Here is a 72,089-nt window from a genome sequence, read left to right on the forward strand (position 1 = left end):
AAAATCCCTATGCCGAGCGCGTTAGTACCAGTGCTCCAGTCCACCTAGTCGGCGTTATATAGTTTCGGCCGCCGAAGTGATCGAGTTGGCTGGCAAAGCTGTTCGCGACGATAAGAAAATCCGCATTCAGAACAGACCACATTCGGTTCGGTGGACATCTAGACAAGAATAGGCAGTTTCAGCGAGTGACGAGCAGAAGATAAAAGTTTGTTCTTCGTACAAACTGCTTTGGTGGCAAATCCAGAACAAGGCAGCATCGATGGCGTTCGAAATGGTTTTTTTCAAAACCACGAGTACAAAGTTTTCTAAATTGGAACCATTCCATAAAACACGGCGCTTATCAGGGCCATTAAACCTTTCAAAAAAGAGTTTACGAAATACAGTTCAATGCATTCTAAAATATTATCCAAAATAATAAGAAAACACAAATTGATTTTTCATAATTTGTTTGCCAGGATATGAAGAGTATGAGAATTTTTCAGTTGTGCTGAGCTTATTGATGGTTGGGGACTTTCTCGATTATTCAATTTTCACCAATTCTTAAATTGCTTTCAGATTGAAAGTACAGTAATTTTAGTTCGATAATTAGCTAATTGGATTTTTGTAAACTCTATGGGGGTCCAAATTATGACCCAACATGTCCCAAGCTGGATGGGAAGAAATTTTCCAACTGTGAAAGCTGTACCACTGTCATCGCAAATGTTCAATTACAGGTTAAAATCACCTCCAATGCGACACTGAGTGGTGCTTCGGCATGTCGCATTAAATGTAATTTACAGTACAACATGTCCCAAGCTGGATGAGAAGAAATTTTCCAACTGTGGCGAGTGGCAAACGCACTCGCTAAATAGGAAGGTTTAACCGAACAAGATGGAGATATCGAGTGATAACAAAACAATAAACTCTTTAGATTAAAGATGATTTTGTGGACCTGAAAAGGACCCTTTTTAGCGTTTGCTTCCTTCTCCTTCTTCTTGTCGGTTTCCGAGATATTCTTCTGCGCCGTGCCGAACTTTTTGGCGGCTTTTCCACTAGTCTTCGGTGCCTTCGTGTTTGTTAGAAACACCTGCATGTGAATCCAACGAGCGAACAAATCGTAATGAATATATTTTTTTGCCATCGCTGCCTTTTAACGCTCATTCGTTCGTCTCGTTGGACTCGCCCCTTTGGCTGAGTCTGCTGATTTGTCTCTATCCTGTGAGCGTGTACCGCTAAAGTACAAAACGCGCGGATCCGCTGAAAAATATATCATTCTCTTTCAAACCGTAAATCAGTGTGGCATCGTTTCACATCACATCGCATCAACGGATTGGTGCCGGAGCACCAGCATACCTAATAGCGGTTATAGAATTTCGGCCGCCGGAGTGCTCGAGTTGGCTTGCAAAGCTGCTCACGACAATAAGAAAACCCGCCTACAGAACAGAGCACATTCGGTTCGGTGGCAACAATCAGTTTCAGCGAGTGGCAAACGCAATCTCAAAACGGCAGCATGTAGAAGAAGGAAAATGTTTGTTTATACAGACTGCTTTGGTGGCAAAACCAGCCACCGTAAAACACGGCGCCTTTCATGGCCATTAAGCCATTCAAAGAAAAGTTATTAAAAGATATTCACAATACCAATGCATTCTAAAGTGACATAATATGGCATATAATATGAACTGAATTATTTTGTTTATGCTTGTTTTTGAACTTATTGGTGGTTGAGGTCTTTTAAATTGATCATTCAGTTTTCACAAACCCATACATGGTCTCCGAATTAAAAGTGGCTCCAAATTACAACACATTGTATGCAGGATGGCATTAACGAATTTTCTCGGTAGCAAGAACTGCTTTCTTTAGTTGATAACTGATGTTGAAAATTGACTGACGTTACATCTGCATTGTATAGAAACATAACTAAGGAGCAATATGATGAGCTATGCATTTCCTGCTACTCTGTTCTTATTTTAAAGGACTTTAATTCGAAGGTCATCCGTCCCTGTATTCACATTGATTTTTCAGAACGTTTATAGCTCGTCTATTCCTCGACAGATTGTAGAGTTCGTCTCCAAAACCTCAGTTCTTTTTCATTTTTATTTATTTTGTTTGCGGAGACTACAAATATTACAATTCATTCGTCTCCGAAACCACAGTTTAAGGTACGGTAATGTGCTCAATGAACTGACGACCACCTATGCATTCCTTATCACAGCCATCATTTTGATTGTACGATATGTGCATACGCCGAAAAATGCCCGGCGTTGAACATTTAATGAGTACAAAGCCTTCGGAAAAAAAAATCAAGAATCAACTATAAGACAGTGAGAAAAAAATGAGAAATTTTTACAAAAAAAAACGCAAAAACACAACCAAAAGGTTCATTTCAGAACTCCCAACATGTTCATAAAGAGTAAACAGTAAACTAATCCATATTTCAGGTAGAGAGGTAGGTATTCACGTAGGAGAAGACAATAAAACAACATATTTAAAATATATATTTAGAATAAGCTGTCCCCGTTGTATAGTCCTACATCACTCCGGTTATGTCCCCAACATTACCCACCCGTCTTTTTTTCTTCCACGACGTTATTTTCTCTTCAGTAGTCTGCAAATTGCAACTTAGCTCATACTGCTCCTGCGCCAGATGCAGGGCACTGAATCCGTGGCCCGCCTTACAAACAGCGCGATAGATATCGTGACGGGTCTGACTTTCTTCGAAGTATCTCCGCAACTGCTGGATCTGGGAAACGCAAAGCGCTTTGATGTCAATGACACCTCTTCCTCCTTCAACACGTGGCAAGGTGAATCTTTCTATGGGCGACTTTGGATGGTGCATGTGCTGCTTAGTGAATGTTACTCTCATCGTTCTTTCAATGGTTTCTAAATCGGTTTTTGTCTACTTCAGCCCCCCGAAACTGTACGTGAGTAAGGGAACAGCAAACGTGTTGACGGCTTTGATCTTTTTGCCGCCGCAATGGTTTGTTCTCAAAACCTGATTGATTCTTATCAAGAATTGTTCCTGGAGTTCCTTCTTGATTTTTTTTGTGACAAATACCTTTCAATTGCAGAAATCCCAGGTATTTATAGGATTCGCCCTTCACCAAATCTTGAATCACCTCACTCTCGTTTATGCGGAATCCTCCACTCTCCACCAATCGTCCACGATGGAGCTGTACTGATTTACACTTTTCTATTCCGAGTTCCATCCGCACATCGGAACTGAAGTCGCTAACGCATTGTAGTAGAGTATGTAGCGCTTCTGTTGATTCCGCGAACAGTTTCAAGTGGTCCATATAGAAGGTATGGTTTATTGTCGTTGTTCTGTTGATATGGTAGCCATGGCTGCTTCGGTTGAGTGTTCTGCTCAAGGGGTTCATTGCAAGGCAAATATATTCCCCTGCGAATATTCCAAGGTAGTTCTGGATCTCGACATAGTTGTTCCGTCGGTGATATTAAGCGAAGTGCTCCATTTTTGCTTTGCGTGTTCCATAAACCTGATGACGCCATCATGTATCTTTTTAGTACCTTTATGAGGTACGTACAACGCTGTACACGTACAACGCAAGTACAGCTGTATGTCTGTCCCTGGTATTATAATCAACGTACGCCATACTCAGGTTCCTTTTGTTTCGGCTAGCTTGTCCGACGATGACTGCATCGATAATGATTTGATCTTTGCAGCCTCGTGTTTTGACGTAGGACTACGTCTTTCATTTCTATACCGGGGTGTAAAATCAAAGTTTCGAAAACGAAAGCGTTACGCCGGAGACCGAGATTTTGAGCGTTAATAGCTCCTAAACAACTGATCGAAATGGTATGATAAACACTTCATTCGAAAGATAAAATGTCTACGCGTTATATACTTGTTACTTTTTGATCCAAAAACTTGTTTCAATAGTCTTAAAATTGCTTTCAAAACAGGCTATTGAAATCACCAATCGGTATATAAGCGAGCGGCGCTCGGAAATCCACTCACTTCTAATTGAACTGCGATTGGAGCATGTTGTCGCTGTTGCGGTGAAGCTCTTTATTTATCATGAAAGCGCGGATGAACGGTGTCACCAAGAGCCTGTTTGTGCACCCTAGGCCAGAAGGGAATCTATCAGGAGGAGAGTGATGCCACAAACGATTCCCTGGGAAGACATCGCTACACACACATACACGCGCGGCTATTAACAGGTGTTTATCGAGTTGGCATTAACCACTGGTGGGCTTCCAGTATCGAGGAAAATGTGGAAATATCTAATCGTTACTGAAAATAATCTGCCAATTCCTTTGGGAATTTTCAAAATATATTCATGTGAAAGAGTTTAATTGAATGTTTTCTATCCATGTTACACTGTGACCAAATATGTTTCAATCAAGTGCTATTAACAGGTGGTTATCGAGTTGGCATTAACCACTGGTGGGCTTCCAGTATCGAGGAAAATGTGGAAATAACTAATCGTTACTGAAAATAATCTGCCAGTTCCTCTGGGAATTTTCAAAATATATTCATGTGAAAGAGTTTAATTGAATGTTTTCTATCCATGTAACACTGTGACCAAATATGTTTCAATCAAGTGCTATTAACAGGTGGTTATCGATTTGGCATTAACCACTGGTGGGCTTCCAGTATCGAGGAAAATGTGGAAATAACTAATCGTTACTGAAAATAATCTGCCAGTTCCTCTGGGAATTTTCAAAATATATTCATGTGAAAGAGTTTAATTGAATGTTTTCTATCCATGTAACACTGTGACCAAATATGTTTCAATCAAGTGCTATTAACAGGTGGTTATCGAGTTGGCATTAACCACTGGTGGGCTTCCAGTATCGAGGAAAATGTGGAAATAACTAATCGTTACTGAAAATAATCTGCCAGTTCCTCTGGGAATTTTCAAAATATATTCATGTGAAAGAGTTTATTTAAATGTTTTCTATCCATGTAACACTGTGACCAAATATTTTTCAATCAAGTACTATTAAAAGGTGGTTATCGAGTTAGTATTAACCACTGGTGGGCTTCCAGTATCGAGGAAAATGTGGAAATATCTAATCGTTACTGAAAATAGTCTGCCAGTTCCTTTGGGAATTTTCAAAATATATTCATGTGAAAGAGTTTAATTGAATGTTTTCTATCCATGTAACACTGTGACCAAATATATTTCAATCAAGTGCTATTAACAGGTGGTTATCGAGTTGGCATTAACCACTGGTGGGCTTCCAGTATCAAGGAAAATGTGGAAATAACTAATCGTTACTGAAAATAATCTGCCAGTTCCTTTGGGAATTTTCAAAATATATTCATGTGAAAGAATTTAATTGAATGTTTTCTATCCATGTAACACTGTGACCAAATATGTTTCAATCAAGTGCTATTAACAGGTGGTTATCGAGTTGGTATTAACCACTGGTGGGCTTCCAGTATCGAGGAAAATGTGGAAATATCTAATCGTTACTGAAAATAATCTGCCAGTTCCTTTGGGAATTTTCAAAATATATTCATGTTAAAGAGTTTATTTAAATGTTTTCTTTCCATGTAACACTGTGATCAAATACATTTGGTTTTGTGGTTTTTCAATCAATCGCAATTAACAGGATAGCTTCAGAAGATTATTCTTCCCCATCAGTAGGATATCCCAGCAAACATTAAATCGCATAACAAGCGTATATATAACATCATATGCCCTAAAATTTGGTTGGCATATAATGCGCCTAACTGGCATATGCATGCAAAAGTGGAGGCCATATACATACATGGCAAATGCTTACCGAATTTGTTTGGATGAATATGCAACTTTGACCGGCTATAATAGCGATTGTGTTGGAATTGAATTGCGATCTAATATGAATATATTCATGAATTGTCAAAGCACCAAATACGACTTTTGCCATACTCATATACGATTTATTACAGACATAGAAAAAAAATGGGTGGGTTATATCTATGATATAACCGCAAGGTTGACGTGGGACTACCTTAGCTTAGTAATCATTTGTATGTATTGATTGAATTTTTGATTGAATGAAACAATTTCCGAATTCAATTGAATTCAATATATTTGCGTTGTGAGTAAAATGTTTGAACAAATGCCATGTATCTAGTGTCTGCACGATCTTTTTTTTTATCCCATTTATTTATTTGAGGCTCATTAGTATTTTAGCTGTAACAGAGCCGAATTTTAATCGTGTACATGTCACATGATTATCATATCTATAATTAGCACATTACACACAGTTGCCATTCGCCAGTATTCCTTCTATACCATTACATATGGTACATTCACACAATAGCCATTTAGGCGTAAGAGTTTTCTATCTGTTCTTCCATTATCCAGTTAGACCGGACAGCGGAGACAGTTGATTGATCATTGTTGAGTTATTTATAGAACAGCAGCCCGATGTGTCTTGCAGAGCAGAGCAGTTGTATGGATGAATCGATCTTATTTCGACCGTGGATCGATCTCCATCGCTGATGATTGTTGCGTGGACGTAGGTATTCTGTAACAACACAAAGATGGTCAATGAGGGCCCTGAGTTTTGAACTCACGATCGATCGCTTACTAAGCGAACGCGCAACCATTGTGGCTACGGAGACCCCCCTGCACGATCTCACCAGGTACCTAAGTTTAGGAGACCGTGTTAGGGAAACGCATTCGAGTCTGCACAAAGGCAAACGAGTATAAAAGTACTCGCAGTTTGCATGTATTTGCAATGCCGATTTCCCCAGACACCTTGGTTTAGAAGTCTTTAAAGGTAATCAGATTTCAGTTGGAACAAAAATACTCCCGACCTGCATGAATTTGCAATCCCAATTTTCCTAGACACCTTGGTTCTGAAGCCTGTGTTGGGGAAACATATTTTAGTCAGAACAAATTGCCCTCGACTTGCATGTATTAGCAATGCCAATTTTCCCTCGCTCCATGGATTAGAAGTCTGTGGTAGGGAAACACATTTCAGTCGGAACAAAAATGCCCGCGAATTGCATGTATTTGCTATGCCAACTTCCCCACGCTCCATGAACTTGAAGTCTGTGTTAGAGAAACGCATTTCGGTGGGAACAAAAGCTGCCCCTACTTTCATGTATTTGCAATGTCGGTTTCGCCAATGCTGCTTGGTTTTGAAGTCTGTGTTAGGGAACATATTTCGGAGAGAACAAAAGTCCCCCTACTTTCATGTATTTTCAATTCCAATTTCCCCAACGCTGCTTGGTTTTGAAGTCTGTGTTGGGGAAACCGTAAATCGGGCCAATCAAAACGAGGCAGTTAGGGCGTTTAGATAACGTTTAACATTTTACAGTTATTCAATTATTTATCTAATGAAAAATGACATTTTATTAATTGCGATAGATGCGTAGAAATATTCCCTATCAATTGATGTAAACATCTTTCCGATCCAGTAGAAAATGTTCGAGTTATAAGCATTCGAAATCTTGCATTTTTTCCTGCATGTTCAGTGTTTATGTTTTCATTTTACCCCCCATATATTCCGGTTAGACGTAGTCCCACGTCAAAAAAAAACAAATGGCGCAAAATATTTTCGTGAATTGTTTATTATAACCTCACGAATCGCCATTTTTATATATGAGTATTTATGTTCGTAGAAAAAATAATTGATTGATTGACTTATGTTGGGAGTGGAATATGAATGTTTAAAATGACACAGATTGATGTTTGGTGGAAACTGCTCCGATGTGGGTTCGAACTCCGATCGTCTGGATTATCATCCACCAGCTATCTCGCGCGGCTATCTGAAGATTAATTCAACAGCGGTTAAAACTTTCGAGTGCATCATTGACATTTCAATATGATGTAATATGTTCTCTATTAGGATCTAATATGATTTACTGTTTCATGATTTTCTTCAGCATGCAACACGATTTACTACAGTACTGAATCGATTTAAATTATACGCTTTTACGACTCATAAACTGCATCAGCGTAATATACGCATATAATGCCGATTAATTATATTTTACGACAATATACATCATAAAATCGATGTTTATTTTACCGAATTGCGACTTAATTTGATAATGGTATATAAAATCGAGTTTTTACATTTTATGCGATTTCAAATATACACGATACATACTTTGATTGATATTATATGCGATTCTGATTTATTCGGATTTCTTGTAAGACTTGGCACGTGCAAAATTATACGATTTAATGTTTGCTGGGATTTCCGTATCCAATATTGTATGCGCCCGCAATCGATTATTGCTCAGTCGCCGAAAGTTCCGAGCTCAGAGAGTTCATTCCCCTCTAGTTTGCCTTCCAAATTGCCATCGTAAACCACACCTTCTCTCGATTCAATCACACACAAAAAGCATACTTAAGCGATATTCTGGTAGTGAGACACATTCATTTTTCGTGAGGACATCGACAAGACAACATCGTTGCCTAACGTGCTGGAGGAGGAGGACGGCGAAGGATCGACACATACACGCGCAGAACTCTTTCCGTTAGGATGCCATTCAGCATCGAGAAAGTTCCGGAAAGATCTAATCATTGCTGGAAAATAATCTGCCAGTTCCTTTGGGAATTTTCAAAATATATTCATGTGAAAGAGTTTATTTGAATGTTTTCTATCCATGTAACACTGTGACCAAATATTTTTCAATCAAGTACTATTAAAATGTGGTTATCGAGTTAGTATTAACCACTGGTGGGCTTCCAGTATCGAGGAAAATGTGGAAATATCTAATCGTTACTGAAAATAGTCTGCCAGTTCCTTTGGGAATTTTCAAAATATATTCATGTGAAAGAGTTTAATTGAATGTTTTCTATCCATGTAACACTGTGACCAAATATATTTCAATCAAGTGCTATTAACAGGTGGTTATCGAGTTGGCATTAACCACTGGTGGGCTTCCAGTATCAAGTAAAATGTGGAAATAACTAATCGTTACTGAAAATAATCTGCCAGTTCCTTTGGGAATTTTCAAAATATATTCATGTGAAAGAATTTAATTGAATGTTTTCTATCCATGTAACACTGTGACCAAATATGTTTCAATCAAGTGCTATTAACAGGTGGTTATCGAGTTGGCATTAACCACTGGTGGGCTTCCAGTATCGAGGAAAATGTGGAAATATCTAATCGTTACTGAAAATAATCTGCCAGTTCCTTTGGGAATTTTCAAAATATATTCATGTTAAAGAGTTTATTTGAATGTTTTCTTTCCATGTAACACTGTGATCAAATACATTTGGTTTTGTGGTTTTTCAATCAATCGCAATTAACAGGATAGCTTCAGAAGATTATTCTTCCCCATCAGTAGGATATTTCCGTATCCAATATTGTATGCGCCCGCAATCGATTATTGCTCAGTCGCCGAAAGTTCCGAGCTCAGAGAGTTCATTCCCCTCTAGTTTGCCTTCCAAATTGCCATCGTAAACCACACCTTCTCTCGATTCAATCACACACAAAAAGCATACTTAAGCGATATTCTGGTGGTGAGACACATTCATTTTTCGTGAGGACATCGACAAGACAACATCGTTGCCTAACGTGCTGGAGGAGGTGGACGACGAAGGATCGACACATACACGCGCAGAACTCTTTCCGTTAGGATGCCATTCAGCATCGAGAAAGTTCCGGAAAGATCTAATCATTGCTGGAAAATAATCTGCCAGTTCCTTTGGGAACTTTCAAAATATATTCATGTGAAAGAGTTTATTTGAATGTTTTCTATCCATGTAACACTGTGACCAAATATTTTTCAATCAAGTACTATTAAAATGTGGTTATCGAGTTAGTATTAACCACTGGTGGGCTTCCAGTATCGAGGAAAATGTGGAAATATCTAATCGTTACTGAAAATAGTCTGCCAGTTCCTTTGGGAATTTTCAAAATATATTCATGTGAAAGAGTTTAATTGAATGTTTTCTATCCATGTAATAATCTGCCAGTTCCTTTGGGAATTTTCGAAATATATTCATGTGAAAGAGTTTATTTGAATGTTTTCTATCCATGTAACACTGTGACCAAATATTTTTCAATCAAGTACTATTAAAATGTGGTTATCGAGTTAGTATTAACCACTGGTGGGCTTCCAGTATCGAGGAAAATGTGGAAATATCTAATCGTTACTGAAAATAGTCTGCCAGTTCCTTTGGGAATTTTCAAAATATATTCATGTGAAAGAGTTTAATTGAATGTTTTCTATCCATGTAACACTGTGACCAAATATATTTCAATCAAGTGCTATTAACAGGTGGTTATCGAGTTGGCATTAACCACTGGTGGGCTTCCAGTATCAAGGAAAATGTGGAAATAACTAATCGTTACTGAAAATAATCTGCCAGTTCCTTTGGGAATTTTCAAAATATATTCATGTGAAAGAATTTAATTGAATGTTTTCTATCCATGTAACACTGTGACCAAATATGTTTCAATCAAGTGCTATTAACAGGTGGTTATCGAGTTGGCATTAACCACTGGTGGACTTCCAGTATCGAGGAAAATGTGGAAATAACTAATCGTTACTGAAAATAATCTGCCAGTTCCTTTGGGAATTTTCAAAATATATTCATGTGAAAGAGTTTAATTGAATGTTTTCTATCCATGTAACACTGTGACCAAATATGTTTCAATCAAGTGCTATTAACAGGTGGTTATCGAGTTGGCATTAACCACTGGTGGGCTTCCAGTATCGAGGAAAATGTGGAAATATCTAATCGTTACTGAAAATAATCTGCCAGTTCCTTTGGGAATTTTCAAAATATATTCATGTGAAAGAATTTAATTGAATGTTTTCTATCCATGTAACACTGTGACCAAATATGTTTCAATCAAGTGCTATTAACAGGTGGTTATCGAGTTGGCATCAACCACTGGTGGACTTCCAGTATCGAGGAAAATGTGGAAATATCTAATCGTTACTGAAAATAATCTGCCAGTTCCTTTGGGAATTTTCAAAATATATTCATGTGAAAGAGTTTAATTGAATGTTTTCTATCCATGTAACACTGTGACCAAATATGTTTCAATCAAGTGCTATTAACAGGTGGTTATCGAGTTGGTATTAACCACTGGTGGGCTTCCAGTATCGAGGAAAATGTGGAAATAACTAATCGTTACTGAAAATAATCTGCCAGTTCCTTTGGGAATTTTCAAAATATATTCATGTGAAAGAGTTTAATTGAATGTTTTCTATCCATGTAACACTGTGACCAAATATGTTTCAATCAAGTGCTATTAACAGGTGGTTATCGAGTTGGCATTAACCACTGGTGGGCTTCCAGTATCGAGGAAAATGTGGAAATATCTAATCGTTACTGAAAATAATCTGCCAGTTCCTTTGGGAATTTTCAAAATATATTCATGTAAAAGAGTTTATTAGAATGTTTTCTTTCCATGTAACACTGTGATCAAATACATTTGGTTTTGTGGTTTTTCAATCAATCGCAATTAACAGGATAGCTTCAGAAGATTATTCTTCCCCATCAGTAGGATATTTCCGTATCCAATATTGTATGCGCCCGCAATCGATTATTGCTCAGTCGCCGAAAGTTCCGAGCTCAGAGAGTTCATTCCCCTCTAGTTTGCCTTCCAAATTGCCATCGTAAACCACTTCTTCTTCTTCTTCTTCTTCTTCAATGGCACTAACGTTCCTAGAGGAACTTCGCCGCCTCAACGTAGTATTACTTGCGTAATTTTTTTTTTATTTGTACTTAGTTGAGATTTCTATGCCAAATAACACGCCTTGAATGCATTCTGAGTGGCAAGCTCTAGAATACGCGTGATCACAGTGCAAGTCGGAGGAAATTTCTTTGACGAAAAATTCCCCCGACCAGAACGGGAATCGAACCCGAACACCCGGCATGTTAGTTATGACGCTAACCACTCGGCCAAGGGAGCACATCGTAAACCACACCTTCTCTCGATTCAATCACACACAAAAAGCATACTTAAGCGACATTCTGGTGGTGAGACACATTCATTTTTCGTGAGGACATCGACAAGACAACATCGTTGCCTAACGTGCTGGAGGAGGTGGACGGCGAAGGATCGGCACATACACGCGCAGAACTCTTTCCGTTAGGATGCCATTCAGCATCGAGAAAGTTCCGGAAAGATCTAATCATTGCTGGAAAATAATCTGCCAGTTCCTTTGGGAATTTTCAAAATATATTCATGTGAAAGAGTTTAATTGAATGTTTTCTATCAATGTTACACTGTGACCAAATATGTTTCAATCAAGTGCTATTAACAGGTGGTTATCGAGTTGGTATTAACCACTGGTGGGCTTCCAGTATCGAGGAAAATGTGGAAATATCTAATCGTTACTGAAAATAATCTGCTAGTTCCTCTGAGAATTTTCAAAATATATTCATGTGAAAGAGTTTAATTGAATGTTTTCTATCCATGTAACACTGTGACCAAATATGTTTCAATCAAGTGCTATTAACAGGTGGTTATCGAGTTGGTATTAACCACTGGTGGGCTTCCAGTATCGAGGAAAATGTGGAAATATCTAATCGTTACTGAAAATAATCTGCTAGTTCCTCTGAGAATTTTCAAAATATATTCATGTGAAAGAGTTTAATTGAATGTTTTCTATCCATGTAACACTGTGACCAAATATGTTTCAATCAAGTGCTATTAACAGGTGGTTATCGAGTTGGCATTAACCACTGGTGGGCTTCCAGTATCGAGGAAAATGTGGAAATATCTAATCGTTACTGAAAATAATCTGCCAGTTCCTTTGGGAATTTTCAAAATATATTCATGTGAAAGAATTTAATTGAATGTTTTCTATCCATGTAACACTGTGACCAAATATGTTTCAATCAAGTGCTATTAACAGGTGGTTATCGAGTTGGTATTAACCACTGGTGGGCTTCCAGTATCGAGGAAAATGTGGAAATATCTAATCGTTACTGAAAATAATCTGCTAGTTCCTCTGAGAATTTTCAAAATATATTCATGTGAAAGAGTTTAATTGAATGTTTTCTATCCATGTAACACTGTGACCAAATATGTTTCAGTCAAGTGCTATTAACAGGTGGTTATCGAGTTGGCATTAACCACTGGTGGGCTTCCAGTATCGAGGAAAATGTGGAAATATCTAATCGTTACTGAAAATAATCTGTCAGTTCCTTTGGGAATTTTCAAAATATATTCATGTTAAAGAGTTTATTTGAATGTTTTCTTTCCATGTAACACGGTGATCAAATACATTTGGTTTTGTGGTTTTTCAATCAATCGCAATTAACAGGATAGGTTCTGAAGATTATTCTTCCCCATCAGTAGGATATTTCCGTATCCAATATTGGATGCATAAAACCTTGTGCCTCCAACGTAACGCTCTCGTTTTCGAAGTCGCCCAAATATCCATTCATTCAGAATGAATTCAGATTCAACTTCAAACAAATGATCTCTAAATCAACGATAGTCCTACGTCACCCTTGCGGTTATACCATAGATATAACCCACTTCCTGTTTTTTGTTTACAGCCTTTCTGTTCTTCTGTTATAATTTCGTTAACATTGCAATGGTTTTGAATTTTCCTATTAATCACCGACGTAAGTAGGTTGTACAGGCTCGTTAGACATGTTATTGGCTTGTACTTCACCATATTCGCTGTGTCTTGATCCTTTGGCATCAGATGAGTAATTCCCCTGGTCATGAACTCCGGTGTTGTTTGGGGATTTTCTAGTACCTTATTGAAGTACTCTGCCATTCGCCCATGAGTTGAAGAAAAATTTTTGTACAAGAAATTGTGCACGAAATCTGGTCCTGGCGCAGCCCAGTTCCTGGAATATCGAATGGCTTCGTTGATATCATGGGCAGTTACCACAACGGCAGGCATTGCTTCAAGTCCGTTTCCATATTCCTCTTCTTCTGCCAGCCACAACCTGTTACTTCGGTGATGAATAGGGTTCTCCCATAAGCCTGACCAAAACTGGGTAACTTCGTCAATCTCAGGAAGACCACCATCGTAATTACTTCGTTTCTTTTTGATGCGGTTGTAGAACTTCCTTTCGTTCATACTGAACATACGATTATCCGCATGCCTTTTCGTACATTCCGTATAACGTCTTAACCTTTTTGATAGAGCACTCAACCGTTGTACATGGGTGTCGAGGATCTCAATAATGCGGGTTTTATTAAGATTAGAGAGCTCTGCCGGCTTCACAATTTCAGCAACTCCATGAATCAGCTTTCTTGATCGACTTCCCCTCTGGTACTGTGTTAGTCGACCGATTTCTACTCGGAACGTTTGGATACGACCTTCCAGGCGTCTCATCCAAGCTGGTTTCGTTTTTGGAGAGTACGCGGTTCTGTCTCCGCCGTCGTGATTAGAGCTCCATGAAGCGTACGGGTGATGAATAACGGAACATATCGCGGGGTCGATAGGTTTTAAAAAAGTTCTTTGAAGTATATTGTCGGTCGATTGTCGTCATTGGATTCTATAAGTATGTACAATAAATAATAGAATATATAGCCGGTCCACTTAATACCACAGGTTTTCTTTCTCAAGATACCCAAAGATAATATCTCCCGCGTGTTATTATTCATAGGATTTTCTGACTTTCGTTTCGTCAAGCGGTCAATAGTTCGCGTATACATAATCACATCATGATTCATACCTCTTCCCACTAACAATTATCCCTCCCATGATATTCGCTAGGGGACCACGCTATAGAGGCGACCCTTCTGGCCTTCGGGCGACGAATATCATACTAACATTCTTTTCCTTTCCCTGGTGACTGTAAGGACGTGGCCGGTGTCGTTATTGACCATTTAAAGCTCGAATCACCGAAAATTGCACAACGAGAATGATTTGCTAGTCCCAAGCGTCATTCTGTGTGTTCTTTGTGCAATTTGGTTGGTTCAGGTCAATCACGGAGAGCAACTACGAATTGTACAGTCTACCCAAGCTCAAGCTCAAGCTCAAGTATCGTCAAGTAGCATGAGTATACTCAATTTTGGGATTGACTGTACAGCTGTACTAGTGTTATACGTGTACAGCTTTGCACGGGTACCATCGTAGCGTGACAAACATACATTGTACCGCATGCCAAACTGACAATTTGAAATTTGATCAATTTTTACCACAAATTTCTATGAAAGAAGTTTTTATTTAGCGTCTAAACTATCAAACACAACAAACAAGTTTTCAATCTGAGTTATTAACTTTCCTGTACTCGCGCGTGGTTGGGGTTCGAGATCAGCAGCGTACTGGAGTAGACGTGTGCTTTTTCGCTCCGTGATTGTAGCTTTTAAGTACTTGTGTGGATGTATCGTTTGTCAGTTTTATTGTTTGTTAAACGGATGAAAGCTGCTATCTGCTCAACTGCGTTAAAAACCTGTGAAGTTTGATTAAATTCCATGAAGACACAGAAAGTTATAAATGAGAAAGTTATGGACATATGGATTTTATCAGCCGGAATTAATAAACACACTACGTTTAGGTTAAAGAATAGAACTAGGTTCACACTTGTTGGTTTTTCTCTAGAGTGAAAAGAATGCAATATGGCCGATGACAGGAATGCGGTAAAGGGTTCGGCCACTGTGGTCGAAAGGAGTGGATTAGGAAATTGTATTCCAACAAAAGTGACCTGATCAATCGGGTGAGGCAATTTTTTCAGTCCGCATTGCAATGAGAGTTGTGTACTTGATCGATGCGCTTTCGTTTTCGCAGTGCTCTCTTGATCAACGCGCTCTCGGCATCGCTATGTGTCGTTTCTTTCTTCGTCGCATGTGTACGGTTGTGTTAGTTAATTTGTGCTTGGCTTTTCTTGGTTTGATTCAGACTTTAATGAACCGTTCAGTGACCAACCGTTCACTTAAGTGAACTAGTTCTTTTGAGCAGTTCACTCACTCTTGTACATTAGAGGGATATGCCAAAGCAAGTATAAAAAAGTATGAGATGTTATGTAGGACTGTTCTTTTCATTCATAAAATGCTGTTTGTTAGCAATAATTATATGTCCGAATGTTGTTAAAAATATCTTAGCAGAATAGAAAATCAAACTATGATTTTGAAATTTTGATTTAGTTTGAGCCGTGATTCATTCTTATCAGCACAAACAAGCGTTGCGCAGCCCCTCCTTAGAGAGGGGGGTGGAGTGTCTAGCTACCATAGAAAAAAATATAAAAAACCTCCACATGCCAAATTTGGTTTAATTTGCTTGACTAATTCTCGAGTAATGCAGAAATTTGTGTTTCATTTGTATGGCAGTCCCCCTTAGAGAGGGGGGGGGGCGGTGGTAGAGTGTCTAACTACCATAGAAACATTTATTGCAACCTTAAACCTCCATATGCCTAATTTGGATTCGTTTGCTTGGTTAATTTCCGAGTAATGCAGAAATTTGTGTTTCATTTGTATGGCAGCCCCCCCTTAGAGAGGGGGGAGGGGCCTCAAAATATCACGAAAACCTTCCCCGGCCCCAAAAACCCCTACATACCAATTTTCATGTCGATCGGTTCAGTAGTTTCCGAGTCTATAAGAATCAGACAGACAGACAGACATCACTCCATTTTTATATATATAGATAATGTACTAAATGCTAGAAACTAATTAGGCAAGTAGCAGTTAGTAGCTATTACACCTCTTCCTTCACTAATCCAGTGCATTGATGACACTAAAATATAGAATTTTCCAACCTTCCTTCAGAGTTTTCCGATTTTTCTCTCCGCTATATTTTTATCTACGGCAAGAGTCGAGTACAACAAAATAAAAACAGCTCAAATCGGACCATTCCATCCTCGGGTTTTGCGTTTACCAACACATTTGGCCTTTAATTTTTTTTTATTTAGATTTGAAAGTGCATGAAAATGGTGTTAACGAAAATTTTGTTTCGATGCCAAATGTCTTAAAATGAAACGCATGAAACGTCGAGATCTACTGTCATCTCGAAAAAAATATTTTTGTCAAAAATCGACTGGGACTGGGACTGGGAGTTTTTTTTCGGATTTCGAGCCAAACCACATGGTTTAGGGTGCCATTGAGAATGTCCATTTCGATTTTTCAAATGGAACTTCGTGCGAATTGTTGATTTTTATGATAAAACACTCAGTACAAGATATTAGCTCCGTGTCGCAGACGTTAAAATTTATTTTTTCAAGCCGCAAATTCACCATAAATCGGGGTTTTGAAAAAAAAATTGATGCCAAATGTCTTTAAATTGCAGGACAATTGAACTTTAAGTTAGTGCCCATCTTTCCGTTCTAGTGTCCGCTTTTTCCGACTCTTTCTTATTATTATTATTATTTTTTTTCAAAGATGCCCGACATATTAGTTTTGCAGAATTTCTGCCTCAAAAACAATTTTCATTAGAAAAAGAAACCTAGACTATCGATTCGTGGTGGGATAGCTCTATTTCTTTTTTTTATGGGAGACATGATTTCTCATGGAAGAAATCAGCTTTTACTTAAGGTGTCCGTTTTTACCACCCTTCCCCTATGTACTGTAGGCACCTTAATACTTATGACAGACATACAGCTGTACTTGCGTTGTACTTCGAAAATTGTATGTCTGTCACCATGCGTTAGAACCATGCAAGCAACTCGGTACAATCGCTGTACCTGTACCGACCTATTTTACCGCTGTACATGGCTACAGTTGTACTGTGCGCAGCGCCATAGACGGTTAGTGGTGGGTAGCATGAACAAGCAGAATCAAATCACTTGATAAACGTTCTTTTAAGTTAATAACTCAGATTGGAAACTTTTTTGTTGTGTTTGATAGTTTAGACACTAAATAAAAACCTTTTTCATTGAAATATGTGGTGGAAATTGGAAAAATATCTGATTGTCAGTTTGACATACGGTACAATGTACAACCAAAGTATGTCTGTCATGGTACGATGGTACCTGTACAACGCTGTACACGTACAACGCAAGTACAGCTGTATGTCTGTCCCTGGTATAAGGTAAAGGTGGAAGCTAGCCACAAATGGCTGCCACAATGGTGCTCATTTCTTTCAACTCCCTCCCTCACCCTTCGCCCGAAAATCAATAATTTTGCGAAACAGTGTGAAGAAAATGATCGTTTTTCCACACTCCCCATCAAGTAATATCAACCAAACTCTAATCGATTTGTGAGTAATAATCCGATACTTCCGATATTTTCATCTCCTGTCGCACTGTATAGTGAAAAACGTCGTAAAACTCGAGCTAGTGCTCTGAAAGTTAAATTTTCATTTCTCAATCTTCGACAATGGTTTTGTTTGTATTGTTGAAAGCATCGTTATTTTTTCGACACTGATGCCAGACAAGATCGTCGAAACAGCTATAAAAACCTCTCAATAACATGTTATTCCTGAGTAATAGCGTTTCATGTCATTAAAATCAATAGAATAAAATTGTGTTGATATCAATACAATTATTATTTCTACGTTTAATGGGTCTATAATGTAAGTTTTAGCAACTTTAACATTGGGTAAGAAAAATGTATTGTAGAGCTCGGAACACCGCCTATGCTTTCAAAAACAGTAAACGGAAAAGTATTACATTCAATCAAAATGCCTCGGCCAACGAAAAGCGTTAAGGCTCTCCAACGTGAATATGTGAAAACAATACGATCAACGAAGGAAAACATTAAGGAATTATCAACATCGAGTTACTATGCGGAAGAACTTGTTAATACCAAAAGGGCCCCAATTCGCATGTGTTATAAATTTGCTCATGTTACGCTCGCGTATAATCAGAATTTTACTTCATATGCAGATGCACCTTCTATACATATTTATATCTGCAATTGTTCATGGGAACATATCGTTTGTACATTTTACATTTACAGTATAGTATATTGTTATTTTTATTTTTTTTTAATTCATTCAAAGACTCGTGTCAATGTAGCGCCACACAGTCTGATAAATGAATTGATCTATTTACGTGTGCTTTGCTCTTCTCTCACAAACACTATTACCCAATTTTTACACGTGGGTTTACCTATACGACCACCATGGCTAGCTTCCACCTTCACCTTAAGTAGTAGAGGTGTGCAAATCAGCTCATCATGATGAACAGCTCTGATCATATCAGCTCATCTAAATGAGCTGTTCTTTATGAACAGCTCTTCAGCTCAGTTGTCAGTGCCGACTTTCAATTTGGGTCCCAAACTCGATAGCCACGAAGCCAGTTTGAAAATGTTAAAATTCAAATGAAATTTTTCACACCATATTATTAATTACTTGAAACACGTATTCCAGACTATTATTTACAACAGACTCGGCGAGTACAACATTTCCGACATTTTTACTGAGGCTTTACATTACAATAGAAAGTTTTCTTCAAAAAAAAAAAATCTTATGAGATTTTTGCACCGCCTGCAAACAAAGTGTTTTTCATTGAAATATAATACTCATTTGATACACAGAAGTTAATTTTCATTATTAATTTGAATTTTAAAAACGTGTTCATTCTGCCTGAGAGCCAATTATTATTTTTGGCGCCCCCTAAACTGGTAAACAAAGCTCAATGCCGTCAACGCGAATATAACAGTTGAAAAGACGAGGGACAAATGAAACTAAACTGATGTCTTAACACGAAGAGCGAGAGACGGTCAGTTCATTTGAATCTTATAGCTCACACACTCTCTTCAATTCTACAGCTCTTTTCTCTCCTTCATCATCATCAAAGTGAGCTGAAGAGCTGTTTGATTTTGTTTTGCGAGCTGTTCCGCGTCAACTCACTTCAAAGAGTCGATTCTTCGGAACAGCTCATGAGCGGATGGCACATCTCTATTAAGTAGAGGCAAAGAACAAAATTGGCAACCGCGTAGAATCGATTTGTTTACAAAAATCAACCAATCACTGGTGGGGGCTCCCCATCTATTGGCTGGTCTCGTCTCAGACGCCACGTGGTCAGCTGGATACACTATTGAAATTAGTTGTAAAAATTGAAACATTTTATGTAGTTCTCAATTTCAATTCTCAATCCCGCTCGAATGTTTCTATCGACAGAAACACGAAAGTATACTGTATATTTTACTATGTGCAACGGTTTACAAAATACAATCGAATACAAAATTATAAAAAAAACCAAACTAACAAACAAACAAAAAATACAAAATGAAAAAATCGTTTGTATTATTTGTATTATTAAGCCAATTGATATGCGAGTTGGTATGTGGTGTGAGTCAAGGTTTTTACACTTTTGCGTACAATAATACAGTACATACCAATACCAAATATACACCTTTTTATTTAGTACTAGCTAACCCGGCAAACTTCGTCCCGCCCATTTACTTGATTAATTCTCGAGTAATGCAGAAATTTGTGTTTTATTTGTATGACAGCCACCCCTAAGAGAGGGGGGAGGGGTATCTAACCACCATAGAAACATTCAATGCACCCTAAAGATTCCATATGCCTAATTTGGTTTAATTTGCTTGATTAATTCTCGGGTAATGCAAAAATTTGTGTTTCATTTGTACGGCAGCCCCCTCTAAGAGAGGGGGAAGGAGTATCTTAACACCATAGAAACATTTATTGCATCCTATAACCTCCACATGCCAAATTTGGTTTCATTTGCTTGATTAATTCTCGAGTAATGCAGAAATTTGTGTTTCATTTGTATGGCAGCCCCCCCTTTGAGTGGGGGAAGGACTGTCTAACCATCATAGAAACATTTATTGCACCCTAAAACTTTCACATGCCAACTTTGGTTTCGTTTTATTGATTAATTTCCGAGTAATGCAAAAAATTGTGTTTCATTTGTATGGCAGCCCCCTCTAAGAAAGGGGGAAGGAGTATCTTATCACCATAGAAACATTTATTGCATCCTAAAACTTCCACATGCCAAATTTGGTTTCATTTGCTTGATTAATTCTCGAGTAATGCAGAAATTTGTGTTTCATTTGTATGGCAACCCCCCCCTTTGAGTGGGGGAAGGACTGTCTAACCATCATAGAAACATTTATTGCACCCTAAAACTTTCACATGCCAACTTTGGTTTCGTTTGCTTGGTTAATTTCCGAGTAATGCAGAAATCTGTGTTTCATTTGTATGGCAGCTCCCCCTTAGAGAGGGGGGAGGGGTCTCAAAATATCACGAAAACCTTCCCCGGCCCCAAAAACCCCTACATACCAATTTTTATGTCGATCGGTTCAGGAGTTTCCGAGTCTATAAGAATCAGACAGACAGACAGACATCACTCCATTTTTATATAGATATATATATATATATATATATATATATATATATATATATATATATATATATATATATATATATATATATATATATATATATATATATATATATATATATATATATATATATATATATATATATATATATATATATATATATATATATATATATATACAGTTGAATTTCACTCGTTGGGCTATCTTTAGTTGGGCTTCGATTTAGTTGGGCTCCCGTTCGTTGGGCTATAGCCCAACTAAATCGAAGACAAACGTCAATTCTGACAACGTAAAATTTTTTTCGAGGGGCTCGTGGATGGTGTTTTTAGGTTTAAAATAAATTTTAAATGAATCATTGAAATAAATAAAATCGAATATTATTCAACAAAAACAATATTTATTTTAAACGTTTCAAACAAAATTAAACAAACCACGTAAATTCATTTTCAACAAAATGGTAGAGTTCTTCAACATGCTCGTTTTAGCCATTCAACTTCAGTGATTTTCGAACGTAGCGCGTTCAAATGGCATACTTCTGCAACATCATGCTTCATATAGCGAACTAGGCAATCAATTGACTTGATTGCATCGCCAAAATCAGGATCTCCGGTACTAGTAATGGAAGTATCAAACGAATTACTTCCATCTTCTGTGTCTACCAACCATTCTTCTTGCATTTCAGGTTGATCTTTCTTGAGAACTGATGACAAAATCTCGTCATCAGAGAACACTTCACTGGTTACCCAATCTGGATTATGATCAGCATCATACACCTGATCTTTGATCCACAGATCAATATCTTGCTCAGATGTTTTTGTTCCTGCCAAACTGTCAATCCTGGACACAAGCGCTTTGAAGTCATCATCGGCCGCTTTCGAGTCTACATTAACAGCATCCTCCGGCAAACCATCGATCAATTTCTTCCACGAATTACGTATAGTTTTGTCAGATATCTCCTCCCAAGAGGTTGCCAACCACGAAATACACTGTTGAAGATTAATCTTCTTCAATCGTTCATCGAAACTAAAGAGCTAAGAGAGAAACTAAATTCAAATTCTAATTGAGGTTTTATTTATGTACTTTCACATAAATAAAACCTCAATTAGAATTTGAATTTAAATTTTGAAAAAGCACAGACGAAAAACTATCGTGCGCATAGTTTTGTGTTTATATTTGGAATTAATTACAAAAATTTAATGTTTAATATTTGGAAATTTACCTTAAGTGTTCGTTTTCCAGAATTAATGCATCAGTTTTCTTTTATACTTTCGCTTGATTGCATTGATGACCGCTTGGTTCATCGGCTGGCATTCAGCAGTTACATTTGGTGGGAAGTAGATCACTTGAATCAGTCCATCGTCACTCTGTAGAGATTCGTCAACGTCATAATGACTGGTGCAATTATCAAGAACCAGCAATGCCTTTGGCTCTAATCCTCTCTCGGCCGAAAATTTTCGAACAGCGGGGACAAACTCTTCGTGGAACCATTGACGGAACAACAGTCTGGTCATCCAAGCCTTTTTGGAATGATTATATGAAACGGGAAGTTCTTCGATGTTGATTCCTCGTGGTTTTGCAGCAGTGCAAATGAAATACAACGGAAGCTTTAGGGAACCATCTATGTTGGAGCAAGGCATAAACGTATACCTTGTCTTGTTTTGCTTCCGTCCGCTTGCCACGGTCTCATCACAGGTAACGACAGAGCGTGTGGCTAGGAGCTTGATGAACAAGGCAGAATCATCTGCATTAAAGACTTGGGATAGTGATAGCTGCATTTCCTGAATCTTCTTCTGTAGAACCTTCTTGAAATTTAGGTACGCTTCAACGTTTACCGATGCCTTTTCTCCTGTTACGGCTTTCACGCGCAATCCAAACCGCTGCTAAAAACGATGCATCCAGCCATCCGAAGCAGAAAAACCGTGCACCGCATAGAGCCCCCGGTCCTGGAACATCTTAAACAGCAGCTCCGCCTTTGCTTTAAGAATATCCACTGTCAACAAAATGTTGGACTGCCGCTGCTGTAAAATCCAGATGTAAATAGCTTCTTCCAGCAAAGGGAACGTCTGCTCTTTCAATGTTTTTCGATTATTTACACCATATTCCTTGAACTTGTCCACCGCCTCACGAATTGCTTCTTTCTTTTGGATTATTCTCGTGACCGTAGAAGATCCTACGCCGTACTTCTTCCCAAGAAAGTCATGCGTACCACCTCCTGCTTCAAAATCTTCAATTATGCGAACCTTCTCCACCAGCGTCAGGAAATTGCTCCTCCGTTTCCGGTTAACGTTCGTACTGGATCCTTGCAAACCATCCATTTTGAGCCTGGCGATCGAAATGAACGTATATTAAATCTACGCTAATTTTAATATCAAACTTCATTGAGAATCCAATTAATCCAACCTAGAACGAAACTCAACCACGAATGAAATAAACGTCAGTGGTGTGAAAACTTTTCTGCGTTTCCCATAACAACAAACAATCGGTGTGACCCTCGATCGATTTTCGACTTTGACAGTTCAGCCCAACGAGTGAAAGTCTTTCACAAATTGGGCTAAGAGCTTAGTGCAACGAGTGAAATTCGACTGTATAGATGCATGATGTATAGATGCAATATATATATATATATATATATATATATATATATATATATATATATATATATATATATATATATATATATATATATATATATATATATATATATATATATATATTAGAGCAATTACGAATTGTACAGTGTACCTAAGCTCAAGCTGTGTATTTTTAGGCGTTATTGGAATTTGTTAAAAAAAAAGGATATAATAACTTAAGTGCCACGGTTTTATAGCGATTGTATGGAAATTTTTAAACGTATTAGGGCCATCGTTTCTTGTCGTTATGGAAGGTATTTTTGTTCGAAAGGGAATGCTTATAAGCTTATATGCTTATATTAGATACCTTTATTATCATATGTTATACTGTCAGTCACCGTTAACAGCCTGAACGAAAACTAGGTGTCAGTCACCGGTGACTGACGTGGCAGTCAACGTGTTAATAGTCGTTTAATTCAGCACCCTCATTGATTCTCTGTCTGTCAGACCGTATGCACGAGTATAGGAGGGTTAACTCAAGAGAAAGACAATGAAAAGAATGTTTACCAAGTGTTTTGATTCGGTTTGTTCATGCTACCCACCACTTCCCGTCTATGGCGCTGCACACAGTTGGAGTTGTCAAGCTGTAGTCATGTACAACCGAGATGGAAAATGGAAGGTGGGAAGATTTTTTAAATCTGTGACGTCACAGATTTTGTTGATGTATGTTACTTTTCTTATAATAGTCCACTACATAAGAAAAGTGTTGTTATTAAAAGTAGAAATAAGCAAATGAAATGAACGAACTAGTTTTAGCGTTGAAAATCATAAGGGCCCGACATTTTAACAGAAACTGAAATTTCTGTGTTTTTAAAGTGTTCTAAACTTAATTTCAATTCAATTTTACTTCTCGTTACGTCGACCAAAAACGTAAACGAACAAAGTCAGAGTCACAATCTTTTGTTCTTTTGACGGATAAACATTTGACAGTGCATGGGAAAAAGGTTGCAAGTTTTTTCATGTGAAATCAACTTGAAAAATAAATTTATTTGACTCCGTATGACTTAGATTGAGACGAAAAGTTTTCCGCTTGAGCCTTATTTTTAGACGACTGAAGTTTTCAGCACTCTAAGAGCCCCCGCAGACTGCAGACTGATTTGTCGATCGATAGTTCGGTCGGCTTCATAATCTGTACGGAGAGTTATGCATGTGCGCACATTACATTGATTCAGTTGGGTCGGTTTTTGCATCAGTAGGCCGATCCGAACAAACTGTCGGCTGAAAAAAGCCTCTAGTGTGCGGGGGCTCTAATTGTGAAAAAAGTACAGTAGAACCCTCGCGGATCGCCCGAGGTTCCACTGTAATTCCAATTGCTGACAAAAGTCAAACTTTCATGATGTTGCTCTAGAATCCAAACATAGTAGACATTTGAATACTATTTCTGAAATCAAAGAAAAAATTAAACATTTTAGTTTTCGATATGTTCTGTTTTTTCCTAATGCAATTAGCTTCTGTATATCCTCTTTCAACGTTATTCGTTGACACATTCATTTTTGTACCATTTGAGTAACTGACTGGTATGCCTGGTATGTGAACTTCCTATCTTCCAGGCTACTAACACAATCAAAGTTCAACACAACCAAAACCCGTGAATCTTCCCACCTTCTATTCTTCATCTCGATGTACAACGGTGAAACAGGCCGGAACAGATACAGCGATTGTACCGAGTTGCTTGTATGGTTCTAGCGCTGTGCATGGTGCTAGAACAGTTGTATGTCTGTCATAAGTATAAAACAAGATATCGCTTAAGAAATCATTCAAATGAGCATCCCAGTATCACGTATAATCACTATTTTAGTTTTGTTGAATTCAAATTAATTAATGATTTCCCATTTGAATTGTTTGTGATTTCGCGTTTATTACAATTCTGGGTTCAGTAATGTTTTCAATTATCGTTTCTATGAAACGTCGCGCAACATGCTTCAATAGTCTTCGTTCGACACTGTTCTTTATTTTATCAGCGGTTCATATTCCCGCAAATGACACTACTTAATCGGAAGCATTAGCTTTTTCGCGTATAGATGTCGTTGTTTCAAAATAATTGAAATATATCAGCTGCCATAAACTGGTTCCCATAATATACATATGCAAAAAATTACCTTGGAATGCGAAACCAACTGCAATATACATGGTGTTACTTTAGCCCAGAATTCAAATAAGATTGCCATCGTGACGTTATGAGATTCTGTAGATGGCGTTGTTGCACAGGCAATTTGTTCCAGGTAAAGAGTCCATAGTTGACACAATGTGAAGGCATGAAACAGTGAGGACATGTGTAACACAGATGTTTTAGATTGTTCAGCAAATCCAGCAAATATGACTTGAATGTGATCTGCAATGTGACAGCTGGATTCTTGTGGTACAGGTTGGGTAACAGTATTGACAGGATGTTGAAGGTAATAATGAACTGTCGATCCATGGTGTCCGATGTTTTCGCCACGTTTATTCATTAGTGCAGTATGGGTCAGAGACCCCAGTAAAAGCCAAGACAAAAGTCGCATGTGACCGACGCATTCTGTAAATTCTTTTGGCCTGAAAAAGAAAAATGAAAGCATTAATATGGATAGGTTATATATTATATAGGTTATATTCAATTTGAAATTTGGGCTCCCACTAATTGACTTATCGGATCCAATCTATCATTTTATCGCTCACGTGTTACAAACAGAATGTCAAACATAATACTCCTTTTTTCATGCTGTAAACACACATCTTCGTCAATTTCTGGTTCAGAACTTTTAGAAATATGAAAAATACAAAATTATGTTGCTGCTAGACACGAAAAACTTCGAAAAACTTTGCAGCCAGAACGAACCAAGTACATGCTAGCTATTAACATAATATCATTACACAACAAATTAGTATTTTGTAACGGCTCTAATTTCATGAATTATATGAATTATATATATATATATATATATATATATATATATATATATATATATATATATATATATATTGACTCAGTTTTGCTGTTTTTGACAAAATAATATCTTAATTAATGAAAATAATTGATTGAGGAATGCACTTGGTTCGTTGTGGTTGAACACAATTTTGAAAAATGCAGATCAGATCTTCTACACTTCATGGCAGCCCTTAGGTTGTCTTCCAGGAGCTGTCCGAAACAGAAAAATCTGTTAAAAATTCGGATCTGCCTTCTTGGAGAAAACGATCACTATCGTCCGATGCCATATTGTGGGATTATGGTTCGCTTTGGTTGAACGCAATTTCGTTTTTTTTACAGTCTGCTACACAGAATTTTTTTTGGAACTGTTGTAAATTATCCGAATGACATGGTCATTTTACAGTCGATAGATTTTTTTTCTGCATCCAATCGTGTATGTAAATCAATTTTGAAAAAATGGCGCTTGGTTCGTTTTGGCAGACCCTCGACCATATTGGGGAAATATTTCTAGTCGTATGTATTTTTTCTAACAATGTAATTATATTCTTATTATCAGAAGACACTTTAAAGTTAAGATGCTGAAAAGACGGTGAATTTATTTTTCGTTAACACATTCAGGTTTTTTTACTAAGCAAACGTTCATGGGTCCAATCGCAGAACTGTTCATTGTTTGATATTCTAATCTACCCTTTAAAATTACCTTTTACTATAAAATTCCTAGTACTTCTACCAAAACTCGTCATTATAATAACAGATTATTTTCAGACACAATTCTCTTTCAAGATTTTTCAACCACTTGCAAATATTTCTCCGTTACATGGCATAAATGTATGACATAGAAAATATGATAGAATAAAGACAGCCCTGAATCGGACAATTCCTTTCTCGAGTTTTGCTCTTATCAACACATTCGGCGATTCATTTTCATTTATATAAATAGAAGTAAATATAGGAGTGCGTTTTATCACATTAAAGAACATATTGTAGAACATATGCGAACTGAATTTTCCGAATTTTCCCATTTCCTTCAGAGTTTTCCGAAAATTTTCAATTGCCATGTTCGGTTGGAATACGTTTGGTTGAAATATGTGTATAATCATATAAAAAAAATTTCGTACCCAAAAACCCTCACATCCGAAATTTGGCTCCATTTGCTTAATTAGTTCTCGAGTTATTCAGAAATTTGTGTTTCATTCGTATTGCATCCCTCCCTTAGAGAGGTGGGAAGTGTGTTGAAACACTTAAGAAACGTTTCTCCTAAAACCTCCATATGCTAAATTTGGCTCCATTTGCTTGTTTAGTTTTCGAATTATGCGGACATTTGTGTTTCATTTGTATGGCAGTTCAAGGAGCTCTAACTATCATAAAAACCTTCTAAAATCACCTACATACCAATTTTCATGTCGATCGGATTTCCGAGTTCATAAGAATCAGAAAGACAGACAGAAATCCATTTTTGTATATATAGATTGTAGTGAGCTCGGAAATGTCTGCAACATGTTTTGAATATGTTCCGCTTTACTTTCGTTAATCGCATTCTTTTGTTTTGCTGTAGTTGAGGTCAACTGACAAATTGGAAAAAAAAACTAGTTTTTGCGCATAGATGTCGTTGTTTAAATGCAATTGAAATATATCAGTTGCCATATAAGAAGTTACTTTCCTGGCTATATGCCAAGGAAATTTTACTTTGAATGCGAAACCAAATGTAATGGTAACGGCAACGGCGTTATTTTGGCCCATGAAATTCTGTAGATAGCGTTGTGTAGAGTTCAGAGAAATGAGCAATATTCAGAGAGCGAGAGAATTAGGGACGAGAGAGTCATTCACACTTCAGGCGAAGATGTGCCGAACAAGTTTAGTTTAGTTTGAACTAGAGGCGCGCAAACCAGCTCATCATGAACAGCTCAGATCAACTCAGCTCATCTAAAAGTGCTGTTCTTTATGAACAGCTCTTCAGCTCAGTTGCCACTGTCGTCTGGTGGCGACTTTCAATTTGTATTCCAAACTCGATAGTGTAATCTCTATCAGACCAAAAGACACGAAGCCAGTTTTAAAATTTGAATGAAATTTTTCACACCACGTTATTAAATTACTTGAACCACGTATTCTTGACCCTTATTTAACCATTTTTCTATACGTTTCCGACATTTTTGCTGAGACTTTTCATTATAATATAGAGTTGTTTTCATAAACAATTTTCTTATGTGATTTTTTCACCTACAAACGCCTACAAACAAAGTGTTTTTCATTTAAATAGAATACTAATTTGATGCACAGAAGTTAATGTTCATACATAATTTTAATTTTGAAAACGTGTACATTCTGCTTGAAAGTCAATTTTTATCTTTGGCGCCCCCTAAACTGGTAAACACAGCTGAATTGACGAATTTACGTTGGATTTACAACCAGATGGCGCAGCAAGTAAAATGAGGATGTTTTGTTTTTTTGGTATGAAATTCGTTCAAATTTTCTAGAAAAATCAGAATTTATCTTCAAATTTCTCGGTTTCATGTATTCTTTTTACGCTGAAAAAATTAGTTAGAAAATCATAATTTTATAATGTGCTATGTATATTACGAGGAATGGCTTGTTATAAGTATTGTAACTTTAATTTTTTCAACTAAGTAAACGATGAATAAGGTGTTTTGCGCTAAAAATACTGCAAATCCTTTTCGTATCGGCCCCTACATAATCAATGATATCAGTCAATTTGCTATGATATCGATTTCATCGCAATTAACCATAGTATCAATAACCGGTATGCATCATCAAACTTAAAACTTTCGAAGATTATCTATGACTTTGGTCAAATCGCGTGTTGAAACCATCGTAAATATACAAAACTCCAACTTTCTTACCTTATACTGACGACATTCAATGGCTGAAATGAATCTAAATTGCAATAAAATGAATAATCACCACCGAAGCCAAATAATCTTGCTTTTCAGTGCGTAAAATAAACAAACACCCTCACTTTTGTGGTTCTGAGCTCTAATGTAGATGTCGCATGAGTTGATTCAGCTTTGCGTAAATTCGTCAATACCGTCAACGCGAATATAGCAGTTGAAAAGACGGGGAACATCTGTAAGGGTGCTCATACACTGTTTGACCGAAGCCAAATATTTGACCCTTTTTGACAGATAAAATTTGGTGAACGTGTACTGATCAAATATTTTCTACACAAAACACGACAAGCAAATATTCAATTATTGGACCCCTAAGAGAGGGGGAGGGGTATCTAACCACCATAGAAACATTCATTGCACCCTAAAGATTCCATATGCCTAATTTGGTTTAATTTGCTTGATTAATTCTCGGGTAATGCAAAAATTTGTGTTTCATTTGTACGGCAGCCCCCTCTAAGAGAGGGGGAAGGAGTATCTTAACACCATAGAAACATTTATTGCATCCTATAACCTCCACATGCCAAATTTGGTTTCATTTGCTTGATTAATTCTCGAGTAATGCAGAAATTTGTGTTTCATTTGTATGGCAGCCCCCCCTTTGAGTGGGGGAAGGACTGTCTAACCATCATAGAAACATTTATTGCACCCTAAAACTTTCACATGCCAACTTTGGTTTCGTTTTATTGATTAATTTCCGAGTAATGCAAAAAATTGTGTTTCATTTGTATGGCAGCCCCCTCTAAGAAAGGGGGAAGGAGTATCTTATCACCATAGAAACATTTATTGCATCCTAAAACTTCCACATGCCAAATTTGGTTTCATTTGCTTGATTAATTCTCGAGTAATGCAGAAATTTGTGTTTCATTTGTATGGCAACCCCCCCCCCCCTTTGAGTGGGGGAAGGACTGTCTAACCATCATAGAAACATTTATTGCACCCTAAAACTTTCACATGCCAACTTTGGTTTCGTTTGCTTGGTTAATTTCCGAGTAATGCAGAAATTTGTATTTCATTTGTATGGCAGCTCCCCCTTAGAGAGGGGGGAGGGGTCTCAAAATATCACGAAAACCTTCCCCGGCCCCAAAAACCCCTACATACCAATTTTTATGTCGATCGGTTCAGGAGTTTCCGAGTCTATAAGAATCAGACAGACAGACAGACATCACTCCATTTTTATATAGATATATATATATATATATATATATATATATATATATATATATATATATATATATATATATATATATATATATATATATATATATATATATATATATATATATATATATATATATATATATATATATATATATACAGTTGAATTTCACTCGTTGGGCTATCTTTAGTTGGGCTTCGATTTTGTTGGGCTCCCGTTCGTTGGGCTATAGCCCAACTAAATCGAAGACAAACGTCAATTCTGACAACGTAAAATTTTTTTCGAGGGGCTCGTGGATGGTGTTTTTAGGTTTAAAATAAATTTTAAATGAATCATTGAAATAAATAAAATCGAATATTATTCAACAAAAACAATATTTATTTTAAACGTTTCAAACAAAATTAAACAAACCACGTAAATTCATTTTCAACAAAATGGTAGAGTTCTTCAACATGCTCGTTTTAGCCATTCAACTTCAGTGATTTTCGAACGTAGCGCGTTCAAATGGCATACTTCTGCAACATCATGCTTCATATAGCGAACTAGGCAATCAATTGACTTGATTGCATCGCCAAAATCAGGATCTCCGGTACTAGTAATGGAAGTATCAAACGAATTACTTCCATCTTCTGTGTCTACCAACCATTCTTCTTGCATTTCAGGTTGATCTTTCTTGAGAACTGATGACAAAATCTCGTCATCAGAGAACACTTCACTGGTTACCCAATCTGGATTATGATCAGCATCATACACCTGATCTTTGATCCACAGATCAATATCTTGCTCAGATGTTTTTGTTCCTGCCAAACTGTCAATCCTGGACACAAGCGCTTTGAAGTCATCATCGGCCGCTTTCGAGTCTACATTAACAGCATCCTCCGGCAAACCATCGATCAATTTCTTCCACGAATTACGTATAGTTTTGTCAGATATCTCCTCCCAAGAGGTTGCCAACCACGAAATACACTGTTGAAGATTAATCTTCTTCAATCGTTCATCGAAACTAAAGAGGAAAGTACATAAATAAAACCTCAATTAGAATTTGAATTTAAATTTTGAAAAAGCACAGACGAAAAACTATCGTGCGCATAGTTTTGTGTTTATATTTGGAATTAATTACAAAAATTTAATGTTTAATATTTGGAAATTTACCTTAAGTGTTCGTTTTCCAGAATTAATGCGAGCATCAGTTTTCTTTTATACTTTCGCTTGATTGCATTGATGACCGCTTGGTCCATCGGCTGGCATTCAGCAGTTACATTTGGTGGGAAGTAGATCACTTGAATCAGTCCATCGTCACTCTGTAGAGATTCGTCAACGTCATAATGACTGGTGCAATTATCAAGAACCAGCAATGCCTTTGGCTCTAATCCTCTCTCGGCCGAAAATTTTCGAACAGCGGGGACAAACTCTTCGTGGAACCATTGACGGAACAACAGTCTGGTCATCCAAGCCTTTTTGGAATGATTATATGAAACGGGAAGTTCTTCGATGTTGATTCCTCGTGGTTTTGCAGCAGTGCAAATGAAATACAACGGAAGCTTTAGGGAACCATCTATGTTGGAGCAAGGCATAAACGTATACCTTGTCTTGTTTTGCTTCCGTCCGCTTGCCACGGTCTCATCACAGGTAACGACAGAGCGTGTGGCTAGGAGCTTGATGAACAAGGCAGAATCATCTGCATTAAAGACTTGGGATAGTGATAGCTGCATTTCCTGAATCTTCTTCTGTAGAACCTTCTTGAAATTTAGGTACGCTTCAACGTTTACCAATGCCTTTTCTCCTGTTACGGCTTTCACGCGCAATCCAAACCGCTGCTTAAAACGATGCATCCAGCCATCCGAAGCAGAAAAACCGTGCACCGCATAGAGCCCCCGGTCCTGGAACATCTTAAACAGCAGCTCCGCCTTTGCTTTAAGAATATCCACTGTCAACAAAATGTTGGACTGCCGCTGCTGTAAAATCCAGATGTAAATAGCTTCTTCCAGCAAAGGGAACGTCTGCTCTTTATGTTTTTCGATTATTTACACCATATTCCTTGAACTTGTCCACCGCCTCACGAATTGCTTCTTTCTTTTGGATTATTCTCGTGACCGTAGAAGATCCTACGCCGTACTTCTTCCCAAGAAAGTCATGCGTACCACCTCCTGCTTCAAAATCTTCAATTATGCGAACCTTCTCCACCAGCGTCAGGAAATTGCTCCTCCGTTTCCGGTTAACGTTCGTACTGGATCCTTGCAAACCATCCATTTTGAGCCTGGCGATCGAAATGAACGTATATTAAATCTACGCTAATTTTAATATCAAACTTCATTAAGAACTTACCAATTAATCCAACCTAGAACGAAACTCAACCACGAATGAAATAAACGTCAGTGGTGTGAAAACTTTTCTGCGTTTCCCATAACAACAAACAATCGGTGTGACCCTCGATCGATTTTCGACTTTGACAGTTCAGCCCAACGAGTGAAAGTCTTTCACAAATTGGGCTAAGAGCTTAGTGCAACGAGTGAAATTCGACTGTATATATATATATATATATATATATATATATATATATATATATATATATATATATATATATATATATATATATATATATATATATATATATATATATATATATATACAATTTTTTTCCGTTATATATATATATATATATATATATATATATATATATATATATATATAAGTTAACTACGAGACCAACCTTAACCCCCGAAGTGTCAACCCTGGGATGAACACGACTCCAAATTTACCTGAAGATAAGCAGTGCCCGCTCGAACAACTCAGAGCCCTACAACAGATACAACAACAACAAGCAGTTGCTCTCGAACTTTTAGAAAATAAGGAAACGATCCTAAATAAACAATGACAATGTTTGCCACACCGTAGTTAGACAGTAAAGATAAGCAACGAACAATAAGGACCGAAATAGCAATAAACGATTTAGATCATTAGCAGTATCTCACATTCAGGGAAAACACAACACAATGCCGATAATAGCAGCAATAAAAAAGATCGAAGGATCGATAGGGAAATATAGAACAAACAGGTAGAAATAGGAAGTTAGGAGTAAAATGTAATGATGAATAAAAATCAGTTGGTATTTTAGCTTCAAGAGAACAACATCTCTTTTATTTCAAATATATCACCTCCCGAACGTAAGTTATGTAACTGGCGCAGTCGAAAGCCCGGGGAGAGCGATAAATCGGTAAAAGTGTCAGTGCACGCATCGGAAAATCGAAGTGTGTGGTTCGCGACTCAGTGCAAATCGGAAGAATTTCGCCGCGAGTGAAGTGAACAAACGCAGCGATCAGGACGGAGCAACGTCGGACGAGAGATTTATTGCCACACCCGGAGCGAGCAACCTACCTGGACGCACCCGCTCGTAAGCACCACTGGCGGAACACCAGTTGGTTCGAGGTGAGTCACCCAAAGGGTTTTCTTACAAATCTTTCGCTTCCCTCTTTTCTATCTTTCGCTTCCCTCTATTTCATTCCAACTAACACTAGGATAAGAAACAAAAAGTTGAATTCCGACCATAAATAAGAGTAACAAGAGAAGAAAGAGTGATTCTCTCTAGCTAAATTGAATACCGGTCGTGAATAAGTGCGTAAAAACGTAATTAGTGCCAACCAATTAGTTTATGATTACAAGAAAAATGGCCGACGAAATCCAGAAAAGGATTGACGAGCTTCTAGCTCAACTGGAACTTCAGAGAACAAAAATCGCCGGGTTGGAGGCAATCACTGCTTCAACTAGCGGAAATAATGGCCAATCGCCCCCTACTAGCTCATTAGGGAAGATTATGGCAACAAAATTTGATGGATCCCGAGTACCGGACGCGATCAAGATGATCCCCTCCTACAACGGCGATCCTAAAACCCTTTCATCCTGGCTCAATTCAGTAGATAGCAAACTCGAATTTGCTAAAAAACTGTGTCCCACGCCAGAAGAGCAGAATAAAGCTTTACCCTTATGGTACAGCATTATTCGAGATAAAGTCGTTGATAAAGCCAATGACGTGTTGGTGCAGAACCACACATCCACCGATTGGCTTGAAATAAAACACTCGAAGAATACTTTGGAGATAAAAGGGACTTAAGCACCTTAATCACCAAAATAAATTATTTGCAACAAAACTCAAAAACTATAGAGGAATTTTATAATGAATGTCGAGAGCTACTAGCCGACATCACTGCAAAAATATTGTTGCATCAAGAAATGCGCATTTGCGCTAGAACCCTGACAGAAAATTACGAATGTATGATAACTAATGCATTCATGGACGGGTTAAGAGAACCGTATTCGACACTTGTTAGAGTGTCGCGTCCAGGAAATTTGAACGAAGCACGTCAAAATGCTACCGAACAATTTAACGCAGCTCAACGAAAAAAGGAAAGGAACAATAAAACAGTAGTAGCACCACAAAAAATAGTTTTTAGACCATCAATGCCGCAGTATAACACTAGGCAAAATAATAAATACCCAGCTCCACTCCACTTTTCCCAACCATCATTCAAAAGGCAACCCTCTCAGAATCTACAATACCAGAAACCTTCTTTTCAAAACACACAATTCCAAAGGCCATTCTATCCAAATCTCCAGTTTCAAAAACAAACAATTCCATATATTAAATCTGATCCATCAGGACAGCCCAAACAACAAGTACCTTTTAAAAAGTGGGGAGCTCAATTAAACAATTGCGAAACTACGCAATATAAAAATTACGAACAGCGTCATGAGCACTCGCAAGAGCACTGTGCTTCAGAACAAAATTACGAAACAATTGTGATGCCAATCAATACAAATGAATACGAGAACACTCCAGAAAACATAGAACCAGATATGACGGAAGAATTAAATTTTCATTCAGCCTTCGACCACCAGACAGGAGACTAGTAAACAATTTTCTTCCGTTTCTTGAGATAAGTCTTAAGAATCGGAAACCGCTCCGATTACTGATTGATACGGGAGCAAATAAAAACTATATCACCCCAAATATAGTTCCAAAACCAGCAATAGATCGAGGCCCTAGACATAAAATTAAAAATATCAACGGAACTCATGACGTCGAGGAATTTACGCTTTTCAATCCATTTGCAAAATTTTCAGAGGATATTCCGTCTCAAAAGTTTTTTCTATTCAAATTTCATAACTATTTCGATGGATTGATCGGTTTTGAAACCCTTCGGTCATTAAATGCAATTATTGATACCGCGTCAAATTCATTACAGATAGGAAGCTTTACTATACCCTTACACAAAAAATTTCCTGACACAATCACACTTAACGCTAATGAAACACAAGTAGTTACCATTCCTACCTCAAAACCAAACGGCGATTTCTTGATTGAACATGAAGTAGCAATAGCCCCTATGATTGGTATACTAGCTGGACTATACCACTATCATGATCAGAAGGCTTATGTCATGATACACAACTACGATTCAGACAATAAACAAATAAATATTTGTGACCTAATAGAAGTTGAAATTAATAACTTCGAAACGCAGTCATCCTTCTATCCACTCGTGCCCCAAAACGAGCACAAGTATCTTTTTAACAAAATAAGACACGAAAATTTGAATAATGAAGAAAGGCAAAGGCTTTTCAAACTTCTCCACCAATTTCAAGACGTATTTTATAATGATGGAGAAAAACTAACATTTACAAACGCTACTCGACATCACATTAACACTGTGGATGAACTTCCCGTCTATTCGAAAACCTATCGCTACCCATTTTGCCAGAAGGAGGAGGTTCAGCAGCAGGTAAATCAAATGCTAGAACAAGGTATTATTCGAGCTTCAGATAGCCCTTATAATTCACCCGTCTGGATTGTACCTAAGAAGCTTGATGCTTCCGGACAACGGAAATGGAGATTGGTGATTGATTATCGCAAGCTTAATACCAAAACGGTGGACGATCGATACCCGATCCCAAATATCACCGATATACTAGATAAACTGGGAAAATGTCAGTATTTTTCCACCCTTGATTTAACATCAGGATTCCACCAAATCGAAATTGACTCAAAAGACATTCGTAAAACAGCATTTAGTGTTGATGGAGGACACTACGAGTTTATTCGGATGCCTTTCGGCTTGAAGAATGCACCCGCTACCTTTCAAAGGGTAATGGATAACATTCTTAGAAAGCACATTGGAACACGATGCTTAGTTTACATGGATTATATAATCATCTTCGCAACTAGCCTACAAGAGCACTTGTTAAACCTGAAATTAATTCTAGAAACCCTCAGAGTGTTCAATATGAAGATACAAGTTGATAAGTGCGAGTTTCTTCAGAAAGAAGTTGCGTTTCTAGGACATGTAATAACCTCTGAAGGAGTGAAACCCAATCCCGGAAAAATCAACGTAATTAAACAATGGCCAATACCGAAAAACGAGAAGGAACTAAAAGGGTTCCTTGGAGTAATCGGATACTATAGAAAATTTATCAGAGATTTTGCGAAAATTGCAAAACCTCTTACGCAACAACTTCGTAAGGGCGAGAAGATCAAACACACAAGTGAGTTCATCTCAGCCTTCAACCGTTGTAAGGACATTTTAACAAGTAGCCATGTCCTCCAATACCCTGACTTTTCCAAACGCTTTATACTTACCACTGATGCATCGAATTATGCATTAGGTGCAGTTTTATCCCAAGGCCCTATCGGTAAAGACAAACCCATTGCCTTCGCATCACGCACCCTAAGCAAAACCGAAGAAAAATATTCAGCCATTGAAAAAGAACTCCTCGCCATTGATTGGGCATGTAAATATTTCAGGCCATACTTATACGGTCGGAAGTTCACGTTATATACCGACCACAAACCATTGACATACGCACTCAATTTAAAAACTCCAAACGACAGACTCATACGCATGAAACTGCGTCTGGAAGAATTCGACTACGAGATTCAATACCGTTCCGGCAAACAAAATGTAGTAGCCGACGGGTTATCGCGAGTCACTCAAGAGTTAAATTCAAATGAAACAGAATCGTTACCGGATGCATCAACCGCACGTTCCACAGATTCTGACAATGACACCCCTATAAGAATGACCGAATCTCCACTTAACTTTTTCAAACATCAAATTTTTATCAAGAAGGGAGATAGAAATACTGAAACATTAGAACAAATTTTCCCAGGAGTCCAAAGACGCACTTTGATGAGAGCAACATTTGGTGTCTCTATAGCTATAAAGATATTTCGGGACTATATGCATTCTTCAAGAGTTAACTGCATTCTTTGCCCGGAAGAATGGGTAAATACCCTACAAGCAACATATAGGAACCACTTCTCTCGTGCAAAATCATTTAAAATTGTATTAACACAATCCATATTGCAGGACCTTACCACTATAGAAGAACAAGATAGAGTTATAGAAGCCACACACGGCAGAGCCCACCGAGGAATAGAAGAAAACCAATCAGCAATTGCGAGAAATTTCTACTTCCCTCGAATGAGAGACAGGATACAGAAATTTATCAACTTTTGTGTCACCTGTCTTGAATGTAAGTACGAAAGAAATCCCTACAAAATAACCTTTTCAGATACCCCAATTCCACAAAAACCTTTAGACATTCTTCATGTTGATATCTACATTTCCTCTCCGAATCTTTTTATAACAGCCATTGACAAATTGTCAAGATACGCTATCCTTATACCTCTAAAATCCCGCTCTATACCCGATGTTAAGAAAGGCATTACCAAACTTCTCACTACTTACGGAACCCCTAAAATGATAGTCTATGATAATGAGGTTGCTTTCAAATCCCCAGAAATTCAAGGACTTCTCCAAAGACTGAATGTTGAATCATATTTTACACCTTCTGGACATAGTGAGGTGAATGGTATCGTAGAACGATTTCATTCAACTCTTACCGAAATCTTTTTATGCATGAAACAAAAATATACCGATATGTCAGCAAAAGATTTGTACAAAATAGCAACTGCATTATACAATAGCACGATTCATTCAGCAACAAAGTTGAAACCAATCGAGATCTTTTTTGGTATCAAAGATGGCGATGAACGCCCATTGAACATAGATAGAATCTTAGAAAACAGAAATCAAATTTTCGACGAAGTCATAAATAAAATTCAACAATATCAAGAAAAAACAAGAGAAAGACACAATTTAAAAAGAGAGGAAGAACCTGTCCTAAACGAAAATGAAATAGTTTACCAAAAAGCACAAGGCATAAAATCTAAACGAAAACCAAAATATAGAAAACAAAAGGTCAAGCGAAATTATAGGAAAACATTCACAGACTATAGAAACATTAAAATTCATAAAAGTAAAATTAAAAGAAGAAGAAAACGTTAGTTGATTATTTTTCAATAGAGAGAGAATGTAAGGTCCAAGTAGGAATAATCAAGATCATCCATCCAATTAATTTAACTACAATCGAAAATACGATTGATACATTAAGTAGTACTTCATATCAAAGATTAACCAATACAAATCCACTTGCAAACATCATCAAGTACAAAGTTCAGCAACTGTACACAACGTTCTACGGATTGAAATCCAGAAAACCTCGAAACAGACGTTGGGACATCATTGGCACAGTATTCAAATTCATCGCAGGAACACCTGATGCAGAGGATCTGAGAATAATTAATTGTACAATGAACGAACTGATCAACCAAAACAATGAACAGCTCAAGATTAATTTTCAAATAAGCGAAAGAGTTTCACAAATTACCAACACTATCAATAAAATCGAGGAGAATTCTTTCACAAACAAACTTATATTGGACGAAATTGAAACGATAACAACAATATTAAACATCGATAACATCAACCATCTTCTTGACAGCATCCAGGATGCAGTAACTTTATCAAAAAGCTCGCTTGTTAGCAACAAAATACTATCTTTGAGAGAAATAAACGCTATAAGGACACTGTTGCAAGATCAAGGCGTCGCAGTAAATTTTCCGGATGAGGCTCTACAATTTGTAATCCCGAAATTGGCGCTGAGAGACGATATACCTTTATATATACTTAATGTTCCCCAGCTGGAAAATACAACATCAGACATCATTAGAATTTACCCATTGGTAAACAACAACCGTATCTTACACCAGAATCCAACCTACATAATTAAAAGGAACAACAATCTTTACACAACAACAAAACCCGAAGATTTTGTCCAGAAATCATCATTCCTGAACGAGTTACGCGATGAATGCGTAGCTTCGTTGATTCACGGAAGACAGGCTACATGTAGCTATGTAATGCAAAACAAGACGACCCAGAAACTTATCACGGAAAATTCGATCCTGATTTCTAACGCAAAAAACCAAATCCTACAAACGACATGTGGACCAGATAATAGAACCCTGAATGGAAACTTCCTCATTTCATTTGGAAACTGCACGATATTGTTTAACAATCAACGTTTCAAGAATGCCGAGATAATAAGCGAAGCAAACGTCATCCAAAGAGCGTTTCACAATCTCAAAATCAACTGGAAACACCATAAAAACTACGAATTAGAAAAAATCAACAATGAAACTATCAGCAACAGAAATAAACTGGAGCATGTTTACCTCAAGCAAGTTCACATTAATTTTAAACTCTGGAGTCTTTTCGGCGGATTTTCTCTCATGCAAATTACATGCCTCATTGTGATCAGTTTCATTCTTTACAACAAGTTGTCGCCCACAAGAACTTATTCAGAAGCATCAGATATCGAAACGGGACGTTCCTCACTCGAAGGGGGAGTAGTTAACTACGAGACCAACCTTAACCCCCGAAGTGTCAACCCTGGGATGAACACGACTCCAAATTTACCTGAAGATAAGCAGTGCCCGCTCGAACAACTCAGAGCCCTACAACAGATACAACAACAACAAGCAGTTGCTCTCGAACTTTTAGAAAATAAGGAAACGATCCTAAATAAACAATGACAATGTTTGCCACACCGTAGTTAGACAGTAAAGATAAGCAACGAACAATAAGGACCGAAATAGCAATAAACGATTTAGATCATTAGCAGTATCTCACATTCAGGGAAAACACAACACAATGCCGATAATAGCAGCAATAAAAAAGATCGAAGGATCGATAGCGAAATATAGAACAAACAGGTAGAAATAGGAAGTTAGGAGTAAAATGTAATGATGAATAAAAATCAGTTGGTATTTTAGCTTCAAGAGAACAACATCTCTTTTATTTCAAATATATCACCTCCCGAACGTAAGATATGTAACTTATATATATATATATATATATATATATATATATATATATATATATATATATATATATATATATATATATATATATATATATATATATATATATATATATATATATATATATATATATATATATATATATATATATATATATATATATATATATATATATTAGAGCAATTACGAATTGTACAGTGTACCTAAGCTCAAGCTGTGTATTTTTAGGCGTTATTGGAATTTGTTAAAAAAAGGATATAATAACTTAAGTGCCACGGTTTTATAGCGATTGTATGGAAATTTTTAAACGTATTAGGGCCATCGTTTCTTGTCGTTATGGAAGGTATTTTTGTTCGAAAGGGAATGCTTATAAGCTTATATGCTTATATTAGATACCTTTATTATCATATGTTATACTGTCAGTCACCGTTAACAGCCTGAACGAAAACTAGGTGTCAGTCACCGGTGACTGACGTGGCAGTCAACGTGTTAATAGTCGTTTAATTCAGCACCCTCATTGATTCTCTGTCTGTCAGACCGTATGCACGAGTATAGGAGGGTTAACTCAAGAGAAAGACAATGAAAAGAATGCTTACCAAGTGTTTTGATTCGGTTTGTTCATGCTACCCACCACTTCCCGTCTATGGCGCTGCACACAGTTGGAGTTGTCAAGCTGTAGTTATGTACAACCGAGATGGAAAATGGAAGGTGGGAAGATTTTTTAAATCTGTGACGTCACAGATTTTGTTGATGTATGTTACTTTTCTTATAATAGTCCACTACATAAGAAAAGTGTTGTTATTAAAAGTAGAAATAAGCAAATGAAATGAACGAACTAGTTTTAGCGTTGAAAATCATAAGGGCCCGACATTTTAACAGAAACTGAAATTTCTGTGTATTTAAAGTGTTCTAAACTTAATTTCAATTCAATTTTACTTCTCGTTACGTCGACCAAAAACGTAAACGAACAAAGTCAGAGTCACAATCTTTTGTTCTTTTGACGGATAAACATTTGACAGTGCATGGGAAAAAGGTTGCAAGTTTTTTCATGTGAAATCAACTTGAAAAATAAATTTATTTGACTCCGTATGACTTAGATTGAGACGAAAAGTTTTCCGCTTGAGCCTTATTTTTAGACGACTGAAGTTTTCAGCACTCTAAGAGCCCCCGCAGACTGCAGACTGATTTGTCGATCGATAGTTCGGTCGGCTTCATAATCTGTACGGAGAGTTATGCATGTGCGCACATTACATTGATTCAGTTGGGTCGGTTTTTGCATCAGTAGGCCGATCCGAACAAACTGTCGGCTGAAAAAAGTCTCTAGTGTGCGGGGGCTCTAATTGTGAAAAAAGTACAGTAGAACCCTCGCGGATCGCCCGAGGTTCCACTGTAATTCCAATTGCTGACAAAAGTCAAACTTTCATGATGTTGCTCTAGAATCCAAACATAGTAGACATTTGAATACTATTTCTGAAATCAAAGAAAAAATTAAACATTTTAGTTTTCGATATGTTCTGTTTTTTTCCTAATGCAATTAGCTTCTGTATATCCTCTTTCAACGTTATTCGTTGACACATTCATTTTTGTACCATTTGAGTAACTGACTGGTATGCCTGGTATGTGAACTTCCTATCTTCCAGGCTACTAACACAATCAAAGTTCAACACAACCAAAACCCGTGAATCTTCCCACCTTCTATTCTTCATCTCGATGTACAACGGTGAAACAGGCCGGAACAGATACAGCGATTGTACCGAGTTGCTTGTATGGTTCTAGCGCTGTGCATGGTGCTAGAACAGTTGTATGTCTGTCATAAGTATAAAACAAGATATCGCTTAAGAAATCATTCAAATGAGCATCCCAGTATCACGTATAATCACTATTTTAGTTTTGTTGAATTCAAATTAATTAATGATTTCCCATTTGAATTGTTTGTGATTTCGCGTTTATTACAATTCTGGGTTCAGTAATGTTTTCAATTATCGTTTCTATGAAACGTCGCGCAACATGCTTCAATAGTCTTCGTTCGACACTGTTCTTTATTTTATCAGCGGTTCATATTCCCGCAAATGACACTACTTAATCGGAAGCATTAGCTTTTTCGCGTATAGATGTCGTTGTTTCAAAATAATTGAAATATATCAGCTGCCATAAACTGGTTCCCATAATATACATATACAAAAAATTACCTTGGAATGCGAAACCAACTGCAATATACATGGTGTTACTTTAGCCCAGAATTCAAATAAGATTGCCATCGTGACGTTATGAGATTCTGTAGATGGCGTTGTTGCACAGGCAATTTGTTCCAGGTAAAGAGTCCATAGTTGACACAATGTGAAGGCATGAAACAGTGAGGACATGTGTAACACAGATGTTTTAGATTGTTCAGCAAATCCAGCAAATATGACTTGAATGTGATCTGCAATGTGACAGCTGGATTCTTGTGGTACAGGTTGGGTAACAGTATTGACAGGATGTTGAAGGTAATAATGAACTGTCGATCCATGGTGTCCGATGTTTCCGCCACGTTTATTCATTAGTGCAGTATGGGTCAGAGACCCCAGTAAAAGCCAAGACAAAAGTCGCATGTGACCGACGCATTCTGTAAATTCTTTTGGCCTGAAAAAGAAAAATGAAAGCATTAATATGGATAGGTTATATATTATATAGGTTATATTCAATTTGAAATTTGGGCTCCCACTAATTGACTTATCGGATCCAATCTATCATTTTATCGCTCACGTGTTACAAACAGAATGTCAAACATAATACTCCTTTTTTCATGCTGTAAACACACATCTTCGTCAATTTCTGGTTCAGAACTTTTAGAAATATGAAAAATACAAAATTATGTTGCTGCTAGACACGAAAAACTTCGAAAAACTTTGCAGCCAGAACGAACCAAGTACATGCTAGCTATTAACATAATATCATTACACAACAAATTAGTATTTTGTAACGGCTCTAATTTCATGAATTATATGAATTATATATATATATATATATATATATATATATATATATATATATATATATATATATATATATATATATATATATATATATATATATATATATATATATATATATATATATATATATATATATATTGACTCAGTTTTGCTGTTTTTGACAAAATAATATCTTAATTAATGAAAATAATTGGCAGCCCTTAGGTTGTCTTCCAGGAGCTGTCCGAAACAGAAAAATCTGTTAAAAATTCGGATCTGCCTTCTTGGAGAAAACGATCACTATCGTCCGATGCCATATTGTGGGATTATGGTTCGCTTTGGTTGAACGCAATTTCGTTTTTTTTACAGTCTGCTACACAGAATTTTTTTTGGAACTGTTGTAAATTATCCGAATGACATGGTCATTTTACAGTCGATAAATTTTTTTTCTGCATCCAATCGTGTATGTAAATCAATTTTGAAAAAATGGCGCTTGGTTCGTTTTGGCAGACCCTCGACCATATTGGGGAAATATTTCTAGTCGTATGTATTTTTTCTACCAATGTAATTATATTCTTATTATCAGAAGACACTTTAAAGTTAAGATGCTGAAAAGACGGTGAATTTATTTTTCGTTAACACATTCAGGTTTTTTTACTAAGCAAACGTTCATGGGTCCAATCGCAGAACTGTTCATTGTTTGATATTCTAATCTACCCTTTAAAATTACCTTTTACTATAAAATTCCTAGTACTTCTACCAAAACTCGTCATTATAATAACAGATTATTTTCAGACACAATTCTCTTTCAAGATTTTTCAACCACTTGCAAATATTTCTCCGTTACATGGCATAAATGTATGACATAGAAAATATGATAGAATAAAGACAGCCCTGAATCGGACAATTCCTTTCTCGAGTTTTGCTCTTATCAACACATTCGGCGATTCATTTTCATTTATATAAATAGAAGTAAATATAGGAGTGCGTTTTATCACATTAAAGAACATATTGTAGAACATATGCGAACTGAATTTTCCGAATTTTCCCATTTCCTTCAGAGTTTTCCGAAAATTTTCAATTGCCATGTTCGGTTGGAATACGTTTGGTTGAAATATGTGTATAATCATATAAAAAAAATTTCGTACCCAAAAACCCTCACATCCGAAATTTGGCTCCATTTGCTTAATTAGTTCTCGAGTTATTCAGAAATTTGTGTTTCATTCGTATTGCATCCCTCCCTTAGAGAGGTGGGAAGTGTGTTGAAACACTTAAGAAACGTTTCTCCTAAAACCTCCATATGCTAAATTTGGCTCCATTTGCTTGTTTAGTTTTCGAATTATGCGGACATTTGTGTTTCATTTGTATGGCAGTTCAAGGAGCTCTAACTATCATAAAAACCTTCTAAAATCACCTACATACCAATTTTCATGTCGATCGGATTTCCGAGTTCATAAGAATCAGAAAGACAGACAGAAATCCATTTTTGTATATATAGATTGTAGTGAGCTCGGAAATGTCTGCAACATGTTTTGAATATGTTCCGCTTTACTTTCGTTAATCGCATTCTTATGTTTTGCTGTAGTTGAGGTCAACTGACAAATTGGAAAAAAAAACTAGTTTTTGCGCATAGATGTCGTTGTTTAAATGCAATTGAAATATATCAGTTGCCATATAAGAAGTTACTTTCCTGGCTATATGCCAAGGAAATTTTACTTTGAATGCGAAACCAAATGTAATGGTAACGGCAACGGCGTTATTTTGGCCCATGAAATTCTGTAGATAGCGTTGTGTAGAGTTCAGAGAAATGAGCAATATTCAGAGAGCGAGAGAATTAGGGACGAGAGAGTCATTCACGCTTCAGGCGAAGATGTGCCGAACAAGTTTAGTTTAGTTTGAACTAGAGGCGCGCAAACCAGCTCATCATGAACAGCTCAGATCAACTCAGCTCATCTAAAAGTGCTGTTCTTTATGAACAGCTCTTCAGCTCAGTTGCCACTGTCGTCTGGTGGCGACTTTCAATTTGTATCCCAAACTCGATAGTGTAATCTCTATCAGACCAAAAGACACGAAGCCAGTTTTAAAATTTGAATGAAATTTTTCACACCACGTTATTAAATTACTTGAACCACGTATTCTTGACCCTTATTTAACCATTTTTCTATACGTTTCCGACATTTTTGCTGAGACTTTTCATTATAATATAGAGTTGTTTTCATAAACAATTTTCTTATGTGATTTTTTCACCTACAAACGCCTACAAACAAAGTGTTTTTCATTTAAATAGAATACTAATTTGATGCACAGAAGTTAATGTTCATACATAATTTTAAGTTTGAAAACGTGTACATTCTGCTTGAAAGTCAATTTTTATCTTTGGCGCCCCCTAAACTGGTAAACACAGCTGAATTGACGAATTTACGTTGGATTTACAACCAGATGGCGCAGCAAGTAAAATGAGGATGTTTTGTTTTTTTGGTATGAAATTCGTTCAAATTTTCTAGAAAAATCAGAATTTATCTTCAAATTTCTCGGTTTCATGTATTCTTTTTACGCTGAAAAAATTAGTTAGAAAATCATAATTTTATAATGTGCTATGTATATTACGAGGAATGGCTTGTTATAAGTATTGTAACTTTAATTTTTTCAACTAAGTAAACGATGAATAAGGTGTTTTGCGCTAAAAATACTGCAAATCCTTTTCGTATCGGCCCCTACATAATCAATGATATCAGTCAATTTGCTATGATATCGATTTCATCGCAATTAACCATAGTATCAATAACCGGTATGCATCATCAAACTTAAAACTTTCGAAGATTATCTATGACTTTGGTCAAATCGCGTGTTGAAACCATCGTAAATATACAAAACTCCAACTTTCTTACCTTATACTGACGACATTCAATGGCTGAAATGAATCTAAATTGCAATAAAATGAATAATCACCACCGAAGCCAAATAATCTTGCTTTTCAGTGCGTAAAATAAACAAACACCCTCACTTTTGTGGTTCTGAGCTCTAATGTAGATGTCGCATGAGTTGATTCAGCTTTGCGTAAATTCGTCAATACCGTCAACGCGAATATAGCAGTTGAAAAGACGGGGAACATCTGTAAGGGTGCTCATACACTGTTTGACCGAAGCCAAATATTTGACCCTTTTTGACAGATAAAATTTGGTGAACGTGTACTGATCAAATATTTTCTACACAAAACACGACAAGCAAATATTCAATTATTGGATGCCTAAAATATTTTTTCAGTCTGTTCTTCGAACCTGTCGGTACATGGTTAGGTTACCTTGAATATTTCAGTTGATTTTTTCCATGTTTGGTGTTTGATATTGTTTACTACTGTTGAAAATTGAAGAGTGGCAAACAAAATAGTGTTTGTACAAATATCAAATCAAACCTTATCTGTCAAAAAATATCAAATATTTGACCTCCGGGCAAACAGTGTACGGCCACCTTAACTGAACTGATGTCATAACACGAATAGTGATCCCCGATAATCGTTCGATTAATCGATTAATCGAATACCTTCTACAGAAATCGATTATTAATCGAACGAATACTGCACAACCAATAATCGAAGCGAACGAATAATGTGCGATTCACATAGAACGTTACGGAGAAGAACGTCTACGTTCCGTCAACGTCTACACCAATTCACACATGCAGTCAATACTTCCACCAACCCGTCATGCAAATGTCAAACGAATGATTTATTTAATGTTATTCATGGTGTCGCCATCTACAACAATTTTAAATTGCAATGCCCTCTTTCGAATCAGCATGCCTAGAATCAGTCCTAAATTTTGAAAAAATCAATGAAAATCATTGAATTAAAATGCTTGAACCCCGTAGTCCGACCCTTATTCAACAATAATATATAGACTATTTCTCTCAGCTAGGCGCGAATGATTTTCACTCCGAAATTTGGAAATAAGAGATAAAAAGTACAGTATGTTACTTATAATGCGACATGCCGAGGCACCATTTAGTGTCGCATTGGAGACAATTTTGACCAGTAATTGAACATTTGCGACAGGTGGCGACTTTCAAAGTGGGGCTATAATTTGGGCCCCGAACTCAATGTTTACAAAAATGTCCAATTAGAGGTAAAATATCTAATTAAACGTGTTGCATCACAGGTCTGTCCAATTAGCTAAATGTCGAATTAGATGTAAATTACTGTACAACCAAAATCAAAACAAAAGCCGTGACACAAAGCCCAGACAAAAACCAAACGAGCCGTCCGTCTCCGTCAATTATTCTTTTCTACAAATCCTGTCGATCGTTTTCGTTACGTTGCCGGTGTATGTGAATGTTTTCATAATAATTGCATGGTAGAATAACTGACGTAACGTGACGTGACGGGACGTGAACGTGACGTGGATGTTGTATGTGTGTAATCGCATTTAATTTACGTCGATTAATCGATCCAAACCCAGAGAGAAAAATACATACGGCCGCTGCAATTTCATCCTGAAAATCAATCATTATCTTTGATGCTCCCCTAAGTTCGTAAACGATGCTCAATGCCTTCAACGCGACTTTAGGGGAGCGTAAAAGATAATTATTGATTTTCAGGCGGAATGAACACTCTTTTCATTCCATATGGCTTTCTAGCAAATAAGAAATATTAGTCTAACTAATTATTTCTCTTCGTGTGACGAATAATCGATTAATCGATTATTTGGGGCGATTAATCGTATCGAATAACAAACTGCTGAAAACTATTCGATAAGCTGATGAACGATTAATTTCAAAAATCGGAGATCACTAAACGCGCTCAGTTCATTTGAATGTTATTAAGATAAGATCACACAATAGGGGGTCTTTTACGGACCAAATTTCTGACAGATAAGGACCAAATTTTTGTCAGTTGTTCTGATTTCTGATTGGCTGATTTTGATAAATTTTGTAAACAAAGCCGATTTTTTCAGTGTTGCCAATAAAAATGAATAGCGGTGGATTCGTATTGAAATTAGAAATGGTGAATTTAATGAATATTACGATATTTAGTTTAAAGGAAATGTGAAGGAATTATATGCTAGTTTATGTATGTGTTTTTTCACAATGGAGTAAAGTGAACGGTAAAACACTCTTTTGTTAGATTTAGCTTTAGTTAGGTCCCTAATGCGATTTCATATTTCGGAATATAATTTCCATTGCTAAGAAGAAATGGAAAGTCTCATCATTCACGATGCAGATGGGAGAGTTGTAGCTCTAGCTCGTAAATATGAAAAAAGAGATGGTTGATACCATCCAGTTTGTGTTTTGCTGACTACCAATTGTTACACTGCTGACATGTTCTTTCCCGCTGACTTATTTTGATGCTACGAGTTTTATTCTGTTCTGTCGAGAAAAGTTTTTGCTTCATCGACGGTGTACTCATAGTCGAATTCAATATTCATGTCATCCACATTGTCACTAAAATTAGATGAAGCTGAAATTCGATATGATGTCGATGCTGCTTCACTGTCCATCAATTTCTGGGCTGAGTATTCTTCTCACCGCTTTGATAGCAAGTCCATCAATCCAATAAAATGTTCTTGTGTATCGGCTGTATGCGAAGCATTCGGTACGACGGTCATGTATTGCGAAAGAGTCACGATTTTCAAGTTGTTTCTGAATAACAATGGGGTTGAGCGCCGTTCTTTTGCACGAATCAACGAGAAAAGATTCTCCAGACAATCTTGGAAGAGTTGTTATGGATATCACTATTATATTATAGACATGGTTATTTAAAAGACTTATTTTATCCTTTATCCTTTTTGAGATTGCCTTACTGAAAACATGCAAATTCATTAAATTCGCACCAACCAAATCCGAAGTTTTATAATATTTGGCAGCTCTGGCATCTTTATATCATGGCTTCGTTTTTGTACGACGAAGAAGAGTAAGAAGCCAGTTGTCTCATCTTGTCTTAGGAATGTTACAGCTCAGTGTGTGCAATTTTACAGCTCTTCTCTCTCCTGCATCATTATCTAAGTAAGCAGAAGAGCTGTTTGTTTTGACGTAGAACTACGTCCTTCATTAAGGGTGCCAAATCAGAAAACAGGTCACGTTTTTATGAAATAAAGTTAACGTAAATAACTGTTTTTGCCGTGAACGGATTCTGGCAATTTACATACCAAACGAATCGGAAATTCCCTAAGATTTGTTTGATATGCTATACAATACAATCCCATAGTGTGTATATGGTTTGAATTGATGAAAATTGGAAGCACTCCCATTTCCTCATGCAGTTATTCTGTCCATTTGTGTGCTTTCCCGAACAGAACTGTCAATGACGAGCAACTTGTCGGCGAGCAACGAAGGGGAAATCGTAAGATACAAAGTCTCCGTGAACAAACGAAAAAGAAGAAAAACGAAGGGGAATATTTGCCTAGAGTATAAACAATGGTTTTTGCTGAGGCAAACTTCATTCTTCGTGAGAACACCGACTGGACAACACCGTTGCTGGGCGAGCTGGACGGCGAGGGATCGAATGGTTTACTCAAGCCAATGGAGGTGGAGGAGTAATATGAGGAAAGAGTATAGTTTTCCGAGGACCTTTTTGAAGGCTAGAGACGAATGAACTGAAGAAGTTAAAAGTCTCTTTAATTCAACAAGGAAAGGAAGGAAAGGCAAACTTCCAGTATCGTTCTAGATACGAAACAATGAACATCGCTTGTTCTTCCTTGTTTTGCGCCGTCGCATGTCTTCGTTTCGGACTGAGCTGTGGACGCGACCAAATTACTCACTCGCTGATGTCTCTGGCATTGCAACCATTGCATCAAACTGACGCCATTCCATTGCATTGATGTTTTGAGCTACACAATTGTGTGGCGAATCCTCAAGCTAGGCTATCGTCAGCTCACTATGAAAAAATGTTCTGGAATTTTGTCAGTGATTTGGTTTCGCATGACTGTAGCAAAACTCTCTTCACAAAGGATGACAGCTTAGCTAATCCAGACTGGCAATATTAACAGAAAGATATTTTGTTGAGAAGAGCGCAAAACAGAGATAAGTGTGGGTATATTTAGTTGCTTCAAGCCATCGATATATGGACATTTGTGTGCGTACGTGCGTGCTTCATAACCCGTACGTAAAAATAGTGCATCTTCGCTACGCTGAAACCCCATCTGTAATGATAAATATAAACAAGGAGGGGAGATAGCGGGAGGGAATTATTTTGCTGAGGCAAATATTCAGCCTTTTTCCAAGCAGTTAACATTGTTTGTTTTCTGTCATCATAAAGGCTTCGTTGGTGCCTTTGACATTGCATCAATGCATTGAAACGACGTTATGGTGAAGCAGGTGTTAAGGTTGTGCACCACAAAAACTATTTGGGGAACACCAAGTTATTCAATAGGTTATAAAATGTATTTATTTGGGTTCGCGTGCAGATACAGTTTATTTCGCTTATTTAGTCACCAAGAAAGTAAATGTCGTTCTGGAATTTTGTATGCGATTTGGCTTCGCTTGCCAGTAGCAAAACTTTCTTTCTATCTCGAGCATGTATTGTTCTACGAGCACAAGAATGAATCATCAAACAATTATCGTCAAATGGTTCTACAATAAAAAAAACATTTCAGGGCGACCAAACTGGTAGAATGGTATTTAAAAATTTTCGTAGCATTATTAAATATTATCCGCAGTTATAAACAAGCGACTTGAATTAAACTACAACGTAGTTCTACGTCAACAATGCGGTCGTGTCTTGGACACAACCTCCTATAATTTTTTTTATCCAAAATATATATTTTATTAAGGCTCATATGGCGTCAGCCTAACGGGGCCGAGAGTTCAATATTTTGACAATGTTTGCTTAGACTATGTTAGTAATATGTAACCGATTACTCGCGGTTGACTCGAGGTTAGTATTACAAGTGTTCTCATAATTGGTATGTCGCAGTCTTCGATGCTCTGTACGTGTGCCCGACACGGGATACTTCCTATTGGGATGCAGCTGACCATTAATCAGCAACGCCCCCCTAGTCTGTACCCCATATCTAGCGTGGTGCGTCTTTCTCGACTCGAGGAATGAGTTTAAAAGAATGAGTGTGTGGTTAGTAATTACGGATTTTTGACAGAAGTAGTCTCGGAGAAAAGGTTCAATGATGCTAGATAGAGGCGACGCTATACTTCATTTGGTCTCTTTTGTGTGCAAGATAGCGGAGGTTTGATTTGATGAGAATGGATGTCCCGATAAGCCGTTCTGACTGAAATGACAGCAATCGCGGTTACCAGATTCGTACGTATGTTTGGTTTCGATGGGCTAATGCAGTGTCCTAGGAGGTATGGCAGTCCCAGCTTAATATTTGACAAAAAAATATGAAGCAGCAATAAAAAAGACGGGTGGTAATGTCGGGGACATAACCGGAGTGACGTAGGACTATACAAAGGAGACAGCTTTTGTTAAATATATATTTTAAATATATTGTTTTATTTTCTTCTCCTACGTGAATACCTATCTATCTGAAAAATGGATTAGTTTACTGTTTACTCTTTATGAATATGTTGATGGTTCTGAAAAGAACCTTTGGTGTTGTGTTTTTGTTATCACTCGATATTCCCATCATGTTCGGTTAAACCTTCCTGTTTAGCTATTGCGTTTGCCACTCGCCACAACTTTCACAGTTGGAAAATTTCTTCCCATCCAGCTTGTGACATGTGGTTCAGTAAATTACATTGAATGCGACATGCTGGAGAAACACTTTGCCACTCACTGAAACTAATTGTTGCCTTGATGAGCGCCGAACCGAAGCTGCTCTGTTCTTGATGCGGGTTTTCTGATTGTCGTGAGCAGCTTTGCAAGCCAACTCGAGCACTCCGACGGCCGAAACTCTATAATCGCTGTTAGGTATACTGGTGCTCCGGCACCAATCCGTTCGGCCTAGTTACCCTTGAGGAGCAATCAGTGAATGCGACCAACAGGGAACAGCACACCTGCACGATTCGAGTGGGACTTTGCCTTTCCCTTAACTTGTCCTCCTTTGTTACGTCCACGATGCCGATGCCGTACAACCACACGGGTTTACGGTTTGAAAGAAAATAAGATATTTTTTTGGGGTCCGCGTGTTTTATACTCTAGCGGTACACACTCACAGGATAGAGACAAATCGGCAGACTCAGCCAGAGGGGCGAGTCCAACGAGACGAACGAATGAGCGTTAAAAAGGAGCGATGGCAAAAAAATACATTCATTATGATTTGTTCGCTCGTTGGATTCACATGCAGGCTAAAAAGGGTCCTTTTCAGGATCACAAAATTATCTTCAATCTAAAGAGTTTATTGTTTTGTTATCATTATCAGTTTTGATATCCTCATCTTGTTCGGCTAAACCTTTCTGTTTAGCGATTGCATTTGCCACTCGCCACAGCTTTCACAGTTGGAAAATTTCTTCCCATCCAGCTTGTGACATATTTTACAGTAAATTACATTCAATGGCACGTCGCATTACCACCACTCAGTATCGGATTGGAGGTAATTTTAACCTGTAATTGAACATTTGCGATGACAGTGGTACAGTGTCGACTTTCAATGTGGGGTCATAATTTGGACCCCGAACTCTATGTTTACAAAAATGTCCAACTAAATATGTCGCATTACAGGTCCGTCCAATTAGCTAAATGTCGAGATAAGTGTAAATTACTGTACTTTCAATCTAGAAGCAATTTAAGAATTGGTGAAAATCAATAAGCTCAGAACAACTGCAAAATTCACATACTCATCAGATCCTGGCAAACAAATGATGAAAAAATCAATTTGTGTTTTATTATTTTTTGGATAATGTTTTAGAAAGCATTTAACTGTATTTCCTAAACTCTTTTTTGGAAGGTTTAATGGCCCTGAAAAGCGCCTTGTTTTATGGAATGGTTCCAATTTAGAAAACTCAGTACTCGTGGTTTTGAAAAAAACCATTTCGAACGCCCTCGATGCCGCCTTGTTCTGGATTTGCCACCAAAGCAGTTTGTATAAAGAACAAACTTTTTTCTTCTACTACCTGATGCCGTTTTGCGATTGCGTTTGCCACTCGCCACTCGCTGCAACTGCCTGTTGTCTTGATGTCCACCGAACCGAATGTGTTCTGTTCCGAATGCGGGTTTTCTTATCGTCGCGAGCAGCTTTGCCAGCTAACTCGATCACTTCGGCGGCCGAAACTATATAACGCCGTCTAGGTGGACTGGTGCACTGGTACTAACGCGCTCGGCCTAGCAACCCTTGCGGGGAACTCCAGATCAACACGAGCGGGATTTTGCTTTTCCCTTCACTTTTCCTCCTTTACCATGTCCAGACATGGCTGCTTGGGTTGGTTTGTGATGCGAACCGATGTGGTGTACGGTTTGAATGAGAATGATCGTTACGGCAGCGGAGCGGGGATTTTTAAGCTGACGAGCCAGCCGAGAATTACGCATGTGTGAGACTGCGACCAATGTTTCGTTAATTTTTTTCTTTTTCCTTTCCAATCGTGCTTCATTCTATTTCGCTGCTGCTCTGGTTGCCCGTTTTAGTCGGTACAATTTGAGGAGCACAAAATGGACCAATCAAAAATGGGCACATAGTGCATTTTGACAATGATTGATATTTCACAATTATTCAATTATTTATCTCAAGAAAAATGAAATGTTATTCTTTATGATAGATGCGTAGATATATTTCCTATCAATTGATGCAAAAACCTTTGCGATCTATTGAGAAATGCTCGAGTTCTAAGCGTTCCAAATCTTGCATTTTTTCCTACTTGTTCAGTGCCTAGATTTCCATTTCACCTCCTATATCTTCCGGTTAGACGTAGTCCTACGTCAAAAGGATCGAAGGATCGATAGGGAAATATAGAACAAACAGGTAGAAATAGGAAGTTAGGAGTAAAATGTAATGATGAATAAAAATCAGTTGGTATTTTAGCTTCAAGAGAACAAAATCTCTTTTATTTTAAATATATCACCTCCCGAACGTTAGTTATGTAACTGGCGCAGTCGAAAGCCCGGGGAGAGCGATAAATCGGTAAAAGTGTCAGTGCACGCATCGGAAAATCGAAGTGTGTGGTTCGCGACTCAGTGCAAATCGGAAGAATTTCGCCGCGAGTGAAGTGAACAAACGCAGCGATCAGGACGGAGCAACGTCGGACGAGAGATTTATTGCCACACCCGGAGCGAGCAACCTATCTGGACGCCCCCGCTCGTAAGCACCACTGGCGGAACACCAGTTGGTTCGAGGTGAGTCACCCAAAGGGTTTTCTTACAAATCTTTCGCTTCCCTCTTTTCTATCCGGCTACCTGGCAGAGGTACGCCATCCGCTATAGATAATAATTTCATTCCAACTAACACTAGGATAAGAAACAAAAAGGTGATTTGTTAATCACCATGTTCCGGTTATTGTTTGGAGAAAATTGATTCTTTACAGAAATGCCAGCAAAGAATCAATTTTCTCCAAACAATAACCGGAACATGGTGGGGTGCCCATCCAGGAGACCTCATTCAGTTGTACAAAACAACGATATTATCAGTGTTGGAATATGGCAGTTTTTGCTTCCGATCAGCTGCCAGGATTCATATTCTCAAGCTGGAGAGAATACAATATCGTTGCTTGCGTATAGCAATGGGGTGTTTGCATTCGACACATACGATGAGTCTCGAAGTCTTGGCAGGAGTACCCCCGCTTACTCTTCGATTCACAGAATTATCCTACAGATTTCTCATCCGTTGCAAGATCATGAATCCATTGGTGATTGATAACTTCGAAAATCTACTCCAACTGACTCCTCAGTCAAGTTTTATGTCTTTGTACCATGATTTCCTTACCCATGAAGTGCACCCTTCACCGGGCATCTCCAACCAATTTTGCTTCCCATACTTTTGCAATTCCTCTGTCAATTTTGATCTGTCCATGCGACAAAAAATCCATGGAATCCCAGATCATCTGCGCTCCGATTCTATTCCGCCGATATTTTCGGCAGAATATATCAAATATTTGACCTCCGGGCAAACAGTGTACGGCCACCTTAACTGAACTGATGTCATAACACGAATAGTGATCCCCGATAATCGTTCGATTAATCGATTAATCGAATACCTTCTACAGAAATCGATTATTAATCGAACGAATACTGCACAACCAATAATCGAAGCGAACGAATAATGTGCGATTCACATAGAACGTTACGGAGAAGAACGTCTACGTTCCGTCAACGTCTACACCAATTCACACATGCAGTCAATACTTCCACCAACCCGTCATGCAAATGTCAAACGAATGATTTATTTAATGTTATTCATGGTGTCGCCATCTACAACAATTTTAAATTGCAATGCCCTCTTTCGAATCAGCATGCCTAGAATCAGTCCTAAATTTTGAAAAATTCAATGAAAATCATTGAATTAAAATGCTTGAACCCCGTAGTCCGACCCTTATTCAACAATAATATATAGACTATTTCTCTCAGCTAGGCGCGAATGATTTTCACTCCGAAATTTGGAAATAAGAGATAAAAAGTACAGTATGTTACTTATAATGCGACATGCCGAGGCACCATTTAGTGTCGCATTGGAGACAATTTTGACCAGTAATTGAACATTTGCGACAGGTGGCGACTTTCAAAGTGGGGCTATAATTTGGGCCCCGAACTCAATGTTTACAAAAATGTCCAATTAGAGGTAAAATATCTAATTAAACGTGTTGCATCACAGGTCTGTCCAATTAGCTAAATGTCGAATTAGATGTAAATTACTGTACAACCAAAATCAAAACAAAAGCCGTGACACAAAGCCCAGACAAAAACCAAACGAGCCGTCCGTCTCCGTCAATTATTCTTTTCTACAAATCCTGTCGATCGTTTTCGTTACGTTGCCGGTGTATGTGAATGTTTTCATAATAATTGCATGGTAGAATAACTGACGTAACGTGACGTGACGGGACGTGAACGTGACGTGGATGTTGTATGTGTGTAATCGCATTTAATTTACGTCGATTAATCGATCCAAACCCAGAGAGAAAAATACATACGGCCGCTGCAATTTCATCCTGAAAATCAATCATTATCTTTGATGCTCCCCTAAGTTCGTAAACGATGCTCAATGCCTTCAACGCGACTTTAGGGGAGCGTAAAAGATAATTATTGATTTTCAGGCGGAATGAACACTCTTTTCATTCCATATGGCTTTCTAGCAAATAAGAAATATTAGTCTAACTAATTATTTCTCTTCGTGTGACGAATAATCGATTAATCGATTATTTGGGGCGATTAATCGTATCGAATAACAAACTGCTGAAAACTATTCGATAAGCTGATGAACGATTAATTTCAAAAATCGGAGATCACTAAACGCGCTCAGTTCATTTGAATGTTATTAAGATAAGATCACACAATAGGGGGTCTTTTACGGACCAAATTTCTGACAGATAAGGACCAAATTTTTGTCAGTTGTTCTGATTTCTGATTGGCTGATTTTGATAAATTTTGTAAACAAAGCCGATTTTTTCAGTGTTGCCAATAAAAATAAATAGCGGTGGATTCGTATTGAAATTAGAAATGGTGAATTTAATGAATATTACGATATTTAGTTTAAAGGAAATGAGAAGGAATTATATGCTAGTTTATGTATGTGTTTTTTCACAATGGAGTAAAGTGAACGGTAAAACACTCTTTTGTTAGATTTAGCTTTAGTTAGGTCCCTAATGCGATTTCATATTTCGGAATATAATTTCCATTGCTAAGAAGAAATGGAAAGTCTCATCATTCACGATGCAGATGGGAGAGTTGTAGCTCTAGCTCGTAAATATGAAAAAAGAGATGGTTGATACCATCCAGTTTGTGTTTTGCTGACTACCAATTGTTACACTGCTGACATGTTCTTTCCCGCTGACTTATTTTGATGCTACGAGTTTTATTCTGTTCTGTCGAGGAAAGTTTTTGCTTCATCGACGGTGTACTCATAGTCGAATTCAATATTCATGTCATCCACATTGTCACTAAAATTAGATGAAGCTGAAATTCGATATGATGTCGATGCTGCTTCACTGTCCATCAATTTCTGGGCTGAGTATTCTTCTCACCGCTTTGATAGCAAGTCCATCAATCCAATAAAATGTTCTTGTGTATCGGCTGTATGCGAAGCATTCGGTACGACGGTCATGTATTGCGAAAGAGTCACGATTTTCAAGTTGTTTCTGAATAACAATGGGGTTGAGCGCCGTTCTTTTGCACGAATCAACGAGAAAAGATTCTCCAGACAATCTTGGAAGAGTTGTTATGGATATCACTATTATATTATAGACATGGTTATTTAAAAGACTTATTTTATCCTTTATCCTTTTTGAGATTGCCTTACTGAAAACATGCAAATTCATTAAATTCGCACCAACCAAATCCGAAGTTTTATAATATTTGGCAGCTCTGGCATCTTTATATCATGGCTTCGTTTTTGTACGACGAAGAAGAGTAAGAAGCCAGTTGTCTCATCTTGTCTTAGGAATGTTACAGCTCAGTGTGTGCAATTTTACAGCTCTTCTCTCTCCTGCATCATTATCTAAGTAAGCAGAAGAGCTGTTTGTTTTGACGTAGAACTACGTCCTTCATTAAGGGTGCCAAATCAGAAAACAGGTCACGTTTTTATGAAATAAAGTTAACGTAAATAACTGTTTTTGCCGTGAACGGATTCTGGCAATTTACATACCAAACGAATCGGAAATTCCCTAAGATTTGTTTGATATGCTATACAATACAATCCCATAGTGTGTATATGGTTTGAATTGATGAAAATTGGAAGCACTCCCATTTCCTCATGCAGTTATTCTGTCCATTTGTGTGCTTTCCCGAACAGAACTGTCAATGACGAGCAACTTGTCGGCGAGCAACGAAGGGGAAATCGTAAGATACAAAGTCTCCGTGAACAAACGAAAAAGAAGAAAAACGAAGGGGAATATTTGCCTAGAGTATAAACAATGGTTTTTGCTGAGGCAAACTTCATTCTTCGTGAGAACACCGACTGGACAACACCGTTGCTGGGCGAGCTGGACGGCGAGGGATCGAATGGTTTACTCAAGCCAATGGAGGTGGAGGAGTAATATGAGGAAAGAGTATAGTTTTCCGAGGACCTTTTTGAAGGCTAGAGACGAATGAACTGAAGAAGTTAAAAGTCTCTTTAATTCAACAAGGAAAGGAAGGAAAGGCAAACTTCCAGTATCGTTCTAGATACGAAACAATGAACATCGCTTGTTCTTCCTTGTTTTGCGCCGTCGCATGTCTTCGTTTCGGACTGAGCTGTGGACGCGACCAAATTACTCACTCGCTGATGTCTCTGGCATTGCAACCATTGCATCAAACTGACGCCATTCCATTGCATTGATGTTTTGAGCTACACAATTGTGTGGCGAATCCTCAAGCTAGGCTATCGTCAGCTCACTATGAAAAAATGTTCTGGAATTTTGTCAGTGATTTGGTTTCGCATGACTGTAGCAAAACTCTCTTCACAAAGGATGACAGCTTAGCTAATCCAGACTGGCAATATTAACAGAAAGATATTTTGTTGAGAAGAGCGCAAAACAGAGATAAGTGTGGGTATATTTAGTTGCTTCAAGCCATCGATATATGGACATTTGTGTGCGTACGTGCGTGCTTCATAACCCGTACGTAAAAATAGTGCATCTTCGCTACGCTGAAACCCCATCTGTAATGATAAATATAAACAAGGAGGGGAGATAGCGGGAGGGAATTATTTTGCTGAGGCAAATATTCAGCCTTTTTCCAAGCAGTTAACATTGTTTGTTTTCTGTCATCATAAAGGCTTCGTTGGTGCCTTTGACATTGCATCAATGCATTGAAACGACGTTATGGTGAAGCAGGTGTTAAGGTTGTGCACCACAAAAACTATTTGGGGAACACCAAGTTATTCAATAGGTTATAAAATGTATTTATTTGGGTTCGCGTGCAGATACAGTTTATTTCGCTTATTTAGTCACCAAGAAAGTAAATGTCGTTCTGGAATTTTGTATGCGATTTGGCTTCGCTTGCCAGTAGCAAAACTTTCTTTCTATCTCGAGCATGTATTGTTCTACGAGCACAAGAATGAATCATCAAACAATTATCGTCAAATGGTTCTACAATAAAAAAAACATTTCAGGGCGACCAAACTGGTAGAATGGTATTTAAAAATTTTCGTAGCATTATTAAATATTATCCGCAGTTATAAACAAGCGACTTGAATTAAACTACAACGTAGTTCTACGTCAACAATGCGGTCGTGTCTTGGACACAACCTCCTATAATTTTTTTTATCCAAAATATATATTTTATTAAGGCTCATATGGCGTCAGCCTAACGGGGCCGAGAGTTCAATATTTTGACAATGTTTGCTTAGACTATGTTAGTAATATGTAACCGATTACTCGCGGTTGACTCGAGGTTAGTATTACAAGTGTTCTCATAATTGGTATGTCGCAGTCTTCGATGCTCTGTACGTGTGCCCGACACGGGATACTTCCTATTGGGATGCAGCTGACCATTAATCAGCAACGCCCCCCTAGTCTGTACCCCATATCTAGCGTGGTGCGTCTTTCTCGACTCGAGGAATGAGTTTAAAAGAATGAGTGTGTGGTTAGTAATTACGGATTTTTGACAGAAGTAGTCTCGGAGAAAAGGTTCAATGATGCTAGATAGAGGCGACGCTATACTTCATTTGGTCTCTTTTGTGTGCAAGATAGCGGAGGTTTGATTTGATGAGAATGGATGTCCCGATAAGCCGTTCTGACTGAAATGACAGCAATCGCGGTTACCAGATTCGTACGTATGTTTGGTTTCGATGGGCTAATGCAGTGTCCTAGGAGGTATGGCAGTCCCAGCTTAATATTTGACAAAAAAATATGAAGCAGCAATAAAAAAGACGGGTGGTAATGTCGGGGACATAACCGGAGTGACGTAGGACTATACAAAGGAGACAGCTTTTGTTAAATATATATTTTAAATATATTGTTTTATTTTCTTCTCCTACGTGAATACCTATCTATCTGAAAAATGGATTAGTTTACTGTTTACTCTTTATGAATATGTTGATGGTTCTGAAAAGAACCTTTGGTGTTGTGTTTTTGTTATCACTCGATATTCCCATCATGTTCGGTTAAACCTTCCTGTTTAGCTATTGCGTTTGCCACTCGCCACAACTTTCACAGTTGGAAAATTTCTTCCCATCCAGCTTGTGACATGTGGTTCAGTAAATTACATTGAATGCGACATGCTGGAGAAACACTTTGCCACTCACTGAAACTAATTGTTGCCTTGATGAGCGCCGAACCGAAGCTGCTCTGTTCTTGATGCGGGTTTTCTGATTGTCGTGAGCAGCTTTGCAAGCCAACTCGAGCACTCCGACGGCCGAAACTCTATAATCGCTGTTAGGTATACTGGTGCTCCGGCACCAATCCGTTCGGCCTAGTTACCCTTGAGGAGCAATCAGTGAATGCGACCAACAGGGAACAGCACACCTGCACGATTCGAGTGGGACTTTGCCTTTCCCTTAACTTGTCCTCCTTTGTTACGTCCACGATGCCGATGCCGTACAACCACACGGGTTTACGGTTTGAAAGAAAATAAGATATTTTTTTGGGGTCCGCGTGTTTTATACTCTAGCGGTACACACTCACAGGATAGAGACAAATCGGCAGACTCAGCCAGAGGGGCGAGTCCAACGAGACGAACGAATGAGCGTTAAAAAGGAGCGATGGCAAAAAAATACATTCATTATGATTTGTTCGCTCGTTGGATTCACATGCAGGCTAAAAAGGGTCCTTTTCAGGATCACAAAATTATCTTCAATCTAAAGAGTTTATTGTTTTGTTATCATTATCAGTTTTGATATCCTCATCTTGTTCGGCTAAACCTTTCTGTTTAGCGATTGCATTTGCCACTCGCCACAGCTTTCACAGTTGGAAAATTTCTTCCCATCCAGCTTGTGACATATTTTACAGTAAATTACATTCAATGGCACGTCGCATTACCACCACTCAGTATCGGATTGGAGGTAATTTTAACCTGTAATTGAACATTTGCGATGACAGTGGTACAGTGTCGACTTTCAATGTGGGGTCATAATTTGGACCCCGAACTCTATGTTTACAAAAATGTCCAACTAAATATGTCGCATTACAGGTCCGTCCAATTAGCTAAATGTCGAGATAAGTGTAAATTACTGTACTTTCAATCTAGAAGCAATTTAAGAATTGGTGAAAATCAATAAGCTCAGAACAACTGCAAAATTCACATACTCATCAGATCCTGGCAAACAAATGATGAAAAAATCAATTTGTGTTTTATTATTTTTTGGATAATGTTTTAGAAAGCATTTAACTGTATTTCCTAAACTCTTTTTTGGAAGGTTTAATGGCCCTGAAAAGCGCCTTGTTTTATGGAATGGTTCCAATTTAGAAAACTCAGTACTCGTGGTTTTGAAAAAAACCATTTCGAACGCCCTCGATGCCGCCTTGTTCTGGATTTGCCACCAAAGCAGTTTGTATAAAGAACAAACTTTTTTCTTCTACTACCTGATGCCGTTTTGCGATTGCGTTTGCCACTCGCCACTCGCTGCAACTGCCTGTTGTCTTGATGTCCACCGAACCGAATGTGTTCTGTTCCGAATGCGGGTTTTCTTATCGTCGCGAGCAGCTTTGCCAGCTAACTCGATCACTTCGGCGGCCGAAACTATATAACGCCGTCTAGGTGGACTGGTGCACTGGTACTAACGCGCTCGGCCTAGCAACCCTTGCGGGGAACTCCAGATCAACACGAGCGGGATTTTGCTTTTCCCTTCACTTTTCCTCCTTTACCATGTCCAGACATGGCTGCTTGGGTTGGTTTGTTGATGTGTTGTGATGCGAACCGATGTGGTGTACGGTTTGAATGAGAATGATCGTTACGGCAGCGGAGCGGGGATTTTTAAGCTGACGAGCCAGCCGAGAATTACGCATGTGTGAGACTGCGACCAATGTTTCGTTAATTTTTTTCTTTTTCCTTTCCAATCGTGCTTCATTCTATTTCGCTGCTGCTCTGGTTGCCCGTTTTAGTCGGTACAATTTGAGGAGCACAAAATGGACCAATCAAAAATGGGCACATAGTGCATTTTGACAATGATTGATATTTCACAATTATTCAATTATTTATCTCAAGAAAAATGAAATGTTATTCTTTATGATAGATGCGTAGATATATTTCCTATCAATTGATGCAAAAACCTTTGCGATCTATTGAGAAATGCTCGAGTTCTAAGCGTTCCAAATCTTGCATTTTTTCCTACTTGTTCAGTGCCTAGATTTCCATTTCACCTCCTATATCTTCCGGTTAGACGTAGTCCTACGTCAAAAGGATCGAAGGATCGATAGGGAAATATAGAACAAACAGGTAGAAATAGGAAGTTAGGAGTAAAATGTAATGATGAATAAAAATCAGTTGGTATTTTAGCTTCAAGAGAACAAAATCTCTTTTATTTTAAATATATCACCTCCCGAACGTTAGTTATGTAACTGGCGCAGTCGAAAGCCCGGGGAGAGCGATAAATCGGTAAAAGTGTCAGTGCACGCATCGGAAAATCGAAGTGTGTGGTTCGCGACTCAGTGCAAATCGGAAGAATTTCGCCGCGAGTGAAGTGAACAAACGCAGCGATCAGGACGGAGCAACGTCGGACGAGAGATTTATTGCCACACCCGGAGCGAGCAACCTATCTGGACGCCCCCGCTCGTAAGCACCACTGGCGGAACACCAGTTGGTTCGAGGTGAGTCACCCAAAGGGTTTTCTTACAAATCTTTCGCTTCCCTCTTTTCTATCCGGCTACCTGGCAGAGGTACGCCATCCGCTATAGATAATAATTTCATTCCAACTAACACTAGGATAAGAAACAAAAAGGTGATTTGTTAATCACCATGTTCCGGTTATTGTTTGGAGAAAATTGATTCTTTACAGAAATGCCAGCAAAGAATCAATTTTCTCCAAACAATAACCGGAACATGGTGGGGTGCCCATCCAGGAGACCTCATTCAGTTGTACAAAACAACGATATTATCAGTGTTGGAATATGGCAGTTTTTGCTTCCGATCAGCTGCCAGGATTCATATTCTCAAGCTGGAGAGAATACAATATCGTTGCTTGCGTATAGCAATGGGGTGTTTGCATTCGACACATACGATGAGTCTCGAAGTCTTGGCAGGAGTACCCCCGCTTACTCTTCGATTCACAGAATTATCCTACAGATTTCTCATCCGTTGCAAGATCATGAATCCATTGGTGATTGATAACTTCGAAAATCTACTCCAACTGACTCCTCAGTCAAGTTTTATGTCTTTGTACCATGATTTCCTTACCCATGAAGTGCACCCTTCACCGGGCATCTCCAACCAATTTTGCTTCCCATACTTTTGCAATTCCTCTGTCAATTTTGATCTGTCCATGCGACAAAAAATCCATGGAATCCCAGATCATCTGCGCTCCGATTCTATTCCGCCGATATTTTCGGCAGAATATGGAAAAGTTAGATCTGATAAAATGTTCTTTACTGACGGTTCATTCATAAACGGGTCCACTGGCTTCGGCATCTTCAATGAAAATTCCAGTGCCTCCTTCAAACTCAAAGATCCTTGTTCCGTGTATGTCGCTGAACTGGGTGCGATATACTACGCACTAGGGATCATTGAAACATTGCCCATCGACCATTATTTTATTTTTTCAGACAGTCTCAGCTCAATAGAGGCAATTCGTTCAATGAAAGTTGATAAACGCTCATCTTATTTCCTAACAAGAATAAGACATCTATTGAGTGTTTTGTTCGAAAAATTATTCAAGATTACCTTAGCATGGGTTCCCTCTCATTGTTCGATTCCAGGGAATGAGAAAGCGGACTCGCTAGCTAAGGTGGGCGCTTTAGAAGGCACACTTTTTGAAAGGCAAATAGCTTATAACGAATTTTTTCACATTCCTCGTCAGGACACACTCGTTAGTTGGCAGCGCATGTGGAGTGAAGATGAGTTCGGTCGCTGGTTACACACGATTATCCCTAAGGTTTCGACGAAAGCTTGGTTTAAGGGATTGAATGTAGGTCGTGATTTCATTCGCGTGATATCTCGGCTTATGTCCAATCACTACAACCTAAACGCGCATCTCTATCGCATTGGGCTCGCAGCAAACAATCTTTGTGATTGTGGCGATGGCTACCACGACATCGAGCATATTGTCTGGTCGTGTATCCGGTTCCATGCTGCTCGCTCTCAGCTCTCTAGAGCACTGAGAGCAAAAGGCAGACAATCGGATATCCCCGTCCGGGATATCTTAGGTAGCCGTGATCCTGATCTTCTGCTTCATCTATACTTGTTCCTCAGAAACGCCGATGTCAACGTTTAATGATGTTTCCTTCGTTGTGTCCCTGTTTCATATCCCTCCTATCCGATCTATAAACTTTTACTTAGTCGCGGCAATACATACACACACTCTTTACAGATGCACGGGCCGAAGGTTGTGCAGTCCACTGATCATTCAACAAGAGCCAAAGGTTGTACCGCTCATGACAACTCTACACGAGCTGATGATTGCGCCGGCTAGTGACCATTCTATCCTGGATTCCTCGAGTCGAGAAAGACGCACCACGCTAGATATGGGGTACAGACTAGGGGGGCGTGTCTGATTAATGGTCAGCTGCATCCCAATAGGAAGTATCCCGTGTCGGGCACATGTACAGAGCATTGGAGACAGCAACATCACAATTACGAAAACACTTGTAATACTAACCTCGAGCCAACCGCGAGTAATCGGTTACATATTACTAACATAGTTATAAGGCAAACATTGTCGAAATATTGAACTCCCGGCCCCGTCAGGTTGACGCCATATGAGCCTTAATAAAAATATATATTTTGGAAAAAAAAGGTGATTTCCCCCATAACTAATTTGACTACCGGTAGTGAATAAGTGCACAAAAACGTAATTAGTGCCAACCAATTAGTTTATGATTACAAGAAAAATGGCCGACGAAATCCAGAAAAAGATGGACGAGCTTCTAGCTCAACTGGATCTTCAGAGAACAAAAATCGCCGGGTTGGAGGCAATCACTGCTTCAACTAGCGGAAATAATGGCCAATCGCCCCCTACTAGCTCATTAGGGACGATTATGGCAACAAAATTTGATGGATCCCGAGTACCGGACGCGATCAAGATGATCCCCTCCTACAACGGCGATCCTAAAACCCTTTCATCCTGGATAGCAAACTCGAATTTGCTAAAAAAAACTGTGTCCCACGCCAGAAGAGCAGAATAAAGCTTTACCCTTATGGTACAGCATTATTCGAGATAAAGTCGTTGATAAAGCCAATGACGTGTTGGTGCAGAACACACATCCACCGATTGGCTTGAAATAAAACAAACACTCGAAGAATACTTTGGAGATAAAAGGGACTTAAGCACCTTAATCACCAAAATAAATTATTTGCAACAAAATTCAAAAACTATAGAGGAATTTTATAATGAATGTCGAGAGCTACTAGCCGACATCACTGCAAAAATATTGTTGCATCAGGAAATGCGCATTTGCGCTAGAACCCTGACAGAAAATTACGAATGTATGATAACTAATGCATTCGTGGACGGGTTAAGAGAACCGTATTCGACACTCGTTAGAGTGTCGCGTCCAGGAAATTTAAACGAAGCACGTCAAAGTGCTACCGAACAATTTAACGCGGCTCAACGAAAAAAGGAAAGGAACAATAAAACAGTAGTAGCACCACAAAAAACAGCTTTTAGACCATCAATGCCGCAGTATAACACTTGGCAAAATAATAAATACCCAGCTCCACTCCACTTTTCCCAACCATCACTCAAAAGGCAACCCTCTCAGAATCTACTATACCAGAAACCTTCTTTACAAAACACACAATTCCAAAGGCCATTCTATCCAAATCCCCAGTTTCAAAAACAAACAATTCCATATATTAAATCTGATCCATCAGGACAGCCCAAACAACAAGTACCTTTTCAAAAGTGGGGAGCCCAATTAAACAATTGCGAAACTACGCAATATAAAAATTATGAACAGCGTCATGAGCACTCGCAAGAGCACTGTGCTTCAGAACAAAATTACGAAACAATTGTAATGCCAATCAATACAAATGAATACGAGAACACTCCAGAAAACATAGAACCAGATATGACGGAAGAATTAAATTTTCATTCAGCCTTCGACCACCAGACAGGAAACTAGTAAACAATTTTCTTCCGTTTCTTGAGATAAATCTTAAGAATCGGAAACCGCTCCGATTACTGATTGATACGGGAGCAAATCAAAACTATATCACCCCAAATATAGTCCCAAAACCAGCAATAGATCGAGGCCCTAGACATAAAATTAAAAATATCAACGGAACTCATGACGTCGAGGAATTTACGCTTTTCAATCCATTTGCAAAATTTTCAGAGGATATTCCGTCTCAAAAGTTTTTGACGTAGGACTACGTCTAACCGGAAGATATAGGGGGTGAAATGGAAATCTAGGCACTGAACAAGTACGAAAAAATGCAAGATTTGGAACGCTTATAACTCGAGCATTTCTCAATAGATCGCAAAGGTTTTTGCATCAATTGATAGGAAATATATCTACGCATCTATCATAACGAATAACATTTCATTTTTCTTGAGATAAATAATTGAATAATTGTGAAATATCAAGCATTCTCAAAATTCACTATGTGCCCATTTTTGATTGGTCCATTTTGTGCTCCTCAAATCGTACCGACCAAAACGGGCAACCAGAGCAGCAGCGAAATAGAATGAAGCACGATTGGAAAGGAAAAAGAAAAAAATGAACGAAACATTGGTCGCAGTCTCACACATGCGTAATTCTCGAGGCAGCCAGTCAGCTTAAAAATTCCCGCTCCGCTGCCGTAACGATCATTCTCATTCAAACCGTACACCACATCGGTTCGCATCACAACACATCAACAAACCAACCCAAGCACCCATGTCTGGACATGGTAAAGGAGGAAAAGTGAAGGGAAAGGCAAAGTCCCGCTCGAACCGTGTTGATATGGAGTTCCCCGCAAGGGTAGCTAGGCCGAGCGCGTTAGTACCAGTGCACCAGTCGCCGCCGTTATATAGTTTCGGCCGCCGAAGTGATCGAGTTGGCTGGTAAAGCTGCTCGCGACGATAAGAAAAACCGCATTCAGAACAGAACACATCAAGACAACAACAGGCAGTTGCAGCGAGTGGCGAGTGGCAAACGCAATCGCAAAACGGCAGCAGGTAGCAGAAGAAAAAAGTTTGTTCTTTTTACAATCTGCTTTGGTGGCAAATCCAGAACAAGGCGGCATCGAGGGCGTTCGAAATGGTTTTTTTTTTAAACCACGAGTACTAAGTTTTCTAAATTGGAACCATTCCATAAAACAAGGCGCTTTTCAGGGCCATTAAACCTTCCAAAAAAAGAGTTTAGGAAATAAAGTTCAATGCGTTCTAAAACATTATCCAAAATAATAATAAAACACAAATTGATGTTTTCATAATTTGTTTGCCAGGATCTGATGAGTATGTGAATTTGGCAGTAGTTCTGAGCTTATTGATAGTTGGGGACTTTCAAGATTATTCAATTTTCACCAACTCTTAAATTGTTTCCAGATTGAAAGTACAGTAATTTACAATTAGTTCGACATTTAGCTAATTGGACGGACATGTAATGCGACTTATTTAGTTGGACATTTTTGTAAACATAGATATCCAAATTATGACCGCACATTGAAAGTCGACACTGTACCACTGTCATCGCAAATGTTCAATTACAGGTTCAAATCGCCTCCAATGCGACACTGAGTGGCGCTTCGGTACGTTGCATTGAATGTAATTTACTGTAAAATATGTCACAAGCTGGATGGGAAGAAATTTTCCAACTGTGAAAGATGAGGCGAGTGGCAAATGCAATCGCTAAACAGAAAGGTTTAGCCGAACAAGATAGGGATATCGAGTGACAACAAAACAATAAACTCTTTAGATTGAAGATAATTTTGTGATCCTGAAAAGGACCCTTTTTAGCCTGCATGTGAATCCAACGAGCGAACAAATCGTAATGAATGTATTGTTTTCTTCTTCTTCTTTCTTTGTTTTTAAGAGGCTTTAAACTTTGCAGTTCATTCGCCTCTAGCCCAGTGAAGAGCCACAATAAAACCAGCCCAGAGGGGACTGGCGAAAGGGAAACCAAACAAAATCACTCATCAGATCTGTCCACTCGACTCTCGGTTAAAGAAGAAGGTAGGAAGGGATCCTATGCTTCATAAGATATTTATATATGCTGTAAAGAAAAGTAAAAATTTACTGATCCGAGGACCAAAGCAGAAACGAAGCACAAGTGACCTAGCGAAAGGCGTGTTCCAAAGCCAAAAAACAAAACGGCCCCTCTCAGGAGGATAGGAAGGAAAGGAGTGGAAAGGATTTGGGTGGGATTAGTGGAGTGGGAGGGGGTGGGAGTGGTATGGGAAGGAAAGAGGGGAGGAGTAGGTGTGGGGTGGGGTGAAATGAAATGAAATACAGTTTGAATAGATAATAAAATATAGTGGTTTTGGATTTAATGGTATATAGTATAGTTGAAAAATGGAGAGGTTTATTTAATGAATTTATCCTCCTTGGTGAGTGTGGCTGTAGGAATAGGAAGTTGATTAAAGTATAATGTAATGGATAGAAGATAGATGTGGGTATGAAAGTATATATTATATTATTTGTTATTTATTATTATTGAATGCGTGTATATACATGTATGAATACCTTCCTTCCGACCCGTACATACATGTGTATACACACATAAACACGCATACATGACTGTGAAGTGGCGAACTTTAATAAGCAATTTCCAAGGTATTTAGTATTTCGGTTTAGATTTTACCAAAGAAGTCGGTTTCTTTCAGAAACGCAATTAAATTGGTTTCTTGGGTCTCGTCTCTACTGAGGATATCTCGGAGACTCTGACCTATGTTGTGTCGGACTCGAGCATCTTTGGTATGTTGACATTCAAGTAAAAGGTGGCTAACGGAAACCGGAGCTTCGTTGCAAGCACATTGGGGTTTTTCGGCTCTGCAGAACAAGTGTGAGTGGGTGAAGTTAGTGTGCCCAATTCGAAGACGGGTAAGGACTTGCCTTTCCTTACTATTGAGACGGTCCTCCCAAGGAAGAGTGGAATTTTTAATTTGAAGAAGATGGGTGGGACGGCTGTTTATCCAACCTATGTCCCAGCTTTCACGGACTTGCTGTTTTACCCAGCGGACAATGTCAGATGGAGGACAGGGCATGTCTGGGGGTTCTATTTTGCTGCCCTTGCCGGCCAGTATGTCGGCGGCTGTGTTTCCGCGGATTCCTGAGTGACCAGGAACCCAGCAGAAGGAGATGTTTTTATTTGAAGCAGCCTCTTCAGTTTGCTTAATCCATGGGTGTTTGCTGTTTCCTCTTAGAAGATCGTGGAGACAGCTAGCTGAGTCTGAGAATATTGTGGTAGGAAGAAACTCATGGGTGCATTCTTGGGTAGCTATTAGAAGGGCGAAAGCTTCCGCACTGAAGATGGAGCATTGCGGTGGAAGAGAAAAGCTACCCGTGTATCTACTCTCAAAGATTCCACATCCAACTCCATCGGCACTGACTGAACCATCTGTGTATACCTGGTGGTTGATTTGAAAATTGGATGCAACGAGGTTATTGAAGCAGGCTTTGACTTTTGGAGAAGGGTCTCCCGCCCGAACTGCCTTGAGAAGTTCAAGGTTAATGTTCGGCGGTTTGACGTTCCAATTTCTTCCCGTCGCAGATGAACGTTCACATATATCGGGAAGATCTTTGTTCGTGAGATTTTAGAACCATGTTTTAGCTCTATGTATTAATGGGACATTGTGGTCGCTTTCGGGGAGTGACAAGTGACGGATGGTTTTATTCGTGATGGCTTTTGTTACCAGGTGGGTGAAGGGAAGTTGCCCACTTTCTGCCATTACAGCAAGAGTAGGACTGGTGGGAAAAGCGCCAATTGCGAGCCGAATTGCTTTATTGTAAATTGGTTGAATGGTGTTTAACACCTTGTCCCCTCCACGGCTGAAGGTGCCTATTCCGTAAAGGATTTGTGGGACCAACCAAACATTTACAACATTTAGCAGCGTCTTTCTATGGCCAGAGGCTAGGTTGCCTGCGATAGCCTTGATGATGTTCAATTTCTTTCTGGTGGCTATTTTGGTCTTTTGGGAATGTGATAGGAAGTTGAGTTTCTTGTCGAAAGTAACCCCTAGTATTTTCAATGTCCTCATTGTAGGGAACGGGATTTTGTTGAGCTGAAGATAGGTTCTCCTTCTGAGAGCTTTTCCGATATGTATGTGTTTGGATTTCTCCGGGGAAATTTTAAAACCTGTTTTTAGAGCCCAGTTTTGGATGGAGTCTAAGGTTTTTTGAAGCCTCTTTCTCTGAATTAAGCCGAAGCAGCTCGTAGAGATAAGAGTGATGTCATCTGCATAGACTATGACCTTTATATGGTCCGGGATAATCTCGAATAGAGATTGCATGGCAATGTTGAAGAGGGTTGGTGAAAGTGCTGAGCCTTGTGGGAAGCCGTTTTCTGGGATTTTTAGAGAAGATTGGTGGTTGTTAATAACGGTTTTGAAAGACCGGTTTTCTAGAAAACATGTATTGTTTTTTGCCATCGCTCCCTTTTAACGCTCATTCGTTCGTCTCGTTGGACTCGCCCCTCTGGCTGAGTCTGCCGATTTGTCTCTATCCTGTGAGTGTGTACCGCTAGAGTATAAAACACGCGGACCCCAAAAAAATATCTTATTTTCTTTCAAACCGTAAACCCGTGTGGTTGTACGGCATCGGCATCGTGGACGTAACAAAGGAGGACAAGTTAAGGAAAAGGCAAAGTCTCACTCGAACCGTGCAGGTCTCCAGTTCTCTGTTGGTCGCATTCACTGATTGCTCCGCAAGGGTAACTAGGCCGAACGGATTGGTGCCGGAGCACCAGTATACCTAACAGCGATTATAGAGTTTCGGCCGTCGGAGTGCTCGAGTTGGCTTGCAAAGCTGCTCACGACAATCAGAAAACCCGCATCAAGAACAGAGCAGCTTCGGTTCGGCGCTCATCAAGGCAACAATTAGTTTCAGTGAGTGGCAAACTGCTTCTCCGGCACGTCGCATTAAATGTAATTTACTGAACAATATGTCACAAGCTGGATAGGAAGAAATTTTCCAACTGTGAAAGCTGTGGCGAGTGGCATACGTAATAGCTAAACA

At 38.3% G+C, this 72,089-nt stretch overlaps 4 protein-coding genes across 4 annotated transcripts; 1 reads left to right on the forward strand and 3 right to left on the reverse strand.

Moving 5' to 3' along the window:
* Window positions 1-21,267: 21,267 nt before the first annotated feature.
* Window positions 21,268-23,387, reverse strand: LOC129761213 (jerky protein homolog-like). The gene is made up of 4 exons (XM_055758928.1): window positions 22,998-23,387; window positions 22,395-22,952; window positions 22,292-22,329; window positions 21,268-22,095 (listed from the first exon to the last, which is right to left on the reverse strand). Exons 1-4 carry the CDS (start codon window positions 23,385-23,387, stop codon window positions 21,540-21,542), a joined length of 1,542 nt encoding a protein of 513 aa, XP_055614903.1. The 3' UTR covers window positions 21,268-21,539.
* A 1,833-nt stretch (window positions 23,388-25,220) lies between these two features.
* On the reverse strand, window positions 25,221-41,563 carry LOC129763037 (uncoordinated protein 79-like). Its single transcript, XM_055761756.1, has 3 exons — window positions 41,485-41,563; window positions 25,802-26,234; window positions 25,221-25,419 (listed from the first exon to the last, which is right to left on the reverse strand). The coding sequence occupies exons 1-3, from the start codon at window positions 41,508-41,510 to the stop codon at window positions 25,315-25,317; spliced, it is 564 nt and encodes a 187-aa protein (XP_055617731.1). The 5' UTR covers window positions 41,511-41,563; the 3' UTR covers window positions 25,221-25,314.
* Window positions 30,947-32,334, reverse strand: LOC129763036 (jerky protein homolog-like). The gene is made up of 2 exons (XM_055761755.1): window positions 31,822-32,334; window positions 30,947-31,672 (listed from the first exon to the last, which is right to left on the reverse strand). The coding sequence occupies exons 1-2, from the start codon at window positions 32,241-32,243 to the stop codon at window positions 31,117-31,119; spliced, it is 978 nt and encodes a 325-aa protein (XP_055617730.1). The 5' UTR covers window positions 32,244-32,334; the 3' UTR covers window positions 30,947-31,116.
* On the forward strand, window positions 33,918-40,758 carry LOC129763035 (uncharacterized). Its single transcript, XM_055761754.1, has 3 exons — window positions 33,918-34,095; window positions 38,031-38,196; window positions 38,464-40,758. Exon 3 carries the CDS (start codon window positions 39,317-39,319, stop codon window positions 40,598-40,600), a length of 1,284 nt encoding a protein of 427 aa, XP_055617729.1. The 5' UTR covers window positions 33,918-34,095; window positions 38,031-38,196; window positions 38,464-39,316; the 3' UTR covers window positions 40,601-40,758.
* Window positions 41,564-72,089: the final 30,526 nt, after the last annotated feature.

This window comes from Toxorhynchites rutilus, chromosome 1 (assembly GCF_029784135.1).
Source record: "Toxorhynchites rutilus septentrionalis strain SRP chromosome 1, ASM2978413v1, whole genome shotgun sequence".
Lineage (NCBI taxonomy): Eukaryota > Metazoa > Arthropoda > Insecta > Diptera > Culicidae > Toxorhynchites > Toxorhynchites rutilus.

Bases quoted from the DNA above. Each gene is read 5' to 3' on its own strand.
- LOC129761213 (XM_055758928.1), bottom strand. From the start codon at position 23,387: ATGGATGGTTTGCAAGGATCCAGTACGAACGTTAACCGGAAACGGAGG. The intron at 22,953-22,997 runs GTGCACGGTTTT...CATCGTTTTTAG, and splicing joins AGGACCGGGGGCTCTATGCG to CAGCGGTTTGGATTGCGCGT. The intron at 22,330-22,394 runs GTAACTGCTGAA...AAAGTATAAAAG, and splicing joins TGATCTACTTCCCACCAAAT to AAAACTGATGCATTAATTCT.
- LOC129763036 (XM_055761755.1), bottom strand. From the start codon at position 32,243: ATGCCTTGCTCCAACATAGATGGTTCCCTAAAGCTTCCGTTGTATTTC. The intron at 31,673-31,821 runs GTAAATTTCCAA...TTTCCTCTTTAG, and splicing joins CTGGAAAACGAACACTTAAG to TTTCGATGAACGATTGAAGA.
- LOC129763035 (XM_055761754.1), top strand. From the start codon at position 39,317: ATGAACGAACTGATCAACCAAAACAATGAACAGCTCAAGATTAATTTT.
- LOC129763037 (XM_055761756.1), bottom strand. From the start codon at position 41,510: ATGAACAAACCGAATCAAAACACTTG. The intron at 26,235-41,484 runs GTAAGCATTCTT...TTTCTTTTTCAG, and splicing joins AAACCGAATCAAAACACTTG to GCCAAAAGAATTTACAGAAT. The intron at 25,420-25,801 runs GTAATTTTTTGC...TACTTATGACAG, and splicing joins AGTTGGTTTCGCATTCCAAG to ACATACAACTGTTCTAGCAC.